The following is a 72,089-nucleotide window of genomic DNA, read 5'->3' on the forward strand; positions in this document are numbered from 1 at the left end:
AGGATAGTTGAAGCAAATGACACTGATTCTCAGCATGAAAATGATGTGGTTTCACGAGCACAAGCTAAAAGGTTGGAAGAAGAAGTGCATGCTTATGAGATTTTGATTACATGAGTCATGTCTCACTTTAAAACAATTGATGAAGTTTTTAATGATATTGATCTGTTTACACGGTACACACAACTCCTTATGAACAGACCAAAGGCATAGGGAATGTATGTGGTTCTAAAGGATACAAGGGAACAACTTGTGACCTTTTTAAAGCATTCCACTAAGAATTTATGACTTTTTTATTATATTAATGACATGTTAGCTTAAAACAATCAAAATTTGCGGAGGTAGTTAGGAATGCTGTTAACATTAGTATATGTGTGTCGTATTATGTGACTATTGAATTATTGTGTGAATCAGACAACTCGTTACTTTCTTAAATGTTTCATAATTTCTACATAATGATTCTAAACTTTATGTGTATGTGCACACGATAAAATGAAAATGGATGATGAAATTAAACTTGTGGAAGAGCATGCAAAGCGACCAAAAAAAAGGTTAACCAAGTTGCAGCATTTGTTGGTGGATACGCTGCTCTTTATTTGTGTAAAGAGGCCAGAGATACAAGTGTTTGTATATGTAGCACACGGGTAAGGGACGTTTTAGAGGGCAACCATACTCGTTGTTATAATATGTTTAGGATGGAAAGGGGTGTGCTCTTAAGTCTTTGCACAGAATTATTGATAGTCTAAGGAAAACTAAAAATATAGGGATATATGAATCAGTTACAATGTTTTTAAATGCCGTTGGCCATATGCTTAGTAGCAGAATGCAGCAAGAAAGATTTCAGCATTCAGGAAAGACAATTGGCAAACATTTTCATAATGTCTTAATGACATGCTACAGACTTGTTATATCCAATATCAAACCGAAAGATCCAACATTCTAACATGTTTATTTAAAAATATGGCATAGTAAATACTGGCCTTTTTTCAAACATGCTATTAGAGCAATTGATAGCACATATGTTTCCTGAGTTGTTAGTGCAACAAACCAACCTAAATTTATTTCTAGAAAAGGAACAATATTGCAAAATGTGATGGTAGTCTGTGATTAAGACATGTGCTTCACTTTTGTTTTAGCTAGACAGGAAGGTAGTACATATAATGCTCGCATATTTGATCATGCCCTAACAACTCCTTCGATGAACTTTCCCCCCTACCTAAAGGTATTTTTTAATTTGTTACATTTTATTTACATTTAGCTTGACAATACAAACATTATTGACAGTAATTATATATTTGATATATGTAAATATTATTTGGTGGATGTTGGCTACCCTAAACCAAATGAATATCTCGACCTATATAGACAGGAGCATTACTATCTGCGTGATTTTCAAAGAACATCTACACTTGAAAATGAAAACGAGGTCTTCAATTATTTCCATTTAAGTTTAAAGAGTGCAATTGAAAGAACTTTTGGAATTTGGAAGAGTAATTTTACAATCTTATGAAACATGCCATCCTTTGACTATCAAACACAAGTTAAAATCATTTGTGCAACGATAGCTATACATAATTTTATTAGAATAACATCTGTTATTGATCCTAGATTTATTCAGTATGAAGAAGAAGGTACCTATGCATAAAAAGATGTTGATGATGGAGTTGGATTTTCACATATACATTCATCAATACAATCTTCATCTTACATGACTCAAGTTTGTGACACCATAAGAGATGAACTTGTTAATTATATATAAGGATAGTAGTCATGCTTTTTTTTATATCGATGCAACCTCTTAATTATTATGACACTTCTTTATTTATATTCTTTTTATTAATGTTATACCTTATATTCTCACAGCAATTATTAATTATTTTAATAATTAATAAATTTTTTTAATACGTGTTTATTCAATTTTGTCAAAAAATATCATGGCATTTCATATGTATAATCTTTAAGATAAAATAATATTTTTCTATTCGCAAAAAAAAAATATTTTTTCCAAAAATATTTTTAATATTATATTTTATAAATACATATATAAACATACTAACAATTAATTAATTATATTTTTTATGTTTCATTTATTACATTGGCAAATTTAAATTATTAGCAAATTTATCACTTCAAATGAAAATATAAATTAAAATTTATCTTTTATGTAATTATTATATTAACTTACCTATTTTTTGGTAATTTAAACACAAAAAAATACTTCTAATATCAACTATCCAAACACTTTCATTTTATCAAAATTATTTTTTTAAAAAGATTTATTCTTTCAAAAATCTATTCTCAAAATCATTTTTTTTGCAGAAGCTATTCTACAAACTAATGATTTGGATTTATCCAATCACCCTCGAACCAAACAGGCCTTAGACTTGGCGACGATGATGAGACGCGAAAAAACCACGTCATGTTGTCACAGAGATTCCTAATGAGATGGTGGTGATTTTCTCTTCAAGCTAAGCTTTGCTTTTTGTAAGAGAACAAAAATCCTCAGGGCCTGTTTGGTTTGAGGGAAGGATAGGGGAAGGAGGGGAGGTTGGGGAAGGTTTTATCCTTATCTTGTTTGGTTTGATTAAAAAGAAAGGGAGGAAGGGATATTTAATGATTTCTTGTTTGGTTCAAGAGAGGGAGGGAAGGGATAGTAATAATCAATTTACTATTTTACCCTTACATTTTAGTTTATATTTTTTATTGATATATTATATAAATTAATTTACATCTTAATTTAAATCATATAATTTAATAAAAATTCAGTCTTATCATGTTAATATGCACATTAAAAAATTGGTACAGTATTTTTTTTAATTCTAATTAATATAATAATATATTTGAAATAATCAAATTAACAAGTTTTATATACTCTAAAAAAATTAAAATTTTATTCTCTTTAGGTTATGTTTTTTTTCAGTTTTAAAATATATTTAATAAATAATATATTTATAAAAAAATTAATTTTATAATATTATAATTTTTTATTTAAATAATGTTTTTTATTTTATAATAATTTATATTAATTTTTATTATAATATATTTTTAATTATAATAATTTATATTTTTTATTTTTACTTAGAATAATATATTTTTTATTTAAAATAAATATTTTTTTTTTGGATTACAAAGGCAGGCCGAAGCCTGGAAGAAAAAACTAGGAACCAATAGTCCTAGACCACAAAATCAAAGAAAAGAAGCAGACATGAGAAGAGCCTCAATGGTGTTATCTGTCTTCCGAAATAATCTGCCTGCAGAAAGGAGGAGTTGTTGGCACCAAAGTCGTTTGACAATTGCTTTGGTGTCCCATCTTTGCCATGTAGTCCGCACATCTAATTAGGTCCCTACTAGTAAGAAGTATTTCCACGTGCCAGTCTGCATACATTAGATTCGTAGTCTCCCGCACCAAGCTTTGTAAAGGGTGGCCATTCATGTAGTCTCTCATTAGGATGTTAAAGGCTTCAACTGAATCTGTATACAATTGTAGTGTCTCATAGACTAGATCTCTTCCAACTTCTAAACCTGTTTTAATTGCTACTAATTCTGCTTCTATCACTGAGCCCGTTCCGATGGATCGTGTGAAACCCATCACCCAATCTCCCGCACTATTCCTAACAGTACCTCCGCAAGCCGCTTGAGCATTGGTCCGAACTGAGCCATCAACATCTACCCGCATCACATTTGACGGTGGTGGTGTCCAATGTCCGTTTTCTGCCTGCTCCAAGTGAAAAATTTTGTGCTTCATCTTCTGGTTAGATGTGAACTCTAGCAAATGGTGCAGACATCTCTGTGATATGTCTCTGTGGTTGGTTGTCTCGTTTTCAAAGAGATGTTTACACCGAGCAGTCCATAGTAGCCAGCAAGTCCAGCTAAAGACCTGCATCCACTCAAAGTTGTCATATCTGCTGCGTCCTAGATTATGTTTGATATTCCATTTCAGCCAATCCTGCAAATTACCTGAACAAAAACTAGAAAAAAGGTTAGGTTTTAAAATCTGTTTCCACACCTCTCTTGACCTCTCACAATCTCTCATAATGTGTAGCACACTTTCCTCACTTTTACACAGGTAAGGACACTCATTTGTACTGGATAGCCCTCTCTTAGCTCTGAGTGAGTTATTGGCTAATCTTTCATGAGTCGCTTGCCACATGAAGAACTTAATTTTTTCAAGTACCTGCCATTTCCACAACTTGCTCCATATCAGGTTTTGTTCTGTCTCTTGATCAGAGGTTAGGAACTCATAAGCTGTTTTAACAGTAAAATTGCCATCCTTTGCATATCTCCAGGTAAAGCTATCAGGGATCTCCCCCGATGGTGGTCTTATTCTGAGTATAGTATTGACTACCGCTCTCGGAAGTACAGTCCACCAAAGATTTGTGTTCCAATGACCGGTTGCTGATACAAAGTCTCGCACACTGGCCTTGGTATCTAGTGAATGAGAGTTTTGAAGGTAATAAGCCAGTGGGCGATTAAGAGGAGTCCACTTGTCCCACCAAAAACTCGTGGACCTCCCATTATTAATCTTCATTCCCAACCCATCAAGAAATTGGTCCCAAACCTCATAGATTGATCTCCAGGTCAAGGACGAGTAACGCATTTTGGCTACCCTTGGAATTTTCTCCTCACTACAATTGTATTTTGCCTTAAGGCATTGGACCCAAAGAGCCTCCGGTCTAGTAAGCAAGCCCCAGCATAGTTTCATAATAAAGGCTTTATTTTGGAGATGAAGGTTCTTAATCCCCAGGCCTCCCTGTTTCTTATCAGTAATGATTCTGTCCCATGCAATGAGATGCATTTTCCTTGCCTCTGCATCTTGAGTCCATAAAAACCTTCTGCTGATTCTTTCTATTTCTTTTATGGTACCCATCAGTAGAAGAGTGGATTGTATCTGATAGCTTGGGAGAGCCGAGAGCACAAATTTGATTAGGACAGACCTTCCGGCCATAGTCAAGAATTTGCACTTCCAAAGTGAAAGCTTTTTACGATTTTTCTGCACTAGGGGAAAGAATATAGAGTTTGTGACTCTAGTATGGATTAGAGGCACACCCAGATATTTTCCTAGATCTGCGGTCAACCCAACCCCGAGAGCTTGACTTAGTTCAACAGCCTTATTATAGTTCACATTCCTTGAGCAGAACATCTTCGATTTCTCTAAATTGATTCTGTGTCCTGATGCTACGCAAAAGCTTTGCATTATTGATTTTAATTCTTCCATTTGGTTTAGGTTTGCTTCAGCGAAGAGAAGTAGATCATCGGCAAAAAACAGGTGAGATATGAATGGCCCATTCCTCTTGAATCTGAACGGTTTCCACCTCTTTGCTTGGCATTCAGCTTTAATTAGCTGCCCTAATCTTTCCATACAGAGGACCAAAATATATGGGCTTAAAGGGTCGCCCTGTCGGACTCCTCTTGATGTTTTGAAGATTGGCCTTTCCTCTCCATTCCATAGGACTGACATTGATGTTGACGTTAAGCATTCATGATGAGGTTGCTGAGCTTGTCATCAAGCCTTAGACATGAGAGAGTATCCCTTATGAAGCCCCATTCTAACCTGTCAAAAGCTTTCTCCATATCAACTTTAACTGCAACATACCCTTTTCTTTTTCCATTTTGCCGCATTGTATGTATTGCTTCTTGGGCGATAGTTATGTTATCACAGTTGGAACGACCTGCAATGAAGCTACATTGTTCCTGGCTAACCAATTTCCCCATGATCTCCCTGAAACGGTTAGCAAGGATTTTTGTGACTATCTTGAAGCTGACATTATAGAGAGAGATAGGTCTCAGATCCTTGAGAGTGCTTGGGTTATCGACTTTAGGGATGAGAACAATTTTGGCCCGGTTTATGGCTTCTAGTTTTGTGGGATCTTCAAAGCAATCTTCTATTAATCTAGAGATTTTCTCCCCAACTAGTGTCCAATTTATCTGGAAAAAGTGTGCTTGGAGCCCATCTAGTCCTGGGGCTTTTAGAGCACCCATATCGAAAATCGCATTCCTGATCTCCACTCTCTCGACCCTTCTACTCAGCCTTTGTAACTCCCTTTCTTCAAGGCATGGGAAATTGGAGAACCATACTGGTTGCTCAGAAATAAAGGGGTCTTTGGTGTACAGATTCTGAAAGAAGTCACATGCCATGTGCTTTAAGATTGTGTTATCATCTATCCAGTTACCTTCTTCAGCTTTCAGGGCCAGAATTTGTTGTTTTTTCCTCTTTACCACGGTTGATGCATGGAAGAAGCGGGTGTTTTTGTCCCCCCATTGGAGCCGTTTACACCTGGCTTTCTGGAACCAAACTAGTTCCTCTTGAGCTACCACTTTATGATAATCTTTCCATAGCTTTTCCTCTAAACGGTATAGCCCAGTTTTACCATCCAGCTTTCTTCTCTTATCAATCCCTTACAGCTTCCTGAGAATCTCTTGTTTCTTCTTCGAAAAGTTCCCAACCTATTCTTCATTCCATTTCGTTGCTAATTTCGCGAAGCAAGTGGGCCCATCCACCCAGTTTTTGTCAAGCCACGAGTTAATGATGACGTTTTTGAAACCCTCTTTCAAACACCAAGCTGCCTGGTAGGAGAATTTTTTCCCATTCCTTTGTCTGCCTGCATTAGAAGCTGTATTTAGAATTATCACTCTATGATCAGATTTGAACTTTAATTCGTGGGAAACCTTAGCGTCTGGGTATTGTGAAAGCCAAGAGAAGTTACAGAAGACCCAATCGAGGCGCTCTTTTAAACCTGTTCATTCCCAAGTGTATCGATCTCCCTGGAACTTCATTTCTATCAGGCCTGTATCATCTATATAGTCTTTGAATTGATTCATAGAGGTCCATGCTGGATCATTCCCTCCTAGTTTGTCTTCGGGATTCAAGTAAGCATTGAAATCACCCATAACTACCCAAGGATCAGTGCTGTTAGAGGCTATGATTTTGATGGAGTCCCACAACAATAGTCTTGCCCGCAAGTTTGTTTCCCCATACACCACCGTGATGTTGAAGGGAGAATTTCCTCTGGAGTTATTGATTTTGCAGTGCAGGAGTTGGGTGTTTGATTTTACGTAATTCACCGTGATCTCAGGTTTATTCCATAGCATCTAGATACCCCCTGCATATCTGCTAGCTTCAATTCTTATCCAGTTACTAAAGCCTAATTTCCTACACACCCTATCTGCCTTGATTCCACCGATTCGGGGTTCAAGGAGACAAAGAACATCAATTTTATATCTACACACCATATCTTTAATTATGACGGGGAAAGCACGGCTACCTGCTCCCCTACAGTTTCAAGAGGCAATAATCATCGAAACTAAGCTTGAAGAGGGGTCAGGAGTTACCTTAGTCAATCGATGCCTCCACCCGATGTCCGACATTCTCTTCCACTTGGGTCTCCTCAACTTGAGTCTCTGTGACAGTTGTTTCTTGCTCATCCATGGGCTCATGATAGCTTTCAGATTCTGATTCCGGTGGATCAGGTGGTTTAGGAGGGCTAGCATATTGAGAGTCTTGGCTATTGTGCATTAGTTGTCTCCCATCCATTATGCTAGATGAGGGAATGTTTCGCTCAGAGTTCATTTGCATTTCCATTCCGCGACTCGATGGCTTCTCCGGTCCTCTAGCAGTGTTCACCAATTCCACTGTGCTTACTTCCCCGTGGACTACAACATGAGTCCTCTATCCTTTGGATCTTTTCTCAGGCACTATGGCCTTTTCGTTGTTGACTAAATTTCCGAGGCCCTTGTCTGGCCCATTACCATTCTGATTCTTCAATTGGTCTTGTCCTTCATCACTTACACCCGCCATGTCCAACTTATTGTTAGCTGGGTCACTTAAGGACTTCGTTCCTGGGACTGATTCACTATTGGGCCTGTATTGAGGCCTCTTGTTTTCTTTCCCAGTGGCCCGATATTCCACCCTTGACTTTGAGACCTTCATTTTTCCTGTTTCCTTTTTGGATAATCCCGCCAGGTTTACCTTCATCTGCTTATCTCTTCCATTCTCTCTTATTGTCAGAGCTTTTTCCTGTCTACGACTTTGGTCCATTTCTAGTTTTTTCTCGGAACTCAAAGTCGTTTTCACATCACCCTCTTCATCTAGATCTTCAATCACTGCAAACCGTGATTTTTGGCCGAAGGTTGCTTCTTTTCTTGTACTAGCGTCAGGTCCTACGTGACTTCTCTGCCCACCTCTTGGCTCTACCTTCTTAGAAAACCGAGCTCTATTTACCCTTTGGTTAATAATCCACGGTCCGAACTGTTCCTCTTCTTTATCGGAACTTTTTGTTGGTTTCACCGGTGCTCTGGTAGGGGAAACCACCGGCGAGGCAGCGCTGTTTACTTCATTGTTCTGTGTGTTAGTGCTGCACTTGTATGGACAAGCTTCTCGTCGATGTTCGAATCTTCCACAGGCAAAGCATATCAGGCCTAAGCCTTCGTATTCCACATTGTAGACTGATCCAATAGAGATTATCTTCGGCACGAACTTTTTCTGGAGATTCAACTCCACACAAATCCGCACATACTTGCCACGCTTGATCTTTGAGTTTGTGCTCTGGAAATCATTTAGGGTCTTCATGTCCACCTTCAAGGTTCTCCCTATTTTGTCTCCAAATCTGGAGATATAATGGCTGTTATAGTAGTGCATTGGTATGTCTGGAATTCGAACCCATGTGGCCACTCGTCCTAAAGGATTCTGATACGCATTGAAGTATGGTGACCATCGTTGAATCAGAACGCAATGCTGTCTAATTACCCAGGGTCCATCACAGAGGACTTTCTTGTAATGTTGTTGCCAGAATTCTTCATTCCTAAATCTCACGACAAAGTAGTTATTCGGAAGGTCGATAATTTCAAAATCATACTCCTGGAACCCCCACATTTTCCTGAGCTCTTCCTTCAAAAAGAACAAGTTGAATCTTCGTCCTAAGACTGTCAGGATGAGTGCGTAGTTCCAGGGTTCGCACCAGTCATTGAACTCCTCTTGTGTTACCGGCACCACGGGATAGATTTCCATTAGCTTCTTCACTTCCTCAGTATCTTCCGGTATTTTCCAAAAGACTTCTTTATCAGCATTGAACAAATCATCCTCCTACATGGGGCTGTCTCCGTGTGCAATCCCGTTGAACCCCATAAGTGAGGCTCGATATGACGCGAACTTCGGCGGGGGATTGCTTGGTTCCTTCGGTTCACTGTTCTCGTCTACTGGAGGCTGTTCCTCCCACTGTTCATTTTCCTCCTGTTCGCTCATCTGGTCATCCATGATAGCGTTAGGAGGATCAGTTATCTTCTTTTTCTTTTTCCTTTCTTTGTGTTCGGCAGGTTTTGGTCGGTCCAGTGGGACCTTCCGATGACCAGGATCTGCCATGGAAAATGTCGCACGCTTCCCAAGAGAGAGAAAAGTCAAAACCCACTCAGAGCTTCAGTACCTGATTTTGAAATTATTTTATATTTAAAATAAATATTATAATAATATATTTTATAAGTGGTAGTGGAATATAAAAAAATCATAAGGGTATAATGGTTCAAAAGTTTAACTCCTCTCCAAAAACCCTCAATTTGGGGGAGAGCTAAAATGGGAAGAAGGAAGGGGCTTCTCTTCCTTTCAAAATTTTTAACTAAATGAAGGGAGGGGCTCATTTTTCCTTCCTTCTCCCGCTCTTTCCTCTAACCAAACACACCCTTAAAAAACCCTGAGCAGGCCGGGTTTAGAAGACCCCCGGTGGACATTCCGACCCGACTTCACTGCCCCATGTTCAGCGTTAAAGAAAACGGAACAGTCCCTTGGTACCAATAACGTCACCGGAAGTGGTTCCCCGCCATTTTCACGGCGAGAAGATGCTGAAGAGGGTGTTGTTTGCCGGCTTCACTAGGAAGCCCGCCAGTGCTCTTGGTGTTTTTCAATTCCATCAACAGGCAAGTTCGTCCTTTGCTTCCACTCTTATTATCTTGTCTCGTCTTCTTGCTCATGTGCGGTTGGGATTTCAGAGAGGAATGCACAGTAGAAACAAGAAGGCTATGGAGTTCGTAGCTAAAGGCTGGAGTGCTTTAAAGGAGGTTGATAGAGTCATCGATTATTGTGAGCTTAATGATAAGCGTCTTATCCCTCTTCTCAGGGTACCGTATGCTCCCTCGTCCTTTAATTCCAGTATTTTTTTCTCTCGAAATGCTGGCTCCTAAAAAAATTGACTTAGGAAAAGGAAAATAGTTGACGGGATTTGATTAAACTTGTCCCAAGTTCTTGTGCTCTTGTGATTTGTTGTTTGTTCCTGCTCGTTGTTTGATCAGAAATGTCGTGAAGTGACTAACGAACTCCGAATCTTGTGACCTGCTATTTAATGTAGACATATTTCGGTCTTGCAAACTTGCCAAATGTGATGAAGTTTTAACTGACATAAACTTATAGAAATGTTTTTCACAATAAGTTACCTTCGTTTTTAAGAATGAAGAAAGGTAATAACAAAATGGAGGTCATTGACATGTTAGGTTGTCTTGTATTGGCTGAAAAGTATGCGTGTTTTCCAACCTGTACAAACTTTTGTTTCATGTATGCTTATTGGAAGTTTGATATTAGACAGCCAAGGAGAATTTTGAGCTGGCTTTGGAAGCTGATAACAGTAATATCCATGCCAGATATTGGCTGGCCAGATTGCATCTGAGATACCACGTTCCGGGACAAAATAAAGCTATGTAAGAAGACATTTTTTCCCTTTTTTTTTTTTTTTTTTTTTAAGAAAGCATTCATTTTTCAGTTCATTCTTTTTTTTCAAAATACTTCAATTGGTAAACGCAAGAAATAGGCCAATTCTGCTGCTTTTTGTTCAATTTCTCGTGGAGTCAAATTCTCATCAGTACGAGTCAAGGGAATGACCCCCTGCTGCTCTAGCCATCTGCCATTTTTAAGGATGCACTGAAATAGTGTGCCATTAGTGACATACATCTAATGTATGAGAAAAATTACTTGAGTTTATGGTCTCCTAGAAGATATGTTATAAAATATGTTGACGAATATTGGAGGTAAGTTGCATGTTGATGTTTATTTTTAGTTAAAGCAAAGGTATAATGAACACAACCAAAAAAAAGAAAAGAAGAAGAAGAAAAGAGAAAAAACAAGACAGGTTGCTCTTTTGCACATATTCGCACTGAGTCCCTACCATTGGTTGGCTCCAATGGCAATTTCATGGTGTTACTGTCCTGGGCTTTGTTTGTCTTAGTCATTTATTTCTTGCCCACGTGGATTGCATGACCATCCAGCAGTGTTATTTACGTTCTTGAGCTCCCCCCCCCCCGGGCGGCCCGCCCAAGAGGCATAGTATTTTTAAGCACATTCCTGATCCTTATATATATATATGTATGTATGTACATATTTACGAATGTTTATGCCTTCTCATTTAAACAGTGGAGCAGCTTTATTGGTTGAAGCTGCAGAAATGGGTGATCCAGATGCACAGTATGAGTTGGGTTGTCGATTAAGAGTTGAGGTGAGGATCCACTTATATGTTTCCTACTGAAATCTGTTAAGTAGGTCCAGGTGTCAAATTGTGAGTCTTTGGTGGCAATTATTCGTCCAGCCCCATAAAGTCCTTGAATAGTTTAATGGTTGTCCTTGACCGTCTATAGATTGATCTTGGTACAATTCATTCTCCTTACATGAGAATTGCTTGCCTTTTAGATAAACCAGCAATTATAATTATTGCTTGATTTTGCCTAGTCACCTTTGTGAGTTTCCAATCATAATTTGGAGTTACTTGCTTTGGGTTTTTCTGCTGAATATCTCCCCCCCCCCCAAAAAAAAAAAAAAAAACCTTTTTCTCTGATAAATGACATTTCCCCCTTATTAGTACATAATTTTTATTTTTACTTTCTCCCAAGTGACTTTGCATGAATTCATGTTTAGGAAGTATGGAGAATCTTGTGATAGTGCGTTAGTATTAAGGATTTTAAGAAGGGCCTATTTCTGAAGATATATATTCTAGTTCTAGGAGGACAACCAAATAGCCACTGTGAAGGTCATCACCATCTTTTTAAACTGACCAATAGAACACCATGGTTATTTGATCCTTCTCATTAATATTGCTGCAAATGGGTTTTTTTTCATGATAAAATATCGCTCAATTTATTCATTGGTTTGTTACACTGATAATTCTTTTTTTTTTTTTTTAACAGAATGAATATGTCCAATCTGATCAGAAAGCTTTTGATTATTTGGAAAAAGCTGTGGACCAGGTACATTATTCTTTGGAAGATTTATATTAGTCAATATTTTCTGATGTCTGTCATAGCCTTACCAGAGATTACTTTGTTCTAGTTGCATCCAGGTGCTCTTTATCTTCTGGGAGCAGTATATTTGACAGGTGATTGTGTCAAGAAAGATATTGCATCAGCATTACGGTGTTTCCATAGGGCATCACAGAAGGTACTAGGCCATATAATAAAAGGGTAAAACAATTTCCTAGAAAACATATGCATGCTATGCATTTTAACTTTACTGTCTTGGTATTGATTGACAATCCTTTTCAAGTCTAGTCAATTAAGCCTTGAGTCCCCTGATACTTGGATAATTGGTTGTGGTAGTTTATTTGTTCTCCCTCTGTTCAACTCGTTGCCTCTTTCATGTGCTGCATAAGAGCTGAAAAATTGGTCATGACAACTGCAAAACAAAGCCTTGTGTTGTATGAGCTGTGAACTGCTGTATTTTTCCCCTGTTTGGTTAGGCATGGCTTGTTTTATAATTGTAGTTCAGTTTTTGGTGCAAGTTGCATTATTTTAATTTCTTGTTCTTTGTTTTATTCAGTTACTCATTCAGTCCTAAATGTGAGACCCATGTTGTTGTGTAATTTACACTACAAAATGGGTTTTACATTTAGGACCGGAGGAGTATTTGTTAGTGTCATGATTCATCATTTCTAGAATTGATTCCGAAGTGTGCTATAAATAGACATGTCTTTTTCTAATCTACTGTTTTGGATATTTATTTGAAGTTATTTTTCTAATACGTAAAGATTTTACCATCTGTTTCTTAATGTTAACCTTTGTTTATGTTTAGGGCCATGCTGGTGCAGCTATAGCGTATGGATCTCTTCTCCTTAAAGGTTAGGTGTCCAGCTCCCCCCTTATGTTTTTCTTGATTGTGGGCTATTAAGTAGTCTATGACTATGGTATGAAGTTTTGAAGATGTATGTCTGGGTAGAGGAGCTGCTTTCCTTTGTTTGGATGGTTGATGAGGGAGAAGACTGTGAAAATATAAGTTTGAATTCCAATATAACATTTGTAAATGGTGGATTATCGTTGCAAATTACAAGTCACAAAACTAGTAGTCATTTGGCATATGCAGTCATTATCTATCTTAACAGCCATTTACTCATCTTTGATTTTAGAACTTCTAAGTGAGGGGAATTATTCATGTTCCATCCCTTTGCCATCCACACACACTTTAAGGATTAAATAAATAGACCATAAAATCTGCCCTGCATCTTACCACGTGTGTGAGTAGGTTCAGGCGTGCATGAGGAATGGAATTTCCCTTTTGAAGTAGTCTCCTCGCTTAAGTAAGACAGGTTTATTAGAAATCTATGGTAGAACATGTCATGACATGAGATAAATAGAAGATGAATTGCCCTTCAGTATTTCGATATAGCTCCTGAAAAACCTTCAAGAGAAATGTAACTTTAGATAATTAAATTAGATGAAAGTGAAGCCATCTAATGCTAGGTCATGTCATGAGGGTGCAGTGGGGTGTGGGCAAAGGTTAAAGGTTGAAACCTTCTTGATATAACCAAAAACAGAAAAAGGAGGAAAGGGATGCAAAAATATTTTACAATCAGCAAACCTAGCATACAGTCCCGATTCTCTTCATGTATGGTGAGAAAAATGACTTGAGTCAAATTATTTTTCATTTAATCTCTTTTGAGATTAAAAAAAAAAAAACATTCTTAATATATCTGAACTTCCTAGATCAATGAAAGAGTTGAAGTTTATTTAAAACGGCCACATTTTCCTGCCCCAAAATAAAAGAAGTATTGGGCACATAACGACAAAGTTGACTGTGAACAAAGCTTGCTATTCCTTGCTTGTATGCCCTCTGGCTTGTGCAAACTGTTGTTACGGGGTATGATTCATGTCCTAATGGAAGAAAGTATTGTGCCTCAGGCGTCGAGGTCCCAGAGTCATTGACTAAATTCAGTCTGGAAAGAGGTACAGCTGCAAGAAGAGCAAACAAGAGTGCAGAAAGTGATGCAGTGAATCCAGTGGAGGTGGCAAAAGAAAAATTCCAGATAGCGGCAAAAACAGGATGTGATCTTGGATTCAGATGGCTTGAAAGGCTTGAAGAGGAAGAGAAACGGCTTCTCTCTGAAACACAATCCCACTGAATACCAATATTTGCTCTTGTTCTTCAATGCCTCATGACATGGTTGGTTCTATATGGTAGCCTGGTGCTCCAAATCAAAAAAGTTGCCCATATAATCATGTGCTTAGTTTCTTATTCGAGGACTTGCTGAAGCTGATGGCTAACCAGTGATCATGAAATGGTGTTTCATGTGTATCCAGCAATAATTTGGATGTTAATATATTAACATATCTTTACCTCATTAGCAGCAAAAGAACTAGGTAACTGATGTTATATTTTCAATTTGAGACGCCGACTGATTTTTTTGGAGATATATTGAGGCTCTGGCTAATTAGAATAAAGTTGGGAGGTGCATGGGTGTTGTATCCTTTTCTTTGATCCTTGCTTTCATGTGTTGTGTATTGCTGATTGATATTCCTTTTTGGTCATAGGAGCTAGTTAGAGAATTTAATATGATGTTAAATGTAAGATTCCAATTTCCTATATCTCTCATTTATTTATTTTTTCCAAACTACTATAATTAGATTTTTGTATGATGCGTAAGTTTTCTTGCGTTGTATTTGGCTTGACAGAGGGAAGGAGAAAGGAGGAATTTTAATCAAAGGAAGGGGAGAAGAGGAAAGGGGAGGGTAGCTACAAAAGCAAAAGGAGGGGGGAGGGGAGGGAAGGGAGGGGAGAGATTTTAATGATCCCCTATTTGGATTGATTAGAAGGGAGGGGAAGGGAGGGAGCAATTTTAATGATACTTTATTTTGTTCTAATAAAAAATTAACTATTTTAACCTCATAAAATTTAAATGAATTTTCTCACTTTTTTATTTTATCAAGATATAACTATATATAATGCAATTCACTAATTTTGATTTACAAAATACAGTCACACTTATAGGACATCAAGATAAAAAGTCATGAGTGATAGATTTTAATCAGAGAAAAGACTTTGAAGGTGAAAGAAAATACCGACGGCCTCTTATAATTAGAAGAAAAAAAAGCTCAACAATACTCATTAATTTTGGAGACAACTATTTAGACAACCTCTTGCTAGATGTTCAAAAGAACTCTCTTATGTAGAAATGTTTATGACTGATTAGGGGTTAACAAATCAAAAGGGTATATAAAGAATTAAAGTATTTTAGTTAGGTTAATTTTGAAACTTAAAATTTTATCTCTCATCTCCCTTTCAAAAAACCCCACTTTTGGAAGGGAGGTTAGAAGGGAAGAGGAGAAGAGAAGAGTCTCTTTCATCTTTAAAAAATATCTTAACCAAACAAAAGGAGGGGAGCAACTCTTTTCCTTTCTTAAAAAATTGCACCAGCCAAATATAGAGAGGGGAGCAACTTCTCTCCCCTCTCCTCTAAAAATCCTGTACCAAACATAGTATTATAGTACTCTAATGTAAATGATTAAAGGAGGGATATTTTAAGGGGTTACTTAAATTTTTAATTCATGTAAATTAGTTAACTATGTAAATGATTAAAGAAGGGATATTGTAAAGGGGGGAAATAACATTTTTTTAATAAATTATTTACTTAAATTTTTTATTCATGTGAATCAGTTAACTGATTCCAAAATTTAGGGATGAAGAGAATATTATTAGTAATATGACTTAAAACCCTAAATAGAAACTTACAGAAATTTAATAAATAATGTTTTTGTCTTTATATCAAATATGCTATCAATTCAAATTTCAAATGGTGGGGTTTGTTGGTTTGGAGAAATATTGAGATGATTCCTGATTAATGAGAAAGATAAAATTTTATCCTCCATTTAATCCGTTAAACTGCTATTTATTCACAAAAACATTGTTCTTTTCTCCGCTTTGCTTTGCTAGAGACCGCGTTCCCAACTTCTGTAGGTTTCCATCTCAATAAGTTAATTGCTTCATTCCTAATAAATTTAGGCTGTGTGATCTGCGAGGATTTGTTATTGATGAGTCCCACGGTCAGATATTTATATTTTAGAGTATGAAAAATTAAATTAGATTATATTTCTTTAATAATATAGTCAATTGTATTACATATGAAAATAAAATAAAAAATTCATACGCAAGACGCCATCGCATCCAACACGCCAATACTCAAGAAAGCTCACATGACCGTACATAAAAACATTAGACGCAACTACTCCACCTTAGTTTAAGGAAAATTTGGATTTTCCATTGTTATAGGCAGATTTTCAGCCTACTAAACATTCGTTTGGATTGACAATGAAAAAAAATAACTTATTTTTAATCTGAATTTTAGAAAAGATTGGATAAAAGTTAAACTGGATAAGATGAATTGGCTTATTGGAAAAAAAGCCTTGTTCTTTGGAAGATCTATCTCGTGTTTGGTACTGCATGATTCCACTCTGTAAGAATTCCGAATCATTCTCTTGAAGCTCATCTTCTTCATTATAAATGATTTGTTGCCCCAAAATGACCCGGCCCAATAAGAAAATCTCAATTCATTGGACCTTTTGATACAATCAAATAGAAGCCCCTAAAGGCGTAATATTCTAAGAGGCCAAACTATGTGATTAGATAAATCCTCTTCTATCTGTTACGGGTTGAGGACTCCTTCTCCTTCTTCAAACTCCGATTCATATTTTTTGTAGAAAAATCTCTGATCAATGATAGAACAAGATCCATTTTGAATCAGAGTTTAAGAAAATTAGTTTGTAAAAATGAAATTGATAAAAGATTCTTTAGATTATAATTGAATAAAAGTAAGTTTGTTTATAAAATTATAAGTATAAGTTTTAATAAATAATAAAACATAATTAAAAAATAAATTTACATAATACAATATATTTAAATTAATTTAATATGAAGAAGTGAAATTTAATAGTGAATTAATTTTTATAATTTCAGAGAAATCATAAAAAAATTATTTTCCACATGCTCTGTTCTGCTGGAAGATGACCCTCCCAACTCGGATCCACCACCTTGGTACTGGACCCTCCAAGCTCTCGCCAGCCACAAACATCTCGTGCGGTTTCCAAACCGGGCTCACGTACTTCCCTTTCCTGAATTGATGGTGAATTTGCTGTTCCCCCTCCGACTTGTTCCCTTCAGGTCCGATGGGCGGAGAAAGAGAAGACAGCACAGGAGGAGACTGGGTGGGATCGGACGAGGCAGTGTCTCAATTCTTCTCATGCCAGAGGTGCGGCTGCTTCTTCCTCCATTGCTGCCGGAGATGATTCTAGACATAGAGCGCTGTGGACACCTCCGCCGTTCAAAGAAGATGAACTCCCACTCTCAGGTTCACAGCAAAAACTCAAAAGCATGAAAAGAAAGAAGAAATAAAAGGGGGAATAAATTATGTCACACCACCACATAGAATAAGCTCTTCAAATGAGTTCTTTTAAAGAGATTAATTTGAATCGCACTGTAATCCAGCTTATAAAAACAGGTCTAATAACCCATAAGCACTCCCAAACGTGATATGATTTTTTAATCGGATTTATATCCAAAATAAATAGTTTGAGTCAAATTAAGCCCTCCCAGTTAAGTACTAAATATGTTCTACTTCTTCATTTTTATCTATTTAAAAATATGTGAAAAAGTATTAAAAATTTGTAATACTACTAAAACCTAATGTCAGGGTTAGGCTTCATAAAAGACAAAAAAATTTGAGAGAAAATAAGCAGAATTTTAACCAAAACGCTGCAAACAGGGGGGAAAAAATTCTTCAAATGCTGCATAGTGGGAATTATTTCTCCAAATACTACACTCAAAATTGTTTTGGCTTGAAAACTTTAAAAGTTCATCTTAACAAGAACAATTTCTTCAATAAATGTCGTTTCCTGGGCAGCTGAACTTCATCTTGGCTTGAACAACTTTTAAAGTTCATCTTAGTAAGAACAATTTCTCCAATAAATCTTGTTTTCCGTCCAGCTGAAATTTATCTTAGTGTGAACAACTTTTAAATTTTATCAGCATTTGAACAACTTCTTCACAATCTCTCACCACATAAATATTCCTACAAGGATGTTAATGATCATATCATTAGAATAATGAGTTAATCATTATATAATGATAGTAGTAATAATTAATATTATATTAATTAAAAAGTGATTAAAGAAAATAACAAATAACAATTAAATTGACATGAACAAAAATAAGAATTAATTTACCTCACAAATAATGACTCCCAGTGCCACATCCTAGTCTCCTCCGCACACACTATGGTCGTTGTTATATATTTACTTCTTGAGTTTGATCTAATGTCTCATTTATTTGTGTAGTTGGCGTATTTAAATCAAACTAAGGTAATTCGACTAAAGAAATTGATTGTTGAGGGGTGACAAATGCCTTATTTGACGGATTACCTTGCTCAAAAGTAGAAGTGTTATATTGATCGACAATAATGCAAGATCATCAAATAAGGACATGAATGACTGAAATTAGGAGGATTGGGTGAGTCAGAATGGGATAATGTCAGTGATGATGGCATGTGATGAGGGTAAAAATGAGTTGGATTGGAAGAGGTGATAAGACTTGATGATGAGACTGTATGTTATCAGAATGACTAAATTTTGAGGCTCTTGTTCACTTAAATTTTCATTTACAATTGGTGGTTGAGTAGATAAATAACCGTTTCGCCGTTTGCTTGGTCTATCCCGAAGAATTTGTGGACGGGACAGCTCAACTATTAGTGGAGCTAGGTTGAGAATTCATATTAAATCGTTCTCTAACTATGAGTAAGATGTTACGCTGGTCTCGAGTAACTCTTTCTCGATAATCAATACAATGAGAACATCTTGAACGAGAATTAATTGTTAGCTTTATAAACTATTCTGCTATGTCATCTTGAAATAAACAAAACATTAGTGGTGGTTGAGTAGATAAATAACCGTTTCGCCGTTTGCTTGGTCTATCCCGAAGAATTTGTGGACGGGACAGCTCAACTATTAGTGGAGCTAGTTGAGAATTCATATTAAATCGTTCTCTAACTATGAGTAAGATGTTACGCTGGTCTCGAGTAACTCTTTCTCGATAATCAATACAATGAGAGCATGTTGAACGGAATTAATTGTTAGCTTATATAACTATTTCTGCTATGTCATCCTGAAATAAACAAAACATTAGGTTTGAAAAAAATTTGTATAAAAAAATGATGATATTGATCAGAAAAAACTAAAAAAACCTTACCACATAGCCAATATCACCACTAACATGTTGGATCCATTGTCTTGTATGTCTCCAATACCATTGCATGTACTCAGATATTTGATCAAGTTCACCAAGTGCTAGAGGAGCATCAACAACAACATGTGGCCATCTATTCCATGCTTCAATGAAGTTTGAGTATTGTTTAGTCTAATTTGTGGTTATTCTGCCACGCAGCTGTATTGTATGATAATTTCCTAAATGAACAGGCATGATAGGAAAGGTTGTTGACGACCGAATTGCCTTAGTACATGATCAGGGTGATGCCATTCTATAATATAAAAACATATTAGAGGAACTAAAGCAAGCCAAATTTCATGTGTTGCTAAGCAATATTCTGGAATCAATTGGCGCACTTCAAAAGATTCATATGGCTGCCAAATTATGTCGTCATTGGTCATTCTATCAAGGAGACTCCTATATTGGCGTAAGGACATTACACTTGGACGAGGATTTTCTCCTACATTTTTTCATCTAGTATTATCAACAAAAAAAATAGTGTTAAATTTTGTAAAATTTCGATAATAAATACATATAAAATATTTGTGTGTGATTTTGGCATACCTGAAACCCAAAAGAGGTAAGAGGGGTAGATATTAGACTATGGATATGGAGATACAGGTTGTTGTGGTGCTATAATAGGAAAACAAAAATAAATGTTAATAATAACTATTTCACACTAGTTATTTAAAAATTATAATTACTTAATATGATAAAATAATTAGCTATCGTTGTTGAGTAATTTTTTTAAATTTATATCTTATTATTGGTCTCCCTAAATAATAATTTTTATGATCATTTTTAATAAATATTGTTTTTCCTAAGTCCTCCTCTCTAATTTTTTTCCAAAAATAAAAAAAAACTCCTCTCTTTTATTATTATTACCCCACTATTAGTACTCTTTTTATCAGAAAAATTTGAGCACCATTTAGTGCTAGTTTTCCACCAGATATAAGATCAGACTAAGCTCACAACCAAATATTATCTAACCAATACATATTTAATCTAACTACATATCTACTCAAACACTATCTACTAAAAAAACAGTTATATATTTAATCAGATTATAAAAAAGTAAACTACAATTTATTTTATATGACAATTAATTATATGTCTATATTTTTTAATTAAAAAAACTCAACATGTAAAAATGACTAAATATAAAATTTTTATCCATCATTTAGCAAAATACATACCAAAATTTTTAAAATTTTTTAATTAAGAGACTGTACCTTAGTTGAAGAAAAAAATCAAGCTTCAAGTTGAGATAAAAGTATATAATTGCAAGACCGCACACACTACCTACTCCTACTTCACGGAAAGTGTGGTAGGAGAAAGAAGAATGAAAAGAATCGGCCAAGTTTAAGAACAATTTGAGAAGTCATGAGAAGGTAGATGGAGTGGGAATGTCGAATGTCATTATATAGGCTGAAATTACATTATGCACTCATATGCCAAAACAGAGCTGAAGATAATGAAGGACCACTCCTAAGTCCTATATCTGATGGGAATATGTAGGGAAGGAATCTTTACCTGTGAATTGAGTTTCAAATAATGAAAGACTACTCCTTGAGTGACTTTGCCTGTGACAAGAAAAAGCAAAATTATGGTCTGGTCAAATGAAAATTAAAAAGGCATGGAAGGAAGCAATTTCACGTGGAGCATAAAACAAATATAGATTGTGAATCCCATTGAAGTTGTTTATACTAAGAACAACTTTTATTTCGTGATATAAATCCCATTAAAATTGTTCAGACTAAGAATAACTTTTATTTTCTGATGTGAGTTTCGCTAAAATTGTTCAGACAAAAAACAAGTTCCGTACAAATTTAAAATCGATCGCAGATTTGGTAAAGCTCTTTCTTTTTACTGTTATCGTGTCGCTCGCAAAGCAAAATAGTCTTTTGAGGTCCGACCTAGTCCACAAAATAAGCTCTTTAGGAGGACGACTCATTTTCCCACTGGTCCCACCACAGGGAAGGCTTTTCATGCGCTGATCACCCCTACGATCTCGATTTCTCGCGCACCTATGCAGCCTTCTTCCTCCTCCCCACGTCACTGCTGCTCTCCAGTCTCCAGGGACATCACTGTCATTGCGACAAATTTCTAAGCGCCTTTTCGTCCTTCAACACTCTCGCGCTCCACTTTCGGAGATCATTTCCCTCGCTCTGGGAAATCGTGCTTTGAGGGTTTGTTTGAAATGTTCATGGGGGAAGCCAATATTAATGATTTAAAGCCTTTATTCTGTTCAGGCAAAAAAAAAAAAAAAAAGAGCCTTTATTCTGTGTCGCCGAGCCCGACCCGTATTAGTGCCCCGCTTCCATTCATATGGGTCTCATTACGTTCCTTGAATCTATATATACTGACTGAGACGCTTATATTATATAAGCTTTCGCTTTTCAGCTCGAGTCTTCCCAGTTTCTCCATACTCCTCGGAAGGTTTTTAGGGGCTGGTGTCTTGGGTTGATTCTCTCTCCTTTGTTTTTTCTGAGGGAGTCAAAGGTTCAGACGTTTTCTCTGTTTGGTCACGATTTTGAAAGTCTGGCTTTGAACTTTGAACCAGTATAATGGCTTGGTCTAATGGTGGTGGTAACTTCTCGGCCCGGAAGGCGGTGCGCCCGACTCGGCCCAGCTATGTTCCTCCTGCCTTCAGGAACAATGGCATGCCTGGTTTCAACAATGTGGACTCATTCCTGCCGGCAAATGGCTCCGCTCAGTCTGGTTTGGCTTCCTTCAACTCTTACAGTTCCAGACAGCAAGCTAGGGGTGGTGTGAGTAACGGCCGTTTTGGTGCTCGCGGTCGTGGTGGTAGAGGCCGGAGGTTTGATCGACCGGAAGAGACTGATGAGGCGAACCATTACCCGAATCGAAACGGTTTTGGGGTTCGTGACACGCTCGACACTACAGAGAGTTTCGGAGAAGATGCCGATGTCTGTGGTGGTATCAATTTTGACGCATACGAAGATATTCCAGTGGAGGTCAGTGGTTCTGACGTACCTCCTCCGGTCAATACCTTCGCAGAAATAGAGTTGAACGAGGGTTTGAACAAGAATATCAAGCGATGCAAATACGTCAAACCCACTCCGATTCAGCGTCATGCGATTCCCATCGCCGTTGCTGGTCGCGACTTGATGGCTTGTGCTCAGACCGGCTCAGGGAAGACGGCGGCGTTCTGTTTCCCCATTATATCTGGAGTTTTGAAGGATCGTTCTAGGTTTTTCGCTGCGGCTCGGGAAGGCTGGATTGCTCATCCTACTGCGCTTATAATGTCACCAACTAGGGAGTTGTCATGTCAGGTATATCGATTCGGTTTGAGTTCCATTGCAATTCTGTGGTCAATCTTTAGGCGTTGAGCTAATCGGCCAAGTTCCTTGGTTTCTATTTGATTATATTTTGGTAGATTCATGATGAGGCCACGAAGTTCGCTTATCAGACCGGAGTGAAGATTGTGGCTGCTTATGGTGGGGCACCGATTGCTCAGCAGGTTTGCATTTACATTCCTTAGGCTTTTTGTGATTACTCTGTAAGTCTCTCTCTCTCTCTCTCTATTTTTTGGGTGCGTAAGGTTTTCTTCTTTAACTCCATTGTAGGATCTCGAAGGTCTATTTAGAAGTCATTTTGACAGTTTTTAAATTTGACTTCCGCTTTGGTGTATCCCATGATATTGCTTTTCTTCAAGAATAAGAGCAAGTGTTTCAGAAATATTATTACAAGTTCCTGCATACTTGTAATTGGCCTCGGTGCCAATTGGTTCTATTGTCCTTTTCTTCATAATTGTTATTGGTTTTATTGTCCTTTCCTTCATAATTTTTGTTACTTGGGCAATAGTGGATAATGGATTCTACTTCTTTGACACAGTTTCGTAATTTGGAAAAAGGAGTGGACATCTTAGTTGCAACTCCTGGTCGCCTCGTTGACATGATTGAGAGAGGCAGGGTTTCACTTACGCAAATAAAATTCCTTGCGCTTGATGAGGCAGATCGCATGTTGGACATGGGCTTTGAGCCTCAAATTCGGAAGATTGTTGAGCAAATGGATATGCCTCCACCAGGTGCTAGACAGACTATGCTCTTCAGTGCTACGTTCCCAGATGATATACAGGTAAATTCAATCCACCATGCCTGGTTGATATTTTGGTTGACGCTGTGTTGTCTTCCCATTCTTCAAATAGAAAGTATTCTCGTGTTACATGTTTCCTGATTCATGCGGTATTATATTGTTTGTAATTAGAATATTGGCTTTAGTCTAGGATGTGTGTTATGTTTTGTGTATCATATGTATCATTTATGCGGCTAGGACTAGCCGTTGATTTATCAATGATATATTTTCAATGCTTTCTTCTGTTGCAGAAGCTGGCGGCAGACTTTCTTTCAAACTACATATTCTTGGCAATTGGAAGAGTTGGTTCCAGCACTGAATTGATTGTACAAAAAGTTGAACTTGTTCAGGATATGGACAAAAGAGACCATCTGGTCGATCTTCTTCGTTCTCAAAGGGTAAATGGGTTCAATGGAAAGGTGAGATTGAATTTATTCTAGACAAGGAATGTTTTCATCTTCTGTCATTGTTGCATGAATAACCACTCCTTTCAATTTTATTCGACTCCTATTTATTGTTAATATGTCTTGGAGAGTTGAACTTTTAGACTGAATATTAACTACTGGTTTCTGCAACACAGCAAGCTTTGACTCTAGTATTTGTTGAAACAAAAAGAGGAGCAGATGCTTTGGAAAATTGGCTGTCGAGAAAAGGTTTCCCAGCTATTGCGATACATGGTGACAAAATTCAAATGGTTAGCATCTTTTGCCTATAGAGTAATTGAAATATTTTTTTTATTCTTAATTTTTCATGATTTGGAACCCTTGATTTTGTCTGTGATCTGCCGATGCCTTAAATTAAGTAGTACACTTCACTATCTCTGCTCGACAGTGTTATGTGGCTATAGCTGTACCTATATATTATATTATATATTAAATATGATAAGTTTAGGGCTGACTCATCAATTTTGTAGTGGGTTTTCCACGTTATCCGATGAGGGCTTGGGAATATTTTAGAATATGGTTTTGTTATGTTTGTTGCTGCTACAGTGTTTTGGGCTGTGTAAAGAAATCGGTTTTTTAGAAAGTTCATTTTTAACTTCTTTGTTTGGTATTAAACAGGCTTGGTGGTGAAAAAAAAAAAGAAAAGATTTAAATGGGCTTCTTTCACTTTAAATCCTAATGTTCAGTTGCGAGGTTGAAAATGCTGTGTATTTTTTAATAATCTGCGCTCATGGTTCACATATTTATTAATTTTGGCATTCTTTTTTCATTGTAATTTATTTACAATGATAATTATAATTCAAGTGGTAAGAGTAGTGATCAAACCTTGACATGAGACACACTTGAATATCTAGATGCTATGTGAAGAATAATCAATTGTGTTTTAAAGTTGTTAGTTACCTCTCCTTATAGGAGGAAGTGGTATTGTGATGATCCATGCACTTGTAAAAAAATTATTGATATGCCATTCTGGTACAGCACTACAATGGCATGGAGAAATTGCATGTTTGGAAAAATATTTTTGGCAAAATGTTGAAACCATGTTTTGGCTTTTGCCAAAGTGTGTTTTGCAAACACACCTATAATCTGACAAGCTACTTTGTAAAATCTTCCACTAACTTTTACTCTTTTACATAAAGGAGAGGGAAAGAGCCTTGAGATCTTTCAAAAGTGGTGCGACTCCTATTTTGGTTGCCACTGATGTTGCTTCAAGAGGTTTAGACATACCACATGTGGCTCATGTTGTCAATTTCGACTTGCCAAAAGATATAGATGGCTATGTTCACAGAATTGGCCGAACTGGGCGTGCCGGCAAGTCTGGTTTGGCCACTGCTTTCTTCAGTGACAAAAACATCCCTCTTGCAAAGGCCCTCACTGAACTCATGCAAGAAGCAAACCAAAAGGTTCCCTCTTGGCTCACCCGATATGCAGAGAGTTCTTCATGTGAAATCCGTGGCAGCAGAAGGGGCCAGTGGTATGATAATGGCAAATATGGCGGCCATGATTTTAGAAATATGACTCAACATGAAGCAGGGTACCACAACCACTACGTGGATGCAGGTTTTGCAGTGAACTCTGGCGCTATAACGACAGCTTACGACATCCCTGATCCTAACAATGATTCTTATGATACATCAAACACAGTTCCTCCAACTAGCAGCAATTACCATTACAGTGATGATGCCAGTGCTTACTATGGAAGCGGGAGAGCCGATGGGCCAAATGGGTACGTATCTGTTGTTCCTACTGGATGGGACTAGATTGGTTGTTACTCTGAACTGACTCACTTTTGATATGGAGGGATTTAGCAGTATATGATATTTATACAATAATGGTGAAGTTTGTCCTTTGGTTTTCCAGCTTTCTTGAATCTGGATACTCTTTTATAGGCCTTTTTTTGGGGGATGGAGGGGTTTAGTAATACATTCAATCATCATATACGGTGGTGGTGAAAATGTAAATCCGATTAACATGGCACGTTTGTCTATTTGGATTCTTGTTCTAGGAGAATGTTTGACAGAGAAATAGAATGAAGCGGGTTTTGTTTCCGTCTTTTGTCTCTGTTAATGCCTTCTCACAGATAGATGATCCAGATGGTTACTTGGTAGCTATAACAGAACTAAATTATTCGATGTTAATTCGAATGGATTAGATTTCAAATTTTAGTTGTTCTATTTAATATAAGTCATGCTTGCTAATATTTCTTTTTTTCATTTTTGCCAGTAATTGTTATATTAAAATATTGTATTGATGTTTACTCTCTCACTATGCCTTCAATTATTTTTATTGATAGGCATGTAGTACTTAGAAGTTAGAAGATTCATGACTCATGAGAACCGGAAGGAGTATAATTCACGACTTATAATTAATGCAATACATATAATAACCTAGGGGGTAAAAATAAAAAATATATATTAAATGTTTAGACGTCTTTGAAATGTAGGTGATGAAAAAAAATTGGGGGAAGTATTATTTATTGAGATTAATTAATAAAACCCAATCATCACTTGTCAAAATAAGGACATTTGAGAAATTTTTTTTTTTTACATTTGTAACATTTTTTCTTGAATTCAACTACTTTAACTATATTTTCTATCCTTAAAATATTAGTTATTTGTTTCTCATAATAAAAATTAAAAAAGTACAATTATACGACCAAAAAGACTTGGGATAAGAAAACATACATAATATCTTATTCCTCGCGCCACAGTAGCAAGTCCAAGCTTAATAATTTTTTGCTATTTCAGGTTCTAAATTTAAGGGCTAGCTAAAAATCTAATTAATATAACATTTTAATTTACTTTATCTATAATATTTATCTATTTTACTCCAAAGTAATTATTATAGTGATTACACATATTAAGAAGTTTTATTAAAGAGTAGTTCTAATTTATACGATTAACATGGATATTTTAAAAAAGATAATATTAATTTATTTCGAATAACTAACTTAATTAATTTTTTTAATATCAACAAATTATTTATCTAGCTCTTATATTAAAAAATGAAGATGAAGTAATACTTATATTTTAGCTTCATTATGTTCCTTCTATTCTAAATCAAGTTTGATCATAAATTCTACATTCTAATGATGTTTATTAAGAATGCCTATAGCAGGAAGGGCATGATGAAATAGTTCCTAAGTGAAGAGTAGCAGTTTAGGTGAAAGCGAAATGGAACATAAGAACTTCAAAATTAAAAAAAAAAAAAAAAAGCTTGACTTTTCAGATGTTAGTGATCTCTGAAGACATACTCCCTCCTATTCAAAATATAAGTTAAATTTTGTTAGAAAGTCTTTTTTTTTATAAGATAACATTCACTTTTGTCTAATCATTTAATAATTTTTTTAATTTTATTCCTATATATTCTCTTTCTTTTTTGATTTATTTATTACATCTTTTACTTATTTTCTTTATTCATAAGGGTATATTTAAAAAAATACATGTTTTATGTATTTATTATTTTAAACTGATTTTAACTAATTTCTTGCTAAACATAAATAGATAAAGCTTATCTTATATTTTGAACCGAAGTGAGTATTTTGTAGCCGTCCTTAATAGGGTAAGGAAGGGGAGTTTTCATGACAATATTGGCATGCATGGGAGAATATAATTTATATAAAATTGGACTAGCTATTTAAAAGTGATTTTACGGAGTTCGAAATAAATATATGAGATGAATTTTGTTTCGATTTGTATAAAAATACTTTTTAAAGTTTTTTTTCTTTTTAGGATTTCCAAACGAGACATCATTATATAGGATTCCAAACGTAAGAAACATGCAGGTAAAGGAAAGAAAAACGGAAGAAACATGCAATAATAGGTGAAGGGCTGTTTGTTTCATTTCATAGGGATAGTTAAAGAGGAAAACCCAAAGATTTCACATAATATTTTTGATCAAAATACTCCTCCGATCCTTAATATAAAATCAATTTAACTAATTTGTTAGATTAAGGAAGTTAGGTAAGTTAGTTAATTATAAGGAAAGTGACACATTTTTCCTAAAATACCATAATTATCTTTCTTAATACTACCTCTCTCTTCTACTTGATTATAGTTGATGGAGTAACCATAGGGGTAATTTAGAGAAAATTGATAAATATGAGAAATGGGTCTTATATTTAGGACCAAAATCAACTTAAAAATTGGATCCTATATTAAGAACTGGAGGAGTATTAGTCTTATTATCGATAAGGTTAAATATAATGAAAGAGACTAGTCATTCTCTTCAAAAGAAAGATACATGTACGTAGCATATAAAACAATCTTGTTTATTTTATACCTTTTGTTCAATGAGAAAATGGAAGGAAATATAATGTGAGTTATCTCTTATCAAATTCATTAAGAGTGATAGAGACTTCTGATTACCAAGGCATGTGCTGTATCATCATGCCTGCTTAGCCAATTAAGCTCACATCTATCTATTTGCATGTATTCCTGAAAGCAGAAGTAAATGCATATGCAATAATACTAAAAGAAATCATTGCAATCTTTTCTTTTTGGTTCTTTTTGTTTAGTGGCATGCATTTAAAAATGATTTAAAGTAGCTTTTTAAAATAATCAGAAGTTAATTTAAAAATGGGCTAATATCATATTCTTGGTCATTACTATTTGATCCAATTTTAATTCTGTTTTTGGAATATTTAAATTGTTGATTTTGTTCTTATAGTTTCATAAGAACTGTTTGATCTAAGTATATAAAAAATCAAAATTTATTAAAAATATAAAGATCATTTAATCATTTCTTAAACTCAAATAAAAAATTTATAAAACTGTAAGGATTAAAACTAGAATTCGATCAAATATGAAGATTATCAATGATATTAATCCTTTTAAAATTTAAATAAATATTGTGGATTTTTGGAAAAAAAACCATTGTTTAAGAAAAATAAGTAATTTTTTATATAAATAATTTCAAGCAAATTGCCCTCATTGCTTCAGCCCAAAAAAATTGCCCTGATTGCAAGTTGTGCTTGCCGTGAAGTGTTTTCGGTAAAAATAAGCCAAAAATTCCCAAGGTTTTCTTCTAACCCCACCCAACTACATTAAAAAATTAAAAGAAAAAAAAATAAAAGAATTATAATTAAGTTCTACAAAAAAAATAATTATAAAAAAATTCTAATAACAACCCTGTTCTCAACTGTTTATAATGAAGTACCTCGACTTGTTTTTTTATTTTTTTTTCCTTTGCTTCGCATTTCATTGTAACTCTCCCAGAAAAAAATCAAGAAGAGACGGTCGCAAACTCAGATCTTCAGCGGCGTCTTGCCGTAAGAGAGCCTTCGATCGTACTGTTTGAGCATTATTCATCTCTCTGCTGCTACACCCGGACGTCGTTCTTAATCAGACTGAGGAAGGAGATCGTGCTAGGAAGAGACACCATATACGTTTTAGGGTTAGGTCCCCCCCCCCCCCCCCCCAAAAAAAAAAACATATTGTAAGCCCAGATGGAAGAAATTACCGAGGGAGTGAATTCGATGACCCTGGGTGGAGACTCTCAGAAGAAGAATCGGATTCAAGTGTCTAATACCAAGAAACCTCTCTTCTTCTACGTTAATCTTGCCAAGGTTTCACCCTTCACTTTGTCTCCTTGTTCGATCTGGATACTGACTCCTACATCAAGATCAATGGGTTTATACTTCTTCTGTTGCACTTATCTGCAGAGATACATGCAACAGCACAATGAAGTGGAGCTTTCTGCCCTTGGAATGGGTCAGTTTCCTCAAAGACTTTATGGTTAAATGTTGCTGGAGCTATGTTTTTTGTCCATTTTTGGGTAGTTGTGAGGGTATTTGTGATTTCTGTATTTATTGATAATGGATGAGGGTATAATTCAGTATTCTAATTCTATGTCTAACTAAATGTTGTAAAAGCCATATCATTCTATTTTTGCTTATATTATGTTTGTGAAGGGATGTGTAATGTGTTTTCTTTAATCAATTTTGTAGTGTCTGTTTTGAGATTGGATTGCTTAAATTACCTAGGCACCGAATTTCTGCTTTTCTGGCAATTCCTTTTTTGGAATACTTACTTTGCTTTGGTTATTATCCTCCTATTTACTGCCATTGATTATTTTGTTCGTTTTTGCTTTGTTACGCTTATTTTAACAAGAATGAGTTTCTCCTTACAACTATTTTTATCTTGTCTATTAGCTATTGCCACAGTGGTGACTGTTGCTGAAATTCTGAAAAATAATGGGCTGGCTGTGGAGAAGAGTAAGATACTTGATACTCCTATATTCCTCAAGTGTCTCTAATTGTGTGTTTATATAGGCCTGTTGTCCAACTTATGCAGAGATTATGACCTCCACTGTTGATATCAAGGATGACTCAAGAGGACGACCTGTTCAAAAAGCCAAGGTAATTACATGGAGAATGTGTTAATTCAACTTAATAATCTGTCATTGCTTGACAAGGGATTTATCCATGGAGATGTGGTTTTAGAGGAACCTTGTGTTTGCGGTTTCCACTTCGATCCATATTCATTGGGCTAAAAATTCAGTCAGATTGACTTTTCTTCGTCATTCTTCTGTGCGAGTGAATTTTGTACTCATTTTTTTACCATCGTACTTCTGAAATGTCATTTTACTGTTTTGCTGAAGATTGATAGTAAATTGATGATGGTTTTCCTTTGCTTTAGATTGAAATATTGCTGGGTAAGACGGTGAACTTCGATGAACTAATGGCAGCTGATGCAGAGGAAAGAGAGATCGGAGATGAAGAGCAGAGTTAAATGGGCTGCTTTTATCATTTGGTTTTCATTGTTGTTTGTTAATGTTCATTGTTGTGACTCGATGAGTTTGCTAGTTTGAATTCTATATTTAGATTGAGGCTGTGAATCATCAAACCAAAAAAAGAAAAAAAAAAAAAAGGAAAATCACTTTTGTTTGTTTTGCAAGATAAGCTAAATGTGATGTTATTTTAGAATGTCCATAATTAGAGGAGCTTGTGTTGTACATTATTTCATTTTAAGATTTATGGTTGATGTAAATGTTGAGAAAATCAGCTGGACTATGTTTGAAACATTTGTTAGGCTTGGCACTATAATTGAAAAATAAGACGAAAACTATCATGAAGAGAGAGCAGTGTCATTGTTTACCACTTATCATTCTGTCCTTGAATGGTGAAAGAAATATTATGAGAAAGTTAACATATTGAGTAATTTAACTTTCATCTCTTTATCTACTAAAGTATTAACGCATCCACTTAACTAGAATCCAAAGAAATGCATCAGAAAGATAAATAAATGTCACTTGACCGAATAAATAAAATGGGACTCTTGTTGGTTTCGTTATGCTTATAACATGAACCAACAGGTATTCATCCCTGCATCAGAGTTTCTTTGTGTTTCAATGTCGATTTTGAAAGAGTCTATCTACAGTTCCATTGTCAGAACTACAATTCAGACGGCTTATTCTGGCTTCAAATGCCACATCTTATAATGTTTAGCATTTCTGATTTTAACTGTGTTGCACCAACCTCTTAATTTTCCTGTGTTTGTCTAATGTGAGAAATGGATTTAGGTGCTGGTGCTGTGGTAATGCCCTCATACATGAATGCATAAATCTGAAGGCTCTAAATTGATTGCTAGAGTTGTCATCTCCTGTACAAAGAAATATCCTGAACAATATTTTGGTGAGGAAAAAAATCCAGTGATGATCTGTGAATAACAATTTGAAAGAAAACTCAACCTCAAAACTTCCAGATATGTGATTTGTTTATTTGTGTAAGCAAACTGATCACGCTAGAACGAAGCAGCTAGTTTTCCCCTTAAACTCTCCAACTATGTAGTGTTGCAGGAATCTGTAGTCTTGTAGGAATCTGAAGTGGTCAGTTTTCTTGTTTCTCAACAAGTATCTTCTTGCATGCTTCATAGCACATGAAAGAAATACCAGCAGCGGGAATCAGTTTTAACCAGCTTGGCCCTAATCCTCTGTACAGACCTGCAGGGCCTTCCTTTTCAAGTATACTGACAAGAGCATGAAGCATATTGCTATACTGTCTTCCATTAATAGCTCCAGCCTGCATGTGCTTGCGAGCCACCTCAAGTGGAAATGTCACACTACTTGAAAATGCACTAGAAGTTGATCCAATCAAAAAGGTCATCACATTTCCCACTTCCTCCTTATTGAAAGCTTTCTTGTATGCCTTTTGCAGTGTATCATAAGCTAGATAGTTTGTCGCAGCAAAAGGGATCACACCAATTATACTTGGGGTGAGGCCTCTATACAGTTCTGAGGGACCTTCTTCTCTAACGATTCTCATAAAAGCATCTAGGAAGTTCTTATAACCCCTCTCTGCAAGTAAAGTAGTAGTATAAAGCTGGGAAGCTTGAAACGCTAACATGAACATGGAAATATTTGATATGGCCATATGGGCATGTCTTCTTTTTTTAAGTGTCAGATGAGCATGCCCGTGTATGTATGGCTGGAAGTTTGTTGGCTAATTCGTGGGTGATTTACCTGAACAGTGAGACGAGTTTTGAGCAACTCTAGAGGGTATGTACACAGGGTTGAGCTAACTCCTGCAAGAGCACCAGCAATTGATGGAGCTGGAATTGGAAGCTTTGGCTTCTCACCAGGTTTAGGAGACAAATGCTTCTTGACTGTATCATATACAAATAGCTGCAGTACAGAAATGCTTCCATTAGATGACGTCAAAACAGAATGTTAAATAAGTTATAGCAGAACTGCTTGAGTAATTTTGGCTATAGATTAATGCGACTCCAAGTTAATAAATGGAAGAACTGTTGAATGTTTGTCCCAATCAACAGTCAAAATGTAAGCTGAAGAGTTTAAGGAGCGCAATAAATTAGCACTGTATGTCATCTAAACCTTTCTGCCACAATGCCGGTAGTAGAGTAGAGAATAAATATATGCACATAATAAATTTGGAAAACTTATTTTAACTAAATTACAGTATTTTATTAAAGTCAAACTTATGGTTTTCTTGAAAAATATATGAACATTTTTATACATGCCAAAGTCAATTATACCCCAAAAATATGATTATCTCGTAAGTTATCGAACATTCTTGTACATGTCAAGATCAATCATGCATCCAAAACCGTAATTATTTCGTGAGTTACTATTATCAGCTTACTAATTTTACAAGTGTTTGGAATCATAAGATAATCAGGTCTGGATCTTATCAAAATTCTTTTTTTCTTCTTCTTCGAATCTCATCTCCATCATTAAATTAAAAAAATAAATGATTCAGATTTAATATCTTAAAAAGTAGATGTCAACCTTCTCTTTCTCCCCCTATTTATGTGATATTATAATAATAGTTTCTTAAAGAACAAAATCCAAACTATTCATTATTTGATTAAAGGGTGGGGATATGACTCTAAGAAGAAAATGAGAAAAAGGGATTATGAGAGCATTTCCTCCCAAAATAATCATGATTTTAGGTTTCATCACTTATAAAGGTGTTTGTTTTTTAGATTCATAATTAATTGGTTTGATTTTGATAATTGATTATGAGAGCCATCCAATCAGGCTAATAATGAGGATAAGATAGAGCCCTTTTAGAAACCATTATGACCATACTCTACCAAATCAAACGCTTAGGACAGCATGTATAAAAGTAGACTCAAACCAATTATAATTAACACATTATGAACACTGATCTTGATTGATTAAAAATGGGTATGCCAAGCCTTAAGTTTAGGGAAACACCCGATTCAACCACAACATGCCAGAGTTCAACAAGAATATTAAAGGATCATTTCAATTAGTTATGAACAGACATTTCAAAATCTGATTGTAAAAATGAAAGTCACAAGTCACTACCCCATACCTCAATACCCTTGCTTGGAGCCACACGGATTACATTTACCAAATTACCCCTATACAAGCCCTTCCATCCATCAGCGTCCACTACAGAACGGAACACCTCAAGAGCAGAATTTCCGGAGAGTCCCACCATCAAATGTGTCCTTATAGTCTCCAATGGCGCCACTGCAGTTCGTGACACTGCACCAGCAATTGCCCCGCTGATCAACCTCCTTAATGAAGGGTTCCCAATCTTCAATTTCAACTTCGGACCATTCCTCTTCGTCGTTGTCTTCTTTTTCATCACCATCAGACCTTCATCTTCAATTTCAAATGAATCGTCATCATCGTCATCATAATCACCTACCAGAAACAACCGTGGAAATAAACCAGTTCGAAACCCGGTCTCAGGCATTGAAATGAATTTCATGGATGAATTCGCCAGCGCAAACGCTTTTCCACTCTCTCTAGCAGCCGGAGGGTTCGGTGAAATCCCAAATCCAAATCCTGCCTGACCAACGCTTGCGAATAAACCAGTGGAATGAGAACTACCTTCTCGAGAATTCTGTACGAACTTGATTCCAGAAGAACATATTGCTACATCTTTATTTCCAGATTCAACACCTTCAAGCAGCTGCATACCTCTATCCATCGAACCGTACGCTGTTTGCCAGAGTTCAACAGAAATCGAAACTTCGTATAAGTTTACAAAAAAGTGTAAGTAGATGGCTTCAAGCGTAGAAACGAATATTTTCAGAGAAGCATTTGATTGCCATGAATTCAATGGTGCTTTCCGGAGAATCTCTGCCTCCAGAGTGAATCTTCTAATGTTCAGTAATAACGGTGACTTGAAATTCAAAGGCTTCGAGAAGTTCGACGACCTGAAATGGCATATTCATGGTTGGGGACTCAGAATCAGAGGGCTATTTCATTTCATTATCTTCATCTTCCTCAGAGTAACACCATTCACAAAGATAAAAAAGATTCTTAGGATTTCTCGCCTTTTATTGGATTTGAATTTCGAAGACAAAGACAAGTGTTCTCAATTTCAACCACAGGTTCGAAATTAAAACAATTTGCATGGTATTTGGTATTCATTTAAATATGGATTGGACTGGTTAGTGAGGAAACCAGTGATATTTATGTCTGATCTAGTGAAAAATTAAAAAATTTGATCCTTTCAGAAAATATTTCACTCCCTTTCTCAATCATGAATAAAAGGATACTAAAGTATATACATGATTTTTAACTTTGTAAAAAGTTTCAATTTGGTACCTTAATTTGAAAAAGTATATTTTTAATCTTTTAACCTTAAAATTTTTTTAAATAATAATGACATTAGGATCTTAAATTTTGATAAAATATTATCAAATGTTAATATATTAAGTTTAATTTTCAAAGCATCCCTAATTGTTACAAAAAATCATCACTGAAACCTAAGGATTTTAAGGTTAAAGAATCAAATGTATATTTTTTAAAGTTAAGAGATTAAATTGAAACCTTGTATAAAGTTAAAGAGTCAAATGTATACTTTAGTCATAAAAGTATTTTAAGAGAATAAGTTACATTTTTTTATATATTTATTGTCCCTATTAATTTTATCTAATTTTCAGGCCAAAAATTAATTTTATATAATTTTTTGAGTTGCATGATTTAATTATGGATAAAAATCAGCATCTTAATCTTATTTCTAAGTTGCACCTACCCTGTATCCTAATTTTTTTAGTAATGCAATTTTATTCATGATTTTATTTTTTGGACTAAGGTGCATCCAACACCCCAAGATATTTTTTTGGGTGCATCTAGTATTCTAAAATATTTTGTGATACATCTAGCAACCTAAAATATTTTTTTTTAGGTGTGTTCAGCACCATGAACTATTTTTTGATGCATTCAGCATCTCAAAATATTTTTTTTTAGGTATGTTTGGCACCCAAAAATATTTTTTGGTACATCCAACACCAAGGCAAAAAAAAAATCTCAGGGTGCTGGATGTACTACAAAATATTTTAGACTACTAGAAACATCTGAAAAAATACTTCATGGTACAAAAAAAATCTCAGGGTACTGGATGCACCTTAAACCCCCCCTTTTTTTTAAAATGCTTTCAGCATCTTAATTTTATTTCTAATCCATACAATATTCCAAAGACTAGGGTGTTAGATGTAACTAAAAAATAACATTAGAATACTGGATGTACAAAAAAAAATCGTGAATAAAATTGTATTATTAAAAAAATTGGGTTGCAGTATGCACTTAAAAAGCTAGATAAGGATATTAGATACACTTTTACCTTTTAATTATTTAAAACTTATATTTTTCAAAGGGAGTACTTTTTAAAATTAAAAGAACCAACTAAAAACTTTTATTTCCTCTCATGCATAATATAAGAAGTATTCTAGAAGAAAATTTTGATCAAAATTATAAACAGTTGATTAGGTAATTAATGACAGTTTTTCAGTTTTGCCTATGATTACAAGGAGGAGAGCGAGTCTTATATGCAGAGGGAATGAGATAATTTTTTTAATCATATCCTTTAATAGGGATAAAATATGTAATTTTTTTTATTCAAGACATTTAAGAACGGGAAAATGACAAATAAAGACCCCCGAATTACCAAAATTACGCAGAGGTCACCTGAATAAGCAAATTACTATGAAGGACCCAGTCCCATATTGTAAATATGAAATCTTAGCGAAATGTCTGAAATGCCCATCAGTCAAATTGTAATTTGGTCTACTGAAGTTGTCATCCGCTAAAGTAAACTTGTTATTTCTCATAGTCAACTTGTCATTTGGCATACCTTTAATCAAGTTGTGATTTGATCTATTGAAGTTGTTATTCGTTAAAGTGAACTTGTCATTTCCTATAGTCAACTTGTCATTTGATTGAGGGGCATTTCAGACATTTCATCAAGATTTTATATTTACAATATGAGACTGGGTCCCTCATGGTAATTTTACTTATTTAGGTGACCTCTGCGTAATTTCAGTAATTTGGGGGTCTTTATTCGTGATTTTCCCTTTAAGAACTCTACTAATGTCGTATACAAAATAATAATATCTTTTGGGTATGTGAGAAAATATGAGTAAACTTTTGTATTATGCATTGGAGGGAGTAATAATATTTAGGGAAAACTAGACATGTATTAAAAAGAAAAGAAAAACATCAGGCAGATTTGAGAGAATTTTGATATTTCGGTTTTAAATAACTGGAGAGAAAATCAGACACCTCGAGATTTGAAAATTGATCTTTGGACTTGCAAGGCTATTAAAATTCCAACTTATTTAATAAATGGTGCTAATTTATAATAGTAATGTCACTAATTTTTTCTCTCCTGTCTTTTGTAACCACATAAAATCGATTCTCCATATCACGCTTTCTTTTGATTTTCATATCTTTCCTGTCTTTTATGGTTCCACTAAATTATCAGTTCAGCGAAAAAAAAAATATATAATTATGAATTTACTCTTTGAATAAAAATCATGAGCCAATATTTTTATACTTTTTTTTATAAGAAGTTAAGAAAAATTAATTCATCACTTCTTATAATTTCAACCTTTTTTGTAATCATGTTCTTGTTAGTTTTTTTTCCCCTTTTCATCCAACATGCAAGTAGACTAAATGCTACGGCCTCCGTTGCTCGATATAAGAATTAGTTAATTAATTTAAATGAATTAAAAAACTAATTAAGTTAGTTATTTGTAATAAATGAGTGTTGTTTTTCCTAAAATACTTTTACTAATTATGTGTATTAACTAGAACTATAATTTGATAAAACATTTAATATGCGTAACTACTATGAGGGTTACCTTCAGAAAAATGAGATAAATATAAAAGAAAAAGTAAACTAGGAATCTTATATTTATAACTAAATTAAATGTTAAATTAGCTCTTATATTAACAATCGGAACTAGCATTTGAATCTCACCCATTATATCGAAAATTAAATACTTGTACAAATAAATGTTTTTCATATAAAAAGAAACAATTTTTTTTTTTTTACAAGCACATATATCTTCTTATTAGAGACAACCTGTTTGAGGTACTATTAGGTACTGAAATAACAAAATTTTTTTATTACATAAAATTTTAGGTGAGTTGGGCTAAATTCAAATTGATGACCTTATATTTCTTATCAACTAGATTAACTTTTATAGGTAAATTTGAAATATATGAAAAGAAATTGGAAATGGGAAAGTCATAAGAGTCCAAATGAGAAGGGCTTCATTAACACATATTTTGGTTATTGGGTCCACAACCAACAAAATTCCAAGTGGACAATGAAGCCACGGTGCTTCATTTTCTGCGCTTATGTGTCATGTTTCCATTCACAGTGTGCTTGGCCCACAAGGTTCTTTCATTTATTTTGGGGTTAAAAGCCTAAAAGGTGCTTTTCAAACCTATAAATAAATGGGCGTTCCTTCTTCAAACAATGTCTATTTCATACACATGGCTCATATATAATATGTTTAAGAAACATATATATGATCATTATGTCTCACTTTACTCTCGTCACCATAAAAGTGTGTTTGGATTAGTTTTCAAAAGACAGATTATAGAGAAAAGTGATTAAAAAGAATATACTTTGGAAATATCTGGATAACAAGCAAAATTATAGTTTGAGAATTTAATCATCCAAACATGCCAATTTTTTGCAAAATCACTTTTTCATTGAAAATCGTGGTTGAAAAAAAGTAGCTGAATACCATAATTTTGTGCAAAATCACTTTTGAATTGAAAAATTATGATTTGAGATATAAAACCATGATTTTGCATTAAGTGATTTTTTTTTGGGTTTTTGAAGGTATAAAATCATGGTTTGGGATATAAAAAATAGATAAATGTATGAAACTTTTATATTGATAATCAAAATAAATATTCAATTAGTTCTTATATTAAGGACTAGGGCTAATATTAATTAATTATATTTTTTCAAAAACAAAAATTAAAATTATTTTTATATAATTATCATATTAATTTATGTCTTTCTTAGTAATTTGTGAATGGAAAAAAATATTCTGAGAACAACTATCTAAATATTATCACTTTATCAAAATCACTTTTTTTTTTTACAAAATCTATTCTTCCAAAATTTATTCAATAAACTTATTCTTTTAAAATATATTCTCTAGGAACTATTCTTCTAACAATGAATTGGTTTCACCCAAACACCCCCTTTGACTGAAATAAATTTTGTGTAAAAAATTAATTTTGATAAAATTGAAATTTTTTAAATAATTATTATCAAAATCACCTCTTCATATATTTTTTAAAACTAGAGTTATTTGGTAGTTTGATATTTGACAATAGGGATTCTGACTCCAACAACCAAAAAATCACAAGCCAGAAACTATCCCAACCCACTTGTTCAAAATGGTGATCTTTTGCTCTACAATAGATTTTGGGGAGGTGTTTGGCTTTTCTTTGTAATCATGGTTTATCTAACAAAAGTGATTTCCCCCTTCCCATCCTATCTTGATAGTGGTGTTTGGATTGGATGACAAAAGCAATTTTCTTCGTCCCAACCATGATTTCAGAGTAATTTAGGGTCCGTTTGGATGAGCGATTGGAAAAGCAGCTTATAGGAAAAGTAGCTTATGGAAAAGTGAAATTGGTAAAAGCTAAATTGGATAAGCTGAATTGTATTTGGATTGGAGTTCAGAAAAGCTAATTTGCAGAAGTGAGATTGGTAAAAAGTTGTTTGGATTATAGTTGAGGAAAAGAGTTTGGTTATAAATGACTAAAATGGGTATAAGTGTTAATAAATAATGAAATATGATAAAAAAAATGATTTGACATAATACAATGAAATTGAAATAATTTATTATGAAGAAGTCAAATTAATGAGTGAATTAAATTTTAAAATTTCAAAAAAATCATAACAAATATTTTAAATATAATGTGAAACATGAAAAAAAAATGAATTGATATAATACAGTGAATTATTGTTAATTTAATATGAAGAAGTGAAATTGATCGAGGGAATTAAATTTGAAAACATAAGAGAAATGGAAAAAAAAATTGCAAATATAAAACGAAACATAATTTGAATGGGTAAACATGTTTTTAACTCCAATTTGCAGTATTGTAACAAAGTGAAACTAAATAATATTACATAATTAATCAATAGATAAGCTATGGATAATTTGGTCTCTGATTGCATCATGGACGCGATTCATATGCGATGAAGACTGTGATGTAACATTTGAAGATGATGGTTGACTAGCTTCAGCCTGATCATGTTCGCCCACATTATTACCATTTTCAGCTTGTTCAAAAAACAAGTCGGAGCTCGAATGTCTCCTTATAAAGTTATGAATGGCCATTGTTGCACAAACCAGATACACTTGTGTTTGGAAGTCCTAACTGCGCATATTTCGTAGGACTTGAAATCTATTCTTCCAAACATCGAATGTTCTTTCTATTGTGCACCTTAAACTGGAATGATAATAATTAAAGGCTTCGTTACTATTTCGGAATCCTACTTGTCGTCAGAAGTCTGGAAGGTGGTAGCGCTTAGATCTGTATGGACCTAGATATCCATTTGGTGTTGGATATCCCGCATCAACCAAGTAATATTTCCCTAATGATTCATGAAACAATTTGAGAGATTGTAAAATGAATAAAAGTATGAAATAATTAAAAAAACATGCATGATTGGAACACATAAACATATACCTGGAGGTGGATGAGGGAAATTAAGAGATGAATTTGTAATAGCACTATCAAATATACGAGCATCATGTGCAGATCCCTCCCATCCTGCCAAGACAAAAGTGAAACACATATCCCAATCACATACAGCCATGACATTTTGTGATGGATTTCCCTTTCTGCCAATAAATTTGTCTCGTTTTGCAGCAGGGACAACACACTGTATATGAGTGCCATCAATTGCTCCGATTGCGTCCTTAAAAAATGGGTAGTAACGTGGATCGTTCTCAATTTTTCTATGAGTTCCACGAAATGTTGGATCTATGGGTCGAATAAGTTCACTCGATAGGCTAAGACAAGCTTGCAATACATTGTGAAAGTGCCTACTTACAGTTTCCCCTGATCGTTGAAATCGTTCCTGGATCATTCTATTGCATTGTCCATGTGCAACCGTGTTTAAAAACATCGCAACCATTTCTTCAATTCCTACGTACTTAGACTTTTGTAAACCATGTTCCTCCAATTTAGTATATAAGAGGTGGAAAACATCTTTATCCATTCTAAACATTTCATGACATCGATCATCATGCCCATTCATAATGCCTTGTACCCATAAATTTCCTGTCTGCTCACTAGTTCTGCACGGTTGTTTAAACATGTACATTTCACAATAATGACCAACCAATGCACCTATTGCTTCATATTGTGTTAATTCCTCATTAATTATGGTTGAATGGTCATCTTCATTTGACCGTGAATCGTTATTCCAATTCCATAAAGTATCTTCATTCCATGGTGAATTATCGTTCCAATTAGCCATTTCTGGAATTAACCTTGTAACTGTGGTGAAAACAAAATGTAAGCATTATAAGGATTACACTAAACAAAGTGTAAATAATTTTCATACTGCAAACAGAAAAACCAAACGCATAGATGACAAGTAGAAATTAGCGTAAATATATTACATAATGATTAATAAAGTTCCTACAACATGCCACATCAGTTTAGGTTAAAACAGCAGGCAGTTCAGGTTAACAAGTGCAATAACAATAGTGAAACAACTAAGTCCTAAACTAAATCCTATTCTGCAGGTCACTTCCATGAGTCTGGGTCTTGTGCTGCCGGTATCAACCACGCCAACAACTTGCTTCTATCATGCATAAACCCCAAATAGGCTCGCCTAGCCCACCTCAACTGCGTAAGCATCTTGGCACATGCATAATATAGTTGATTGTCATTATTAAGCTCCTCAATGGTAGTCAGGTGTGCCAAAACCTTATAACTACTTGGGGATCTTCAACCAATGCTGCTGGTCGCTTGTCAGAAGCAGCTGCTATGACACTCAGGCTATCAGAAATTAATGTAGATGCAGCAACTTTCTTCTTCTTCTTTGCATTTGATGTTTCACCGCTCTTTCTCTTTCCATAGCTTCCTGAGCCACTTGGTCCAGTACTTGCGGGGTTGTTTATGTTGCAAGCAGTGAAGTCATCTGTGAACCCTGCACTGGCTGTTGGGTCCACACCAAAGTTTTCATCCTCACTATCCCCTGACCCTTCTTGTTGGTCGAGCCCGACTCTATAAACATCCTCCTCCTCTTCTATGTTAGGCTGTGGAGCAAACGCTGGCTGAGGCTGTGAGGCTAATGGTGCGTACACATACTCTCCTGAAGCCACAACATCTCTGAATATTTTCATCAGATCTGATGCAAACATCAACCCCTGATGTCTAAATTTCTTGAAATTAGGGTCCACCTACATGAACATAATTAGGCATAATTAAGCAATGTTCCTTCTGATATTCAAAATTAAAACTCAACTAACACAAATAGTTACCAGTATTTTTCGTTGCCACCACTCATCAAGGCCAACACTCTATTTGTGGCTGCATCATAACCAATGCCAGTCTCCCCAGACATCAGTTTTTCCCACAACTTCCAATCTTTTCTCAATACATCAAATCTGTTCTTCAGTTGCCTCCTGTCATACATTTTCCCGCTCCTTTCCCGAAAATTCTTTTCAATTTTCCCCCAACCAGGTCTTGTAAACGATGTTCCTTGTCTTTCTTTGTGCACTATTTGCTCGACATAAACATCGATTAGAATTTTTGTCGTGTAATGATCCCATGTCGCTTTTCCCCTGTCATTATCCATTTCTCTACGCCCTTTGATCGAGATAAGAGTAACTGAATCAACCAAAGTCCTAAATATGTAATAATAAAAGCCGTATTATATAACACATACATTGTAACCAAACAAACATATATCACCAAGTAACACATTTTAATTGAATAAGCTGTTTAGTTTTCTTATTTGATATTTTTTAAAATTATAAATATATAATCACAATGTCAATGTCCACTATTTTCCGGTGGTAATTGATTGTGAACATTTTAAAATTAAATTTTCAATATATCATATAAATTGAACCTAAACTGCATTATATTGATTAATTTTTATCCTAATTTAACTGTGTAAAAGTAAAATAAAAACCAAATTAAGAATGATGAACAAGATTATTTACAAAAATATGTTATATTTATCATAATTATCTAATTTACCTAACTTTTTTAATATAATTAAATTAGTTAAATAAATATCATATTAGAGAGAAGTAAGAGAATATAATAGGAGAAAGAACAACATTAAATTTATTTTGATTGAGACTTCCCGAAATTAATTCCAAATGATTTTTAAGTAATTACCCACATAGTCCTTAATTTCTTTGTATAGTACAAATTAATGTCTTATTACTTTGCTCTATCAACGCCGTTAATTAGCTCTATCAAATGAACCATTTGGACACACATATATACACATATATACACGATGTTACCACCTCATTCTCTTCTACTCTACCCTACCCTCATAGAGATCGAATCCTATAACCATAAAAACCAAGAGACCGAAGCTAAGGACATGCAAAACAACAACCATTGTAATTATGAAAATTATAATTCCAGAGTTACATATCTCGCCATTAACAACATAGACATATACACAACAATTTAAATCCCCAACACTGCACACCCAAGCTTTCGGTCATATACACACATTTATGCTCTTCATTTTCTCATTAAGCTAGAGCCGTTTCCTTGAACCATTAATCCCTGTTTCATCCTTCAAAAATAGAGGCAGAGAATCCACATGCAACCAGAAATTTTAAGCTACATTCCCTCCTTCAAAAAGTCAGAGCATCTAGCACCATTGTCTGAAACTTTTAACCAAGTTTTGACAGTCAATATCTCTAAACAATTAACCAACATCCAACAAAAGATTGTAGTAACCGAAAACCATAAAATTCGAAACATAAAGCCCCTGTTTCAGTGTCACAACAAGTCAGTCCTCAACATGCAGCAATCAGTAACAACATGTAAATTCAAGGACCACAGGAATTTCTAGGACGACAGCAACCACAGGGATCAAACCGGACAACCAACATAACAAAATTAAACCGACCAACCTGATCCAACCAATCGAAGCCTGCAAGAGGTAGATCAGATGGTGTATTGCTCTGGGAAGAGAAGAACTCCACGCACGGCTCAAATGCAGAGGCAGACAATGGCGATGTCGGTTGCAGACGGTGAGAGCAGCTCCGACTTGTGATGAACGAGCAGCATCCACTGACGGACCTGGTCGAGGCGACCACAGACGGACTTGGTCGAGGCAACCACAGACAGAGCTCATGGTTACCAGTGACGGAGCTTCTTGGAGGTGACCACCGACGGACCTGGTCGAGGCGACCATAGACAGAGATCATGGTCAAACACCAAATGACTTTTGATGAACGAGCAGCATCCCCAGGCCACGCACACCCCACACCCAACAGCCAACCTCACCACAATGATGGGACGGAGCTCACGGTCACCAGCGATGGAGCTTCTCGGAGGCGACCACCGACGGACCTACTTGTCGAGGTGAGCAAAAACAGAGCAAGCATGGGGCTCGGGTTTAAAAAAAAAGGGACTCTGCTCACGGGGGAATAGGAGAAGGCATATGAATCAGAGAAAAGTAAAAGGAATAGATTTCTTCTTGTCAGAACGGTCTATAAGCTCCTGGAATATGATCAGAAGCTCCTCCTCTCCAGCTTATCCCAATCGCGCATTGAAGTGGCTTAAAAATTCAGAAGCCCAATTGTTAAAAAGCTCTGCCAAACGGTCCAAAATTCCCACTGAGCTTATAATCACTTATGAGCCACGTTTGGGCTAGCAAATGCTGACCCAAACAAGCACTTAGCCAAGTAGGCATTAAAAGACCAAAGTGATTTTAAAGTCCAAAACCATGGTTTTAGAAGCATACCATTCTAGCTTTTAGAAAATTCAATCCTTAAAATCTATTTTTTTAAAAAATATATTCTCTAAAAACTAATCAAAATGCTTTCAAAGCCTTAAGAAACCAGCCTATAAGGTCTTTATATATATGTTGTAACATTTGTATTTTTAGCGTCGTTTGTCGGGGTGAAGGATATTGTTTGCTGCAACGAATATCCTAAAACATGATGTTCCACTTAAGTGCGTTCATTGTTGTGAATGATCAAAATTTTAAATAAGAAGGAGGGTCACAAATGTCGTTAATTGGAGTTTTATATTGAAAGAGTAAGGTTTTTCTACTAGGGTAAAGCTAGAGCAACTGCTTGGGAATTCTGGTAAGTGATAACAGTGAGCATAAACAGACTTTTTGTTTAGTTTCTTCTTTGCTCCCTATTGTTTCTCTTCATCTAGTTGGGGTTTTGAGTATCTGATTGGTAATCTCTTGGTGGGTCTCTAACTCAACTTTATAAGCTATCATAGAGTAGTGACATACGCCAGTGGGATATTCAAGAAGTGCTTCAGGGATCTATGAGACAGCTACTGGAGAATTATGTATCGTGAATTCTTATTTGTTTCTCCTTTCAATCCCTTTATGAGGACATTTTAAATGAGTTAGACTTTGTCAGAGATAGCTATAAGTAGAATTTCATTAAGCATCCACTGTAGAGAATTAATGTCCAACAACCCCCATAAGATTCCAAAATTGCACTATACCCCCTAAAACCAAAATGAAATTAAAATTTAAGAGTGAAAATAATATAATACCCTTACTTTTTTTTCCTAAAAAATTATTAATGTCGCTAGAGTTTTGGTGATCAGTCAGCTAGAGCTTTAACCTCTGGCATTGGTCACCTGAGCCCTAGTAGTGATTGTTAGAGCTTCGGTCATTAGAGGATTTTTGATAAATAAGGTGGCCAAAAGGGCTTTGAACCCATGACCTTGGCACACCAAAAAATTATGACCACCAAATCAATCAATCCATTTAGTCATATAATGCAAACAAAAATATTTGTAACAAAACAAATGTAAGTATCCAAGTGCGAATAAATAAGTGAAATTTAATGATTTGCAACTCAAATTTAGCAATTTACAACATAAATTCTGTGATTTACAAGGAATATAAGAGAATTCACAAACTCAAATACAATTGTTTATGTGTAAATTAATAAGTGAAATTCGGTAATTTATAACAAAAATTAGATGATTTACAAGAAACATAAGATAATTCACAATTCTAAATATAATTGTTTAGATGTGAATGATCAAGTGAAATTTCATGATTTACAACAAAAATTTAGCAATTTACAACCCAAATTCACAATCTCAAATACAAGTGTCAATGTGTAAATGAACAAGTGAAATGCGGGAATTTATAACAAAAATTTGATGTTCTACAACTCAAATTCGGTGATTTACAATAAATATAAGATAATTCACAACTCTAAATGCAATTGTTTAGATGTGAATGATCAAGTGAAATTCAGTGATTTACAACTCGAACTCGGTGATTTACACATAAATATTTGAATTTGAGGCCACAAATTTGGATTGTAAATCACTGAATTTTTGTTGTAAATTGCCAAATTTCACCGGATCATTTACATCTAAATAATTGTATTTGGAGTTGTTAATTATCTTATGTTTCTTCTAAATCACCAAACTTGTAAATTACTAAATTTTACTTGTTCATTTGCACATAAATACGTGCATTTGAGGTTATTAATTCCCTTGTTTTTCTTATAAATCATCAAATTTGTGCTGCAAATTGCTGAATTTGTGTTTCAAATTGCTAAATTTCACTTGTTCATTCACACTTGGGCATTTGCTCATTCATACTTGGATCCTTGCATTTATTTTACAACATATATTTTTCCTTGCATTATATGACCAAGTGGATTGACTGGCTTGGTTGTCATAATCTTTGGAGAGTGCTAAGGGGTCATGGGTTCAAATCCTCCTTTTAGCCACTTTATTTGTGAAAAATCCTTTGGTAACAGAAGCTCTGGCGACTAGCTAGTGGAGGTTGGAAGTCCTACCATCGGCGCTTAGGTGGGTCAGAGCTTCGATGATAATAATTTTTTTTTTATAGAAAAAGTAAGGGTATTATTATCTTTTCATCCTGAAATTTTAATTTCATTTTGGTCTTAGGGTGTAGTGAGATTTTGAAATCTCATGCGGGTTGTTGGACATTAATTCTTTCTGTAGGGGCTTAATGAAATTCTCCCATAGCTTTAGGTATCATGGAATAGAAATGTTAGCAAAGAACTCTATAAAAACTTATGAGAAAGCTAAAACTGGTTTGGTGAAACAATTTGTGTAAAAAGAAATTCATACTTGAAACCTTATGAATGTATAAAGACCTAATATGATGAACTTTTGACCTAACATTTTATTTTTTGGTGGATTGTGTTGTTTGCCATGGTGAATGACAATGTGATTGCCAAGGTAAAGGCTTGGCCCACCACGGAGAAAGGTGGTGGTTTGCCTTGGTGAAGGACCCAGAATTTACTGCATTTTCCTAGCTTGTGTCTCTATTTTATAACTTAGATTACTTGAACAATGTTATGCATTGATCACGGTAATATGTTGTTGCTTGGCCTAACTGTATACGTTTTGTGTGTGTGTATATATATTGATGTGAAGGGTATTGTGAATTTGGTATATGCATTTATGCATCTCGAATACAAGTAAGGATTAAGATATGATAATGTGAACTGTGATCTGGACATTATTGTGAGGAGGTGATATGTTGAAAATGATGATTTTTTGTTAACCACATGGTTTGCCTGTACTATGGTTGATTCCTTGAGAAGGTAGTACACCCTTATCTATGGCACAGTAATGGTAATTGGGATTAGCCATTAACAGTCATGAAACCTCAAATGAATAGATAGGGCTTTCCCTCTTAATGAATATATTGCTCTAATTTTTTAGCCATAAAAAATTTAGTTTTGTTTCTCACCATCAAGAAAATGCAATATATTGACTGAAATTAGTCACCCTATTAAGCTTAGGCTTTATTTTATTTGACTATGGGCCAAAATAAGCTAAGCCTACATTGTAAGAATCATGGTGATATTCCCTTTAAGTCGGGTATTATCTTCCATGTATGATAAGCAGCTCCCTTACTTAATAGGTATACTTTATAAATAAACTCAATGTTTATTTTATTCCTTCCTCAAGCTTATCAACCTTTTTGATATGATTAGTTTTGATGATATCAAATAAATGAGGTAAAAAATATTTATATTTGTGGTTAAAAGTACATTTTAGACTTAGAGCTTTCTATAAAAAAATTTTCTTTTGACTCTTACCTGAGTAAATATGATTTTGGTGATTAAACTTCTTTACTCAATTACCTAATGAGCAATATCCTTTTGTTTTGCAAAAGTAACTTCTTTGGATATCCTCTTGAGTAAAATCTTTCCTTTTAAGAGAAACTAGTTTAGTTCCTATGCATTGCACAGGGTATATTCAAGACAAATAAAAGTTTTACAACTGACACTTTTTATCTTTCTTTTTTTTACATGCAATAATTATAGGAAAAAAACATGATAGATGGAAGGATGATAACTCAAATAGAAATCAGTTTAACACATTGCTTTGATAATATTTATATTTTTAGTTGGATCCACACAAATTTAAATGGTTAGTTGTAGCTCGACATTTAGCTTTATGATGTTAAAAAAGACTTGGATCTATGATCAAGCAGTAGACCATATTGTAATAACATAAGTATAAGCCATTTTCTAAGCTCAAGAGTACCTATTTAGCCCAACCTAAGACCAAAGCAAGCATAGTGACCAGATTAGGAGTATAGAAGTCAGTAAATGTTTTGGATTTACCAACAAATCTGACTCTTATCTAGCAAACCCCTTAGCAAAAATTCAGTAAATGTTTTTGCCTTAGTCTTCATTCTCGTAATATAGGCAGATGGCATAGACCAGATATATTTATTACTTGGGAAGCAAATGGAATACTCTTTTTTGATTGTATTAAAGCCATTCAAAGACAAACATTTATTTTCTTCTAGTAGTATATCCATAGTGACTTAAATTTAATTCTCAGCCATTAAAATCCAATTGTTATGAGCTGAATACACCATTCACAGGACAAATCTAACTTGCCCACAGGACAAATCTAACTTGCCCAATATGGCTAGTCTTGTTTTAGTACCTCAGGAGCCATGTAAGGACTCCTAACCATCTCATTTAATTTTTCACCTTTAGAAAATGATAAGCATCAGTAAATGAACCTTGGACAGAGACATTGATTGATAAAAGATAAATTTCTTGTAGTTATAAAATCTCACAATAAATGCAATAGATATAAATTCATAGTACTTTGTCAAAACCAGCTTCCAAAGGATGGTTGTGCACTGGGTCCATCCTTTTTTTATTTTCCAGAATTAAATGTATACACCTATATATGCTTTACTTCAAGGTACATGGTAGAAGAAACTGAAATGGCAAGGGATAGGAGAAGAACTTTTTAGAATAAAAATCTACAATACTAATCAAGCACACACTTGAATTAGCAAATGAATTCCTCCTCATAACCCAGTGATAGGATGGACTGCTTTATCTTGTAGACGCATAAGCATAATCCAATTTACTAAGAAAGAAGGGTGAAGAACTTAGAAGGGAAAAGAAAAGTGCATACTGGGATTTCAAACTGAGAAGAGATTTCCTTCTTCAAATGCAAGACAAATCTTCTTTACCTAAATCAATGGACTGAAAATTTGGTGTTTTCATTGTTGATACATAAAATTAGAGAGGTGGAGACTAAACAAATTGCCTAAAAAATTGCCTTAAATCGATGCTTCTAACCACCACACGTATATATAGCCATGAACTCACTTGCACAAGCAACTCTACTATTTGTAACCGTCACTGAACCCACACCCATAACTATAGGCTGTTACCGTAAAAAAAGACTGATTGTTGCAAACCTTATGGTGAAGTGGAAACTGTCACAATATAATGGCCAAACTCAAAATTTGAAAAAAAAAAAAAGCAAAGTGGGAAGGCCTAGCTGATGTGTACTCGTGGACAACAGCTGTTGAAATTTTATTTTAATCCATTAATTAACCGAGACAATAGTCGCTTTTTGTGAAATGTTAATTTTAATTGAAAAATTGAAAATTAATTTAAATTTAAAAATTGAATTATTAATTAAATTTTATTTAAAATATGAAATATTAATTTGAAATTAAAAAATTGCCTAGAACAAAGCCTCAAAATACGGAGCAATGTGGGTGCAGTGATCAAAACTCACAACATTAGAAATTCCTCCAAATTTTCACTTTCAATTAAAAAATCTGCCAAAACAAAACCTCAAAATACGAAATACAACATAAATTGCTTCCATTTTCATTTTTCCATTTTATTTTTTAATTAAATCCTCTATCTATCTAAGATTACAGCCGCTACCACATGGCATGCTATAGAAGATTATTGATTGTTGATGAAGTTGAATGTTGTAAAACTTCATTTCCATTTTAAAGATTTATACTAATTTGAATTTAAAATATGAAATATTGATTGGAAATCTAAAAAACTAACCAACCTCAGAAAATTTCGCCCAACAACGTAACAACATGGGCATATAAGTCTATTCAAATTTTTTTTTCAATTTTATAAATATATTTGTAAATTCAAAATGATTTAATTGGGGGACGAATAACCACTTTTTATGAACTATTAATTTTAATTTAAATTTGAAATATTAAGTTCTTAATTGGAATAAAAAAACTGCCCATAACAAAGCCATAAAATTTGAAACAACATGTTCTAGTGATCAAAATTCACATGTTGGCCTGCAACCCTACTTTGTAACCAACCACCAAATAATTGTGAGATAATCATATTTTAAATTTTAAATTTTATAAGTACCATTTTTTCTGCAAATAATTTGCCAAAAAAAAAACATGAATAGGAGAACATAGGCATAAACATAAATGCATGAATAGGGGAAAATGGGTACAATCATGGCTTTTGCAAAAATTTAAAAATGAGGACCATTTATCTACATATTGATGACGCGATGTGTCAAGCTGCTACTAACTCTTAATTTGTACTCTACTTTTAATATTAATAGATAGATAGATTTCAAAAATAATGCTAGACATGCTTATCAGAGATAGCTAATATATCTAAACATATTTAGATTATCCCAAAAATATACTATAAAATTAAAACAGATAACTTGATGGCAAGTAAATGCATATCATATGTTTAGTCATAGCAATTCTTTTTTAAATGTATTCGGTTCACGTTTATATTAATCAAGGTACAATGGCTTAGTGAAAATTTCATACCTTATATTAATAATTAATAATTACTTAATCCAAACTAAAATCTTATGAAAATAGCCACTACCTTGAACATCTCATCCCATTTGTTTTTTTGTTTCCAAGTTTCTTCTATCAAAACTGCTACATATCCTTATTTCTGGTGGAGGTCAACCTTTTTATAGAATATTATGTAAATAACATAACTAAGTACAGCACGAATGTCTCCTGTTCCTTACCATCCCTCTTCTTCTAATCGTAACAGTTTATTTCATCTACAGAAAAAAAAAAACAACAACACTTAACACAACTATGTGTTTTTCCTTCAGACGTGGGTTTCCTCTTTTTCTCTCATTGTGTGTGCAAATTTATGAATATAAAAATAGGGAAAAGGGAAAGCGTTATCTCCAACCGCTAGCTGGACCTTGGTTTGCTGCTATTCTGTTTTCTCTTTCTGAAGCTTGGCTTGTATCTCTCAACGATCGATCCTGTTCCATTTTCAGCGGTCCACCTTTTTCACATCGCCTTCACCCAAATATTTCAAAAACATCAAGCACGTCATTTTCTTGGAGTATGTTTGTCTTTTGGTGTGATCATTCCAAAATATATCAAATGTCCAGATTTCATATGCTTCTAGTATACTTTTCTTTTTAATTGCCCCTTCATTTGTTTTTATAATAAAAAATATATATTCATACCAAGGAAATAGATGAAGTAGTTTCAAATGTGTTATATGTAAAATATTTATTCATATATGGTTCCCTTCGGCCATTCCCTTTTTTTTATTAGTTAATTGTATTTACTGTTTACTCATTGCTTTTATTTATTTAATGTTTTTCCTTTTTATGTGTTGTAGCTTTATGGATACAAGTGACGTAACTCTCGTATTTAGTCTTGAATTTGATAGTCTAACAGAGGCATGCCAATATGGGTTCACTATGGTGGAAGAATAGGATTTGATGTTAGAAAACAAAATGCTAACAGAAGCAAGAAAAAATAATTCTATTAACTGTTACAAGTATGTTTGTTCAAAAGAGGGAAGGACAAAAGAGATTTTAAATTAAGAAGCCTCGGCAAGAAACAAGAAGAATGTGGAAAGTGAGAATGATAGTTAAAAAAGTGAGTGGAAGATACAAAGTTAGTGAACTTTTTTGGACCATAATCATCCTTTGGAATTCAAAAAATAGTTCACATGTTAGCATCACAAAGGAAATTACCAAATCACAAGCCTATGCTTTGAAAACTATTGAAAATGTTGGAATTATGCCAAAAGCATCTTTTACTTTAATGAGTAAATATGCAGGAGGGAAGGCTAATTTGGGGCATACCCAAAACGATGTAAAGAATTATCTAAGATCAAGAAGGCAACGAGAAATGGAATATGGTGAAGCACGTGTTTGCTTCGTTATTTTCAACAACAATTAACAGAAAATTCTTCTTTTCATGCTTATTAGATGGATTCTCAAGAATAGATAACAAATTTGTTTTGGGTTGATGCACGTATGTTGATAAATTGTTTGTTTTGGGGATGTTATTTCATTTGATACAACATATTCAACAAATCATGAAAACAGACCGCTTACTATTTTCTTAGGTTTTAATCATTATAGAAAAGTTGTGATATTTGGTGCAGCTTTATTATATGATGAGACCATTGAGCCTTTTAAATGGCTTTTTGAAATTTTTTTTGTGGCACATAAGAATAAAATGCCATTTACTGTATTTACTAGCCAAATGCTACTGTGGCACGAGTATTAGAAGAGGTAATGCCAAATGTAAAGCATAGTCTATCTACATTTCATATTAATAAAAATGCAGTGAAACATCTTGGGAACTTAATGAAGTATAACTCTTGTTTCTTGAGTAAGTTTGATTGGTATATGCATCATTGTGAGGAAGAAACAATGTTTGAGGAATCTTGGAAAGCATTATTAGAAAAACAATACAGTTGATAATACATGGTTGATGTTTATTTATAATTTAAAAGAGAAGCGGGCAGCATGTTATACAAATGAAGACTCTTGATATGAGAAGCACACAACTCAGTAAAGTATCAATTCATTTATAAAAAAGTGCACAAAACCTAATATCAATATCAATAAATTCTTTAAAACTTTTGAACAAATTGTTGTGGAAAAACGGTATAATGAATTGAAGAGTGATTTTAACTCACGATAAAACTTTCCAAAATTGATTTTGAAGAGTTCATCTATGCTTCGACAACTTTCTATCTCAAGTCTACACTCCACCTATTTTTGACTTGTTCTAACAGGAGTATGACTTAAGTGATGCTACATGTATTAAAGAGAAGAGAGAAAGAAAGAAGAATAATGAGGTGATGCTATTGTGTTTGATCATGTGATTATAAGGGTTGACAAAAACGGAGAGTAGAGATTGACATATGAGCCATCAAGAGAAGACAAGGAGCCTAACATTACTTGTAGTTGTAAAAAGTTTGAACAATAGGGAATATTATGTTGTCATGCGCTAAGAATATTGTATGATCAAGATGTCAAGCTACTTCCACAAAAATATATTGTAAAGAGGTGGATAAGAGGAGCAAGGTGTGGTGTGGTGTATGATTTTAAGGGAAAGGAAATTGAAGTTGATCCTAAACTAGAATACTCAAATCGATACAGGCAATTGTGCCTAATGCTTACAAAATTAGCCAATGATGCATTTGAATGCCTAGAGGCATTCTCTATGGTTTATCAAATGGTTCTAGAACTTAGTAAGAAAGTGTCTGAACTTCTTATTAAATGTTAGTAGTAAATGTGTTGTTGTTGATGATGATGGTAATAATGAGGGTGAAGGAATTAGATTCAAGAAGAGGGAATGTAAAAATATCGATAAAAGTTAGGTTAAGAAGCCTAACCAGAAAAAAAGAATCAGTAGAACTTAAAAAAAAACCCGACCAGTAGGCCTTCACAATGTTCAAAGGTATAAATATTTTTTGTTGTCCTATTTCAATATGGCATCATGTTTTTTTTTATATATATTTTTTGATACTGTTACAAGAAACTAAAAATACATTAGAGATAGCTAGCCTGTCATCCCCACTGCAACATATCTTACCTATGTCAAATACACTAGTGCCAATGCAATATGGTCCCAGTATGTCAAATGCACTGCTACCAATACAATATGGCCCCTTTTGTTAAATACAATATTTCCTATGCAATATGGCCCTCTCATGTCAAATACAATAGCTCCTACGTAGTATGGTCTTCTTATGTCAAATACTCTAGCATTAATGCAACATTATCCCCCTATCTCAAATACATCAATACCAATGCAACACGATTCATTAGTCTCAAAGACGTATGGACTAAGCCAAACCATATGGCTCACTTGATAATGACATTTATATGAAACTCCCAAGTTGAAAGCCAAACCATATGCTCACTTGATAATGACATTTATATGAAACTCCCTGAAAGATTCAAGTTGCCAGAAAACAATACAATTCAAGTTCTTGAGAGCAGTACTCAAATTAAATCTTTGTATGAATTGAAGTAATCAGGGCATATGTGGTATAACTATTTAAGCAAATATCAATTGGAGAGAGATATAAAAATGATCCAATTTGTCCACACTTTTATGAAAGGATTTGGAAATGAGTTTGCTATATTTGTTGTTTATGTTAATGACATAAATATTATTGGAACTCTTAAAGAGCTTACAAAAGCTATGGATTGCTTAAAGAAAGAATTCAAAATGAAGGACTTGGGAAGAACAAAATTTTGTCTTAGATTACAAATTGAATATTTAAGAAATGAGATTTTTTTGTATTAAGAAACCTATACAAGAAAGGTCTTAAAGAGTTTTTATATGGATAAATCACATCCATTATATACTCCGATGGTTGTAAGATCTTTAGAGAAAGATAAAGATCCTTTTAGACCTCGAGAAGGTGATAAAGAACTACTTGGTCCAAAGTACATATCTTAGTACAATTGGTGCATTTATGTATCTTGCCAGTTACATACGACCTAATATATCATTTGCTATTAACTTACTGGTAAGATATAGTTCGTCACCAACACGAAGATAATGGAATGGAGTTAAGCACATCCTTCGTTACCTCAGGGGTACTATGGACACGGGATAATTTTACTCAAACATACCCAAGACTGACCTTATTGGTTATACAGATGCTAGACTCTTGTCTGGTCCACATGTCAGTAGATCACAAACAAACTATTTGTTCACATATGGTGGTACAGCCATTTCATGGTGATCTATGAAAACAACCATATCAGCCACATTATCTAATCATGCAAAAACTCTAGCAATACATGAAGCAAGTCAAGATTGTGTATGGTTAAGATTGATAATACATCGCATACAAACTACTTGTGGCTTGTCTTCCAGCAAAATGATCCCAAAAATTCTGTATGAATATAATACTGCTTGTATTGTGCGACTAAAAGAAGGATACATCAAAGGAGATAGAACAAAACATATTTCACCAAAATTCTTCTTCACTCATGATCTTCAAAAGGATAGTGAAATTAACATCCAACAAATTCATTTTAATGAAAATCTAGCATATTTGTTCACCAAATCACTTCCTTGTATAATATTTGAAAAGCTGGTTCATGATATCGGATGTCGCAGACTTAGAGATATCAATTGATGTTACCAAAAGGGAGACTTAATACATGCTGTATTCTTTTTTTTCTTGACTATGGTTTTCATCCCACTGGTTTTTTCCTAGTAAGGTTTTTAATGAGGCAGCACTGGATAGTATATCGACGAATGTGTATTCTTTTTCTTCTTCTAGGTTTTTATCCCACAAGGGTTTTCCTAGTTAAAGTTTTTTAATGAGGCACATATTTGTACGATGGACATCAAAGGAGGAGTGTTACAAATATTATATGGATGTTCATTTACCCATTCCTCTTCCACTTCACCAAGTAACTTCTACTACTTACACTATGCATTACTCATCCACTATGCATTTAATTGTGTAACTCACCTTTATTCACATTCACGAGATTGATTATCCGCTGTATGTCATTTAAGGACAAGTATAATTTATGTGTAAGAATATGCCTATAAATAAGGCATGTCATTTGTGTTGTGGAGCAAGTGAAGAATTACAATAGTTGTATTATTTTCTTGTCTTCATCTTTCTCTACTCTACTTTTGTGGCTTTGTTTCATAAAAAGCTATATATTTTTAGACCATTTATTGTCATATGGTATTAATTCATTAAAAATTTCATGTTTTTATCGCGTTATTATATTGACGAGTATATTTATCACGAATTTGTTTCTTATATATATAATTATGTATATAAATAATTATATGTATATATATTTTTCAAAGTTTTACTTAATCGTCACATTATTGGTTTGATTGCCGATCTAACAGGATGAATCATGAAAGCGGAGCCCCACTGTTTTTCCTGATTTGCTATCCAATTTGGCTTTCTTTTTTTCGGGAAAAAAAAAAATCCTTCTTGTATCAATTCCCATTTTGAAAGCAATATTGTTTTTATTGGAAAAACACGATAAGAGAAAAAGTCACTACATATATATATATTGTTAAATAAATGTATCCTTCAATTGGAGGCAATTCTGTTCAAGGTATTATTGGATACTAAATGTGAACATATCTCTCAATAGAGATTTGAAGCTTGATTCATTATATTGTAACGGATTAGCATATTCTGCTAGAATCAACCCCATTGTTATTTTGTTTTTCTCTGTTTCTTTTTTTTTTTTGGGTGCTAAGCACAAGTATTATTGTATTAAAAATAATCTTATTCAAAATTCTGTCAAGCATAGAATATAGACATTTCTAGGATTGCATAGAGTTGTATGTCAATGTTAATGAACGGCCGAAGCATTATTGGAGCTTTCTCGGCCCAGATTAGCCCAGAGCCCATAGCCCAAAAGATAAGAAGGCAGCGGAGGTGGTCAGACAGACCAACCGGGAACGATGAATTCTTGGCAAATCATGCAAAATGAAATAAATGAAAGAAGATAAAATATACCCATTATAGAATCCCGTTCCTATGTGAGAATCTTAATTGTAGGTGATCAGTAAGAATTTCTATAAGTGTTTTATTTGAATACATGTTCTTGGCCTGGTAAGCTCTAAAAACCCAATACATCTTTCTGGTAAAAAAAAACCCAATACATCTAAACTTTTTTATACTAAAAAAAACCCGTTATTAAATCTGACTTTGTTGAAATCAGACGATAAGAATTTTAATAATGGGCCCAGTCAGTAAACTATTTCAATATATTGAAATACTGGAATAGGTATAAAAAGTATTAATAATAAAAATGAAATAAAACACAAAACAATGCCAAAAAAATTAAATATGAAATAAATGTAAAATGGTCCTTCTTTTTGTCCCCGCAATAAGAATATTTAAGCTGTGAGACTTGAGAAATTTTTTGACTCAAATTTTAAGCCAGCAACTCAACCACAATCAATTAAAAAGGCAACGCAAATAATGTCCACTCCTCAATGCATCGCTTTGAGGAATATTATCAGTAAATTCCAAGTAAGAAAGTAAAATACAGATATGAATATTATACTAGTAGTATTGAAGATTCCTCAAAGATGAAACTGAGCTAAGAGTCTCCTCAATCAGATTTGTGGTTCATATTTTTTGACAAGTTAGTGATAAATGCAATTTTTTTGGGCCAACCGTAAATGCAATTAAATCATCCGAGAAAATTCCAAACCATCAGACTTTCACTCGTCAAGTCAACTTGTTTCTTTCTTATTTTTATGTTTCATGATAATGTTTTTTTCTCCCCCTTTTGGGACCACAAAGACACGCACAAGAAGGCCGAGAGTTCAAATTTGGCACATTTCACTCCAATGGAATACACACACACACACACACACATACATACACATACATATATATAGACAAATAAGTAATTGGCAAATTTTCAAGGTTGATGTACGTTTTCACTGGGAATTGTGGAAAACTACCTCTAGAATCATGAGAAACGACAGGATGTAAATTATCAAGGAACCCAAAGTTTGGGATGAAATTGGTCCTCTTAGCTTCGATGTCATTTTTACGTAAGTTTCGTGTGGAAACTTGGATCACTCCACTTAGAGGTCTGTAGACGAAAGTATGAAGAATATTGGAAGTTAATTAGTGTCCATATTAATACAACTTTGTATAACTCGAATAGAAGGTCTGTAGACTGAGATAGGCTTTGCTAAAATTTCTCACTTTTCTACTTTAGAAAAGTTTTAAGTTTTTGACTTCGTCAACAACTAGTTATCTTAGCAGCAACGTCACCCGTTACACTTGGACGAGTTTCTAACTTTAAGCCCGACATTAACATACACTACTATAATGAAGACTTTTTACTTCTGTTTTGCATGACTTTTTAATTCTGTTTTGCAGGGGACATGAAAAGAAGGGACATAAAAAGTACCCCTTTTTTACTTCTGTTTTGAACAGAAGCGAATAATAGTATTATCTACGTCTGTTTTAAACAAAAGTAAAAAGTCACTTTTTTACTTCTGTTTGTGCAAAAACAAACGTGAATTCACGTATGTTTTTGTCAAAACAGACATGAAGTCTCTTCTGTTTTTTAAAACAGACATAAATGAGGGAGGTAAATAACACATTTTGTTGTAATGATGCTTGTGTGTGTGCATGTAATTAATTGTATCAAATTCAAAAAAATTGACTTTTTTTAGAAATCCTATTTTTATGAATTGTTTAAGGTGAACAGAGTTATATTTTCATTATGCCTTTGTGTATTACTCCTTATGGTGCATGTTATGAGGATTTCAAACACATCTCTTAATATAACATGTTTTGATTAAAATAATACTACATTCGGTCCTAATTATAAGACCACATTTATAGTCTATAAATGAGATCTTATAAATAGGACCAGAGGTAGTATTTTTCTTATCTAGTATTCCTGACAAACTGTAAAACTTTTTAACTAATTAAATAAACTCTTCTAACTAATTGACATTTACTGAAAATAATTTTGATATTTTACGGGAAAAAACTAATTTTATTAACTTATATAATTTACATAAAATTGTTGCTGGGTGTTAGAGTGAGTATTATTATATTATCTCTGGTCTTTGATATAAGACCTAATTGACTAATTTAGGAAGATTAAGAAAATTAGTTAGTTATTTGTAGTAAATAGATGTTATCTTTCTTAAAATACCCTTATTAATCATGTGTGTTTAAATTAACCATTGATAATAACTCCTTAACATATGCATCCACTATAGGAATTATTTAAGGGTAAAATGAATAAATATTGGAAAGAAAATAGATTGGGGTCTTATGTTTAAGATGAAATTAAATGTTAAACTAGTTCTTATATTAAATATTAGAAGTAATATAATAATGTGTTACACAAAAGATTTGAGTTCTTCCCTACACCTTCAACCGTCAACTCCCCTTTCAACAGCGTTTCTTATGGCATTTAGTATTCTTGTTTGTGAATACGTCAAGTATTGCATTATCCCACCCCCAATAGATAAGTTATTTTTAATAAACGGACATTTTAAAATACCCCTATTAATCTTATCTATTGAAATTACCATTTTATAAATCGAATAGAAGGTCTGTAGACTGAGATAGGCTTTGCTAAAATTTCCCATTTTTCTATTTTAAGAAAGATAACATCTTTTTGCTGCAGACAACTAACTTAACTAACTTTTTTAATCTTCCTAAATTAGTAATTAGGTCTTATATTAAGGACTAGAGGTAATATAATAATACTCACTCTGACACCCAGCAACAATTTTATGTAAATTATATAAGTTAATAAAATTAGTTTTTTCTCGTAAAATATCAAAATTATTTTCAGTAAATGTCAATTATTTAGAAGAGTTTATTTAATTAGTTAAAAAGTTTTATAGTTTGTTAAGAATACTAGATAAAAAAAATACTACTTGCAGTACTATTTATAAGACCTCATTTGTAAACTGTAAATGAGATATTATAATTAGGATCAACTGTAGTATTATTTTAATCAAAACATGTTATATTAAGAGATGTGTTTGAAATCCTCATAACATGCACCATAAGGAGTAATACACAAAGGTATAATGAAAGTATAACTCAGTTCAACTTAAACCAATTCATAAAAATAGAATTTAAAAAAAAAGGTTAATTTTTTGAATTTGATACAATTAATTACATGCGCGTACACAAGCTTGTCAATGTCGGGTTTAAATTTAGAAACTCATCTAAGTGTAACGGGTGACGTTGCGGCTAAGATAATTAGTTGTTGACAACGTCACCATTTAGCATTCTTATGTATTCCTACCATTTAGTATTCTTATGTATTGAAATTACCATTTTATAAAAGTTTCTTAACTTGTACAATTATCATAGGTATTACTTGAGAGTAAAATGGATAAATATTAAAAACAAAATAAATTACAGTTTTATATTTATAATCAAATTGAATTCTTAACTAATTCTTATATTAAAGATCCAACGCAATATGTAGTTTGATTTAGGCTGATGGATAGGATTCTGTTTTGCTGCACTTTGTTATTCTGGATGCTACCTAACCTTATTTGAAATATGGAATAATTTTCAATGGCCACACGTTACACAAGTACACAAATCGGTGAATAAGGTTGATGTATTTTCAATAAAAATTAATTGTACATGCAAAAACGCTTTTTTCCCCCCAGAAATGACTATAAATATATCAAGAGACGAAAACTGCATGTCAATTGCATGGGTTACTAATTGTTAGACGACTATGGTGAAAAAAGCTACTTCGTTATAGTTAATTGCTGAGTAATTATTATAAATAACCTGTTGTAGGAATGGTCAAAATTTACTAATTATCTTACATAATATTTTGCAGTATTATATATCAATATGCTTTAATGGCTCAATGATCACCTATTATTATGCTTACCCTGCCGATTGGCTAGAAAGAGTAGCTGAGATGACATATTATTACTTTTTTTTTTTTGAAGAACGATGAGTATATAAGGTCAGACAATATTTGCAAATTCTAGTTTTGTACCTGCGACATAAGCTAGCATTAGTGATATGCAGGGATTGAATTGGGCTTTCGATATTTTAGTGTTTTTTTCGTTGAAAATTTCGCTAACGATAAATACAACCTAAATATCAATCACCTGATTTGAGGGTCATTGTGGAAAAGGAGAGCTTGGGATCTACTCCCCACCTAGTTTAATTTTACTGTGGGCGTGGCCCTCTCTTGTATTAAAAAAAAAAACTTAAATATCAGTCAGAAAATTTGAAATGATCAAACTTTGACTGTTCATGTTAATTTGCCTATTGCCTTTCTTTTGTTTTATGGTAATGTTACACTAAAAGTTCAGGGCTGGCCCATTTACTTTCACACACACAGATATATAATATAGGGAGAATAACACTGAAATAAATTAAATCTTCATGACGAGTGAATAGTTGTTATTTATCATCATAGAACTTGTCATTTCAAGTTGTTTGTGTTGTTACTATGACCTTTTAATAATTATATTCTTTATTTAGTATTCCTTTATTTTTAAATATAAAACCTATTTTTGTAGAGTAACTTATATTACAAAAATGAGTTTTACGTTTAAAACCGGAGTACTTGATAGCAATTCTCCTTAGAATATATAGATGGAAAGCTAGTCAAGATTGTACCCAATGGATCCAGTCACACTCAGAAGGGTTTTTCGTTTTTGTTGACCTAGTCAAATCATTCATGCGTGACATACTTGGAAGTTGGAAAACTTGTTCAAATAATAATAGTAGTAGTAGGAGAAAATTTCTTTTATAACAGTTTAAAAAAGATTCCTATTTATATTTTCTTTGTTGCAACTCGGAAGAGCAGAGGTATTTGATATAAATCAACATTAGCTTCTATTTTTTCAAGATATTGAGTGCTTTTGTGAAAAATTATTCTGGATTTTGGATTTTTTTTTTGGGTTACATCAGGGCGGGATCGAACCCGCAACACATGCACACAACACACACCCACGCCACTCGGCCAAACGGCCAGTGGCGGATTCTGTATATTACTTAACCCTAAATATGAAATAATTTTCAATGGTCGCACGAACCCAAATTGGCGAATAAGGTTGATATATTTTCAACAGAAATGAATTGCAGACTATGAAAGTATATCTTTTCTTTTTTAAGCAGCAAACGCCTACATATATATATATCAGAAGATGAAAACTACGTATGTCGATTGTGAAGGACCCCTATGCTAACTTGGCCTCTGATGGTCCTTTTATAGTCACTTCCTTACTTCTAGAGAATTTTTGTATTCTTATTCATAAATCATTACGCAAAATTTACAAAGAAATTAATTAAATTTTTTTTAGCACTGTCATTGATGTGAATATTGTTGGAAAATCATGATGGAGAAAAAGGGAGTGAGAGAGATAAGTAGATTAATCCTATAATTTGTTGCATTCACTTAAGGGTATTTTTGAAAACATGATTAATTTTAAAAACTTCAAGCTATTTTAATTATTTTGTTTTGTTTGATGAATTAATTAAATAATTTATAAATAGATAGCAGAGAATAACAGTAATTCCAAAAGGACCACTTTCCTTGCCATTGGACAAAAATTGAAACCTACGGATTAGGAATTTGGGTTAGAGAGTTGAAGAGCACACTCAAGCGCACACAACCACATAATTCACGCAAAGAAATTCAAAGTTGATGAAATATCCATAAGTCAAGTCAATTTGTTTCTATGCAAGGAAGATGCATGGGGGAAAAAAAATCGAAAAACACAAAAAAATATCTAGCTTATTTATATAATATTTGTAGTAATTTTTGTTATTACTATTAGATCTGTTGTTGATCATAACCAATTCCCAATTAACATATTTTTTAACGTTACTAATCAGAAGTTGTTGAATATTCAAATTTCACTGTAAAAGCATAAAACTACTCATAAATATTAGGGAGAGTGACATTTTAAGTCTCAAAAACACGAATGCATGACAAGTGCTAAAATTTTTTTCTAAAAGTTACATTTCAGTCAGTAGTGTAAACAATAATCTCAGTCAGTCAGTCACTAACTTAAAGTTACATTTAAAACTTAGATGCTTTATTGACATGTAATTAAGATATCAGAATTTGCAATTATTTCAATTAATATTTGCAACTCATTTTTCAGAAAAATCTATCGATGACTAACTGCCATTAATTGAGTCATTTGGGATCTCGCTTTCATTCTCTCTGAGTATTATTAATACAATTGCGTATCATTAACTATTACCCTTCATTTTTTAATATAAGACCTATTTAGCTAATTTGATTAAATTAAGAAAATTAGGTAAGTTAGTTAATTATTAAAAATATGACATATTTTTCCTAGAATACTATAATTATCTTTCTTAATCTCCTCTTTCCCTTTGCTGATTGTGGTCAAGAAAGTATCAATAAGGTTAATTTAGAAAAAATTAATAAATATAAAAAAATCTTACATTTAGGACCACGATCAACTTAATAATTAGATTCTATATTAAAGACCTAGGATTTTTCTAAACTCTTTTAAAAGTAAAAAGGTACGCAAGTAGCACCAGGCAATTCCAAATACCATAAGGTAAAACAATACTTGCCACTTATATAAACCCCCCCCCCCCGACTTTGCCAGAGTACTCAAACCACTGCTCATCTTAATTGGCTTGAATTAGAGATCTCAAGCTTGAGGTGAGTTGTTCATGATCTGTATTGCTTTTCTTACTTCTATTAGTTAACTGTTTTCTCTATTATGATATAACATAAAGGGGTAGCGCCTTTATAGAATTCAGCAAATCACATAGAGAGGGCACCACAATGGATCGTATGGTTCCTCTTGATCCAACTTTTGCTTAGTATTTGTGATGCAATGCTAGGTGGAAGGAAACTCACCACCAGCGACGATGCTGCTCGCCTTGGTAAGACCACAAAGTTTCCGTCTCATAATGTTCTATGTTCGGACTAAAGCTTATGACTCATCCAACCTTTTGTTTCAATGGTTCATAAGTTTACCTTAAATATAAAACTATCCATAAACTATTTGTGTCAACTTTTGCCGGCATAGATTTCATAAGCTTTGACTGTGGAGCGAGTAGTGGATACATTGATCCACGAACTGGAATCTCGTATCAGACAGACACAGGTTTTGTAGACACAGGAATAAATTATAGAGTAGCAGATGAAAAAAAATTTGACGTAGATTATCCTCTTTTTGGAAGACAACTCCAGACTCTGAGAAGTTTCCTGGAAGGGAAAAGAAATTGCTACACCCTGAAACCAAAACAGGGCAAAAACAACAATTACCTCATTAGAGCTTTCTTCGCATATGGGAATTACGATGCCAAAAATCAAACTCAAACATTTGACTTGTACCTCAATGTCGATTTTTGGGCAACTGTGGATTTGAATTTGACCTATCATGCTCAAGTTCTAGAGATTATCCATACTCTCACAACCGACTCCATACACGTATGCCTTGTCAACGCTGGCACAGGAACACCTTACATTTCTACATTGGAACTACGACCTCTTGGAAATTCTATTTATCTAGCTCCATCTCCTCCTCAATCACTATTAGTACTTCATGCGAGAATCGATTTTGGTTCCACTGAGTTTATCTCAGGCAACTTTACGAGGTGACTCTAATCTTATATTTTTTGTTAGTGTTTGCACGTTTTCATCTCTAGGTCTCTCAATGAATTATATATCTTTTTAGCTTGTCATTTTATGCATGCTTTCCTAAAAAGAAATTATAAATTAATTTATCTAATACTGCAAGCATATATATAGGTTTAAGGATGACACCTATGATCGCTTTTGGCGTGTGGACGATATTTCCACAGTTGAAGGTTGGAAAGTGTTCAACAGGTCGAAAGATACTGATGTTGAAAGCATTAACGATTCTTATAAATTACCGAAGGAAGTGCTTATGTCTGCGACCAGATCACTGAATCTCTCCTCTGCTTTACAGCTTGACTATGAATCTCACTGGAACGAACCACTTGAAAAGTCTTTTAATTATTATGTCATCTTTCACTTTGTTGAAATTCAGAAGCTTCCCGCTGGGCAAAAGAGAATAATTGATATTACTGTCAATGGTCAAAGTATCCTCTCAAGGCCGATAACTCTTGAATACTTCAAGCCGGTGACAGTTACTAATGTCACAGATCAAGATGGTTTTCGTTTCAGCATAAGTGGAACATCAGAATCTGATGCTCATCCTTAATGCCATTGAAGTTTATAAATTTGTATCGCCACCAGCATCTCCAACTGTCCAAACAGATGGTAGGCTTCTGTAGATGCCTCAACCATTTCCTATTTCTCTGTTATCTATGATCTCTATGTGTTGTGTGTGTTGGCTATGAGTTCTGAGACCCTATTTATTATTTGGTAACAATAGCGGATGCCATTGTGGACGTAAAGAACACATACGAAATCTAAAAAGGAGAATGGCAAGGTGATCCATGTGTTCCTGAGGGATTTGCATGGAAGGGACTTGGTTGCCGCTATAACACCAATAACACTAAGCAAGGATTATCTCAGTGTAAGTATCTCACTGGTCGAATTAAAGTAAACATTCCTTAATGCACTATGAACTAGGTGATTAGTTCTACTCATTTCAAAATACTGGGATGTCTGACATTTAAATGACTTGGTTTAATTTGATGTTAATTATTGGAATGCGTCAATCTTGCATTATTTATAAACTATATACTTCTCAAACTTCACATCTCCTGGCTTTGTATCTATCAATCATCATCAAAAACAGAAACTTGAGCGCCAGCAAGCCAAGAGGACAAATAGCTGCTTCGTTTTCACAACTTACAGAGTTAGAGTCCTTGTAAGTATATAATTAATGACTTAATTAGGACGAAACTGTGAGAATTTTGTCATACGTAAAATATTGATTTGTTTCAGGGATTTATCAAGCAATGGCTTGTCAGGATCTATACCGGAATTTCTTGCTAAATTACCAAAGTTGAGAGTCCTGTAAGTTTTACAAAATACCGGCGTTAATATTATTATTATTATTTTTTGCCGGAAGATATACCTTTATAACTTGAGGACCCCATGATAATTAAATGCATTTCACAACGTTTTTGCAGTAACTTGAGTGGCAAACATGCTTACAGGTTCAGTTCCCAAGGCTCTTAAAGAAAAGTCAGATTTGGAAATGAGGTTTCTCATAACCTTTAGTTGCACAGCTATGACTGCATATTTTTTATTTATACATATGTATATATTTCCTTGAATAAATTAAAGTCAGTTTACAAATATTATTTTAATTTGGTGAGATTGCTGTATATTTTTCATTGGCTCTTCCTTTTCTTGAGGCCATTAAGGGGAAAAAATTATAATTATTAGACAAAATAAAGTTACTGAGCCAAATTTAATATGTGATTCTAATTATACCCATATATAATTGGACTTATCTTTCAGTTTGGATGATAATCCTAGCCTTTGTTGGAGGGATCCATGCAAAAAGCACAAGTCCCTTATTCCACTGATAGCATCTGTTTCAGCTTTGACGGTTGTGATCTTGATTTCTCTAGGAATTTGGATCTTCAAAATGAAAAAACTCAAAGGTACGCACAGAATGCTACTATTAGTTGTTATTATTATGTGCTAATATAACTTGTTCCTTGTATATAAAAAATATATATTTATAACAGTCCAAACTAGCAGTTCTGATTGTCTTCATTAATATTTGCAGCTTCTACGATGCAACAAACATCGGAACTAAGAAGTCGTGCTTTTTCTCACTCTGATGTCCTTGAGATCACTGATAACTTACAAAACTTGATTGGAGAAGGTGGATTTGGAAAAGTTTATTTAGGCACCCTTAAAGTACTCAAGTTGCAGTGAAGTTACTTTCTCATTCATCAATTCAAGGCCATAGAGAATTTCGATCAGAGGTGAAATATAAAATTCTAGTAGTCTTATTTTGTTGACTCACGGTTTCCTTATTCTTTTGTCAGATATTTATTTATAATTTACTCTGTTAGTTCCTTATCATGTAAATAATAAAGTAAAATTTGAATTGCAGGTAGAACTTTTGATGGTTACTCATCATAGACATTTGGTTTTTCTGATGGGATATTGCGAAGAAAGTGGTGTCAGGGCATTAATATATGAATATATGGCTAATGGAAACCTCCACCATCATTTGTCAAGTATAAAGTTTTTCTTCCTACAGCTTGAATATTACACACATCTCAATATTTAATAGGCAGTTCATAGCAATCTCATTAACCAATATATCGGTATTAAAATATATCTATAATAAAATTTATAAGTAGTGGAATAAATATGTACTCCTCCGGTCCTTATTATAAGACCCAATTTGACTTTTTATTTGGTCCTAATTATAAGACCCAATCCATTTTCTCTCTTATATTTATGTATTTTTTTCCAAGATAATCCTTCTAATAATGATAGTTTTAGCCAATATACTTAATTAGCAAGGATATTTTAGGAATAACAACACTTATTTATTATAAATAACCAACTTAACTTACTTCCTTAATCTCCTCAAATAAGTCAATTGGGTCTTATAATTAGGACCGGAGGAGTAATTTTGTAAATAAATTTAAGGGCATATATAAGAGAAATCTAAGCATACTGATTCTACAGGTAATAAAGCACGTGAATTGAAATGGAAAGATAGGCTTCAAATTGCATTGGGTGCAGCATATGGTAAGAAAAGTTTTATATATAAGCAAATTACGGGATTCTTTCAAGTTCTATAGAAAAAGTAACATATATATTTTAAATAAATCATATATGATATTCTAGTTGTGTATAAAAAAAATAAATTACATTTAGCAACAATTTCGTTTTCAAATGACAAACAATGATTAAAAATTATATTATTCGTTACGAATTGAGGTTATTCGTATGGCAAACTGGAATTGGGATTCATTCTTCTCTGAAATCAATCTTCGCAACATCAATACATAATAAATTTGATTATACATGTAATGAATCGAGTTGCAGGATTGGATTATTTGCACAATGGTTGTAAGCCTGCAATTGTGCATAGAGACCTTAAGGCCTCCAACATTTTGCTGGGCGAGAACATGGAGGCAAAGATCGCTGACTTTGGATTGTCTAGAGCTTTTGCAAATGATATTGATAGTCACGTCTCAACTCATCCAGCAGGCACATTCGGTTACCTTGATCCTCAGTAAGTATTTTATTTATACAAAATATACCTTCTCATTAGTATACTGACGTGATGTGATCTATGTAGTTAATTCTGTCTAATGAAACAAGAGTTGTTGTTGTAATACACACACGGTTTCTCATCAATTATGAAACCCGTCAAATTAGTTTAAGATTGCAATAAAGAAGAAATTCAATCCACTACACAGAGAATTGTAAATGAACACTAATTTAAATTGGAATACAGATTAATCTCACTTTAATACATCAATTTTCTGTTTTTTATTTTTTTAATAGGATGAATTATATATGGACGACGGTTAAACCAAAGTTTTATTTGGAAAGAACTCTAATGAGGAGGATAACTCTCTCACTGAAATTCGTTTTTAATTTTTCAAACTCAATTTGAATGTATATGATTGAATACAAAAATAATAAATGGAGAGATATATTTTGAGATCTATCTGACAATTGTTTTTTTTTTTTTTGCCTTGTAATAATAACAGATTTCAAAATTCTGGAAACCTTACAAAAGGAAGTGATGTTTATAGTTTTGGAATAATTCTGCTGGAACTGGTGACTGGAAAACCAGCAGCAAAAAGACAACCAAACAATACCTTCATTCTTCTGCTTGAATGGGTCACCCCTAAACTTGGAAGCAAGGATATCCAGTCCATTGTTGATCCAAGGTTACAGGGACAATACAGTATTGAATCTGCTTGGAAATTTCTTGAGATAGCCAAGTCATGTACCGCAACCAATCGCAATTCAGAGGCCTGATATAAGCCAAGTAGTAGTTGATCTAAGGGAATGTTTGGCAATGGAGATAAGAATGGAAGGGACCAATCACAACACTAATTCAAGCTCTTCCTTGGATATGAGTGCTAATCTGCAATTTGATTCAAGCTTCAGTGCTCCGTCTGCTAGATAGATAGATACTTGCTTATATTTCGACTTTATCTGGTTGTGGTTTGCAAGATTTGATGGCAGTATATGATGAGAACTTTTGCCACTAGTTAAGTTGAGAACCTAGTAAGGACATCTGTAATGTTATTATGTATGAAAGTATAAATTTGGTGAGTTTGTAAACCAACTCATTGAATGAATATTTTTAGTAATTATGCATAGAAAAAACTTACGTCAAATTTTTTGTATAGATTATGTCAAGTTCTCTAATCATATATAAGCATATGTCCTCTTTTATTTCATGTGAATTTATAATTAAATTCTAATATATCAAAAATAAGAAACTCTATTTAATTAAAAGCTATTTAATTACACTGGTTCTAATCTTGAATAACGTAAGAACTCTATTTCCTAAACATTCTATGTAGAAAAATTGATAAAATTTTTAAAGAAGTATCTTCTTTAACGCTCGCACTCACTCGATATGTATTCTTCCTCCGGAATCTGTTTGACGCTCTTACTCTCACCCCCGAATTCTCAAGGAGACAACTACTTTCGGGCTCAACCACGATGCTTTAAAATTCCGTTTGTTATGAAACATTGAGAATTGAGAATGAGAAATAAAGATTGGGACTGAAATTAAAAAAAAAAACTCATTAAAACACATGTAGTATAAGAGATTGCTTGTTATTTGGAATTGGACAAATCTATGCAGGTGGGATCAGGCAATACTACCTCCCCCCCATAGTATTTCTCAATTTCATCTATATGTACTTATTTAGTTTCAAGTAATAAACAATCTCTCATACTAAACACTTTTTAATGAGTTTTCTCAATCCCAATTCTAATTGTTACCTCACATTATTAGCTGGATCTACTACAAGTTATAAAGCATCGAAAATGAGGGTTAGAAATTGGAACTAAGATTGAGAAAATGTATTAAAAGAGTATTTAGCATGAGAGATTGCTTATTAAATAAGATTAGGCAAACCCGTGTATGTGGGATTGGAAAATACCATGGGAAGAGATGGTATTTCCCAATCTCACTTTCATGGATTTGTCTAATCCCATGTAATAAGCAATCTCTCATGTTAAATATTTTTTAATAATTTTTTTCAATTACAACCACAGTTCTTATCCCTTATTTTCAATGTTTTATATCAAACGGGATCTAAGTTCTTCCATCAACATGTTATATAATATTAAATATATAACAAGTTGTACTATTTTTAAGTCATAAACATGTGAATGATACAAATAATTTTTCAAATTCAATGAAAAGTAATGTATGGGGAGCATATGACTAATTTAAACGTATTTTTGTTTTGCCCAGCTAATTTAACTTGAATAATATACTCAAATGAATGGGAAAAAAATACAAACTGTTTTCCTAGACCAAGTTTTTTTTTTTTTCCCCCTTTCCGCCATCGTTTTCATAGACCAAGTCAGCCATATATATCGTCGCACGGTAGATAAAAACGCTTAGGCATTAGGAATTTGGATATGAGAATTCACACACACACACACAGAGATATAATTATCACAAGTAAATTCGAAGTAATGAATTAAGATAGGCCTAAGGTTGCCGTCCTTCATAATTTATTCGCTCAGGAAGCTCGCGTCGCGAATATGTAGTTGAGGGATGGCCTTAATCTTCACTTGAAAGATGAACCGTAGAGTGGTTTCGGCTTGTTGTTGGATCATATACCAAAGCCATAATTCATGGCGTGCTCAACTGATCAAATTTCCATCATTCTAGTCAACTAGTTTTTGCTAATGTTTATTGTGATGAGTATAAGCCCAAAGGGAGAGCCCAATCCCAAAAGATTAGCCTATTGGGAGGGAGAGCCCCTTGAACTTATAAACCTCACAACACTTGTGAGATTTCCCAATGTGGGACTCATAACAGAGCACCCCTCTCGAGAACCGACGTCCCCGACGGCTCCACTCTACGGCACTTCACTCGGTCTTCTTACCAGTCAGAACCCTCCGCAGGTAGCCCTTTCCGGTTAGTCAACTCTTAATGAAAGCACCAATGTGATGAGTATAAGCCCAAAAGGAGAGCCCAATCCCAAAAGACTAGCCTATTGGGAGGGAGAGCCCCTTGAACTTATAAACCTCACAACACTTGTGAGATTTCCCAATGTGGGACTCATAACAGAGCACCCCTCTCGAGAGCCGACGTCCCCGGTGACTCCACTCTACGGCACTTCACTCGGTCTTCTTACCGGTCAGAACCCTCTGCAGGTAGCCCTTTCCAGTTGGCCGACTCTCAACGAAAGCACCAATGTGATGAGTATAAGCCCAAAGGGAGAGCCCAATCCCAAAAGACTAGCCTATCAGGAGGGAGAGCCCCTTGAACTTATAAACCCCACAACACTTGTGAGATTCCCCAATGTGGGACTCATAACAGAGCACCCCTCTCGAGAGCCGACATCCCCGATGGCTCCACTCTACGGCACTTCACTCAGTCTTCTTACCGGTCAAAACCCTTCGCAGGTAGCCCTTTTCGGTTGGCCAACTCTCAACGAAAGCACCAATGTGATGAGTATAAGCCCAAAGGGAGAGCCCAATCCCAAAAGACTAGCCTATTGGGAGGGAGAGTCCCTTAAACTTATAAACCCCACAACACTTGTGAGATTCCTCAATGTGGGACTCATAACATTTATCTACAGTTCGTTTTCAAAAGTAGCTACGGATTATGGCCTTATGGGTCGTATCTAGGATCCAATGTGATATAATAAAAGGAGAAATTCATGTAGGTTGCCTAGCTAATGACAATATCTATGTGACGTGCGTCTTCATTCCAGTACCTTAACCAGCTTTTTATACCCCCAATTGCGACATGAATGTACTACCTCCAATCCATAATATAAAAGATAGTTAGAAATTGAATTTGGTTCTAAATATAATATCATAATTTATTTTATTCTCAAAATTTATAATTTATTTATCATAACATTGGCATCAGAGCCACGATGATC

At 34.1% G+C, this 72,089-nt stretch overlaps 6 protein-coding genes and 1 pseudogene across 7 annotated transcripts; 4 read left to right on the forward strand and 3 right to left on the reverse strand.

Moving 5' to 3' along the window:
- Nucleotides 1-7,663: 7,663 nt before the first annotated feature.
- On the reverse strand, nucleotides 7,664-9,001 carry LOC114722336 (uncharacterized). Its single transcript, XM_028908380.1, has one exon. It carries the CDS (start codon nucleotides 8,999-9,001, stop codon nucleotides 7,664-7,666), a length of 1,338 nt encoding a protein of 445 aa, XP_028764213.1.
- Nucleotides 9,002-9,713: 712 nt separating this feature from the next.
- Nucleotides 9,714-14,843, forward strand: LOC114723224 (uncharacterized). Its single transcript, XM_028909428.1, has 8 exons — nucleotides 9,714-9,900; nucleotides 9,973-10,101; nucleotides 10,559-10,674; nucleotides 11,384-11,465; nucleotides 12,151-12,210; nucleotides 12,293-12,400; nucleotides 13,031-13,076; nucleotides 14,134-14,843. Exons 1-8 carry the CDS (start codon nucleotides 9,823-9,825, stop codon nucleotides 14,352-14,354), a joined length of 840 nt encoding a protein of 279 aa, XP_028765261.1. The 5' UTR covers nucleotides 9,714-9,822; the 3' UTR covers nucleotides 14,355-14,843.
- Nucleotides 14,844-22,050: 7,207 nt separating this feature from the next.
- LOC114722424 (DEAD-box ATP-dependent RNA helicase 11) lies at nucleotides 22,051-25,784 on the forward strand. Its single transcript, XM_028908486.1, has 6 exons — nucleotides 22,051-22,779; nucleotides 22,884-22,967; nucleotides 23,342-23,584; nucleotides 23,833-24,000; nucleotides 24,162-24,275; nucleotides 25,164-25,784. The coding sequence occupies exons 1-6, from the start codon at nucleotides 22,051-22,053 to the stop codon at nucleotides 25,782-25,784; spliced, it is 1,959 nt and encodes a 652-aa protein (XP_028764319.1).
- A 3,456-nt stretch (nucleotides 25,785-29,240) lies between these two features.
- Nucleotides 29,241-31,047, forward strand: LOC114723307 (uncharacterized protein At2g34160). 2 transcript variants are annotated; one of them, XM_028909533.1, is made up of 6 exons: nucleotides 29,241-29,590; nucleotides 29,687-29,735; nucleotides 30,176-30,238; nucleotides 30,318-30,382; nucleotides 30,467-30,553; nucleotides 30,663-31,047. In XM_028909533.1, exons 1-6 carry the CDS (start codon nucleotides 29,471-29,473, stop codon nucleotides 30,753-30,755), a joined length of 477 nt encoding a protein of 158 aa, XP_028765366.1. In that variant the 5' UTR covers nucleotides 29,241-29,470; the 3' UTR covers nucleotides 30,756-31,047. The 2 variants fall into 2 exon arrangements, with proteins under 2 accessions (XP_028765366.1, XP_028765430.1); XM_028909597.1 differs by lacking the exon at nucleotides 30,467-30,553.
- A 504-nt stretch (nucleotides 31,048-31,551) lies between these two features.
- LOC114723475 (adenine nucleotide transporter BT1, chloroplastic/mitochondrial) lies at nucleotides 31,552-34,798 on the reverse strand. The gene is made up of 3 exons (XM_028909687.1): nucleotides 33,824-34,798; nucleotides 32,485-32,646; nucleotides 31,552-32,317 (listed from the first exon to the last, which is right to left on the reverse strand). The coding sequence occupies exons 1-3, from the start codon at nucleotides 34,448-34,450 to the stop codon at nucleotides 31,853-31,855; spliced, it is 1,254 nt and encodes a 417-aa protein (XP_028765520.1). The 5' UTR covers nucleotides 34,451-34,798; the 3' UTR covers nucleotides 31,552-31,852.
- A 6,916-nt stretch (nucleotides 34,799-41,714) lies between these two features.
- Nucleotides 41,715-42,604, reverse strand: LOC114722515 (L10-interacting MYB domain-containing protein-like). Its single transcript, XM_028908597.1, has 2 exons — nucleotides 42,326-42,604; nucleotides 41,715-42,206 (listed from the first exon to the last, which is right to left on the reverse strand). The coding sequence occupies exons 1-2, from the start codon at nucleotides 42,602-42,604 to the stop codon at nucleotides 41,715-41,717; spliced, it is 771 nt and encodes a 256-aa protein (XP_028764430.1).
- A 23,553-nt stretch (nucleotides 42,605-66,157) lies between these two features.
- On the forward strand, nucleotides 66,158-69,130 carry LOC114722594 (receptor-like protein kinase At3g21340; annotated as a pseudogene).
- Nucleotides 69,131-72,089: the final 2,959 nt, after the last annotated feature.

Source organism: Neltuma alba, unplaced genomic scaffold (genome assembly GCF_004799145.2).
Source record: "Neltuma alba isolate B1F8T4 unplaced genomic scaffold, ASM479914v2 tig00000327_pilon, whole genome shotgun sequence".
Lineage (NCBI taxonomy): Eukaryota > Viridiplantae > Streptophyta > Magnoliopsida > Fabales > Fabaceae > Neltuma > Neltuma alba.

Bases quoted from the DNA above. Each gene is read 5' to 3' on its own strand.
- LOC114722336 (XM_028908380.1), bottom strand. From the start codon at position 9,001: ATGGAAATCTATCCCGTGGTGCCGGTAACACAAGAGGAGTTCAATGAC.
- LOC114723224 (XM_028909428.1), top strand. From the start codon at position 9,823: ATGCTGAAGAGGGTGTTGTTTGCCGGCTTCACTAGGAAGCCCGCCAGT. The intron at 9,901-9,972 runs GCAAGTTCGTCC...TTGGGATTTCAG, and splicing joins TTTTTCAATTCCATCAACAG to AGAGGAATGCACAGTAGAAA. The intron at 13,077-14,133 runs GTTAGGTGTCCA...ATTGTGCCTCAG, and splicing joins TGGATCTCTTCTCCTTAAAG to GCGTCGAGGTCCCAGAGTCA.
- LOC114722424 (XM_028908486.1), top strand. From the start codon at position 22,051: ATGGCTTGGTCTAATGGTGGTGGTAACTTCTCGGCCCGGAAGGCGGTG. The intron at 22,780-22,883 runs GTATATCGATTC...ATATTTTGGTAG, and splicing joins CTAGGGAGTTGTCATGTCAG to ATTCATGATGAGGCCACGAA. The intron at 23,585-23,832 runs GTAAATTCAATC...CTTCTGTTGCAG, and splicing joins CGTTCCCAGATGATATACAG to AAGCTGGCGGCAGACTTTCT.
- LOC114723307 (XM_028909533.1), top strand. From the start codon at position 29,471: ATGGAAGAAATTACCGAGGGAGTGAATTCGATGACCCTGGGTGGAGAC. The intron at 29,591-29,686 runs GTTTCACCCTTC...ACTTATCTGCAG, and splicing joins TCTACGTTAATCTTGCCAAG to AGATACATGCAACAGCACAA. The intron at 30,554-30,662 runs GTGCGAGTGAAT...CCTTTGCTTTAG, and splicing joins CTTTTCTTCGTCATTCTTCT to ATTGAAATATTGCTGGGTAA.
- LOC114723475 (XM_028909687.1), bottom strand. From the start codon at position 34,450: ATGGATAGAGGTATGCAGCTGCTTGAAGGTGTTGAATCTGGAAATAAA. The intron at 32,647-33,823 runs GTATGGGGTAGT...TCTGTACTGCAG, and splicing joins CTCCAAGCAAGGGTATTGAG to CTATTTGTATATGATACAGT. The intron at 32,318-32,484 runs GTAAATCACCCA...TTACTTGCAGAG, and splicing joins AAACTCGTCTCACTGTTCAG to AGGGGTTATAAGAACTTCCT.
- LOC114722515 (XM_028908597.1), bottom strand. From the start codon at position 42,604: ATGGATAATGACAGGGGAAAAGCGACATGGGATCATTACACGACAAAA. The intron at 42,207-42,325 runs GTGTTGGCCTTG...ATGTTCATGTAG, and splicing joins ATGATGCAGCCACAAATAGA to GTGGACCCTAATTTCAAGAA.